The 70,537-nt window shown below is 52.5% G+C and overlaps 1 protein-coding gene across 1 annotated transcript; it reads left to right on the top strand.

Moving 5' to 3' along the window:
• Window positions 1-44,472: 44,472 nt before the first annotated feature.
• FOXO6 (forkhead box O6) lies at window positions 44,473-67,483 on the top strand. The gene is made up of 2 exons (XM_044770510.2): window positions 44,473-47,201; window positions 65,320-67,483. Exons 1-2 carry the CDS (start codon window positions 46,788-46,790, stop codon window positions 66,586-66,588), a joined length of 1,683 nt encoding a protein of 560 aa, XP_044626445.2. The 5' UTR covers window positions 44,473-46,787; the 3' UTR covers window positions 66,589-67,483.
• Window positions 67,484-70,537: the final 3,054 nt, after the last annotated feature.

Below are 70,537 nucleotides of genomic sequence, written 5' to 3'. Positions count from 1 at the left end.
GATGAGTGGAAGCTGTGGCCCACAGGTAGAATTTCTTCTTCTGGATTCTCGGTTCTGCTCTTAAAGACTTTCAACTGATTGAATCAGGCCCACCCAGATTAGCTAGAATAATCTCCCTTAATTAAAGTCACCTGATTACAGAGTTCAATCACAGCTACAAAACACCTTCTCGGCAACACTTGGATTAGTGTTTGATTAAATTAACAGGACCACAGCCTAGCCGAGCAGACACATAGAACTGATCTTTCCAGGATCCTTTAACTGGTTAAGAAAGCTTATTACAAATTTTTGTCATCTTATAGAGATGGTCATTTAGTTTTCTTTCTTAATGTACCACTATAGTGAATTAAAAAAATAAGGTTTAGTTGGCAATGTTAAAATCTATGCTTGATTCTTGGGCTAAAACCTATTTGGTCATGATTTATTGGTTTTATAACCTATAGCTAGATTAAATTTGCTCCCATTTTATTTATGAGTTTTATATCTATGGCATTGGGACTGGGCTGTACTTTCTTTGGTGTGTTATCTTTGTTCAGCTTTGGTATGTCCGGGCTAGTAGCTTCACTTGAAAATGACAGGCGATTCCACCTTAGCTGAGTTAAACATTGGTTCAGAGAGCCGAAGGGTCCGGGGGAGGGCATGCCTGAAGGCTGGCTGCCTCCAGGGCTCAAATGCTGTAATCAATGCTCATTTTCTCTGCGTGTCCTGGTTCTGCTTCCCCCATGCATCAGCTTTAGGCCCAGGCTGCACGTGGCAGGCAAATGGCTGCTCCAGGGTCCACAGCCTGAGTGCCAAGGGCAACTTCCTCCCAGAAGTCGCTGAAAAGTCTCTTGGGTTTCACTGTCCTTCAGGGGATCACATGGCCGTCCCCAAGTCATTAACAGTGACTGGGGAAAAGCAAAGCTTGGTGAAGTTTGTGGGCCCAGCCCTGGAACTAGGGATGGGGTCCCCTGCCCCGGAAGCACGTGGACATAGAATAGAGTGGAGAAGGCTGCTCCAAGGAAATCGGTGTGTGGTTTCTAGAAGGATGAGTGAACACTGAGGAGCAAAAACAATACACACCTACAGAATGGATTGGGAAGTTTTCCATCTTGATTTTATGCTCTGCAACCATCTAAATAATAGAAGTTATTTGTCCCTTGAAGGTTTGTTATAACTCCCTGTTAAATCCTTTCTGGGCCCAGTGCCATTTTGAGAAGTGTATCTTTGAGGATCTGATTTCTTATATCTATGTTAGGATTTTTACCTCTTCTTGAGCCATTAAGGGAACAAATAAATGAAAGAAGCACCATTTGGTTTTATTTATCAAGTATACATTTGTTTCCCATTTCATTAATTTCTGCATATTTTATCTCTATTAATTCCTTATTTCTATAGAGGTTTTCTTTTTTTCCTCCTAGTTTTCCTTTTTCCGTATGCTCAGATTCAATTCTTTTTCCTGTTTCCTGATAAACGTGTTCAAGGCTATATGTTTTTCTGTAAATATTGCATTGGCCTTGACAACCCATTTCATTATATCGTGCTCTCAACGTCATTCATTTATAAATAATCAGTCATTTCAATTTTGAGTTTCTTTTTAACCTGCAAGTTATATAGAATAGGATTTTTAAATTTTCAAGTTGCTGAATTTTTGTTATATTGGTTTGTTACCTTTTTGTCCTTGACTCTAGTTTTTTAACACTGAAGTCAGAAAATATAGTCTATAGGACTTCTTTTTGTAATTAAGATTTTTCTTATAGCCAATTTTAATAAATACTCAATTTTTGTAAATGTATCATAGACATTAAAAAGAAAGTATAAATGTGTATTCTCAGCTCAGTAAATTTTCGTATATAAATCTCAAATGAAACTTTTGAATTGTACTATTCAAATTCTCCTGTAGCTTTACTTTTTGTTTACCCAATCTATTAATTTCTGGAAAGGCATATAAAAATCAAGTATCATTACATTGCAAGTATTATTAGAGAAAGCTTCTCTTTGTAGTTCTAAAACTCTTTCTACATTTTAGTAGTTGTTCAGTACAAAATTTACTTGATTGTCACATCTTCTTGTGTGATTGTACCTTTTATAGGTGCTTTTATTTTGAATGCTATTTAACCTGATACTAATATTTTTATGCTTTCATTTTTGTTTTGTTAGTATATATTCATTTTCCATTCTCTTATTTTTAGTCCTTTTTGTATTATATTGTTTTAAATGTGACTTTTAAAAATAACTGCATTATGTGTACACGTGTGTAAAATATGTATTTGTGTATGTGGTTGAGATTTCTTTCACCCATTCTGAGAGCCTCTGTTGTTTAATGAGAGAGTTTAACCCATTAACATTTATTGTGATTTTGATATGTTTGTATTTCTCCCCTGCCCCCTGTTTGATTGATCAAGTTTTCTTTATTTCTATTTTTTCTCTATTTCTTGGCAAGTTATATGTACTATTTCTATTTTTCTAGTGCTCTAAATTTTTAATAAACTTATTTAAACACTTTTCTTCCAGTGTCTTAAACCTCCTCCTACTTCTCACATTTTGTCAAAACTTTTAGTTCCAAGTGTTATTTTACTTTATTTCTATACTTTTAAGTGATTAAGAAATAATTTACATTTCTTAAAAATTGTAGGAAGGTTTTTTTTTAAAGTATTGATGTTAAATTCCCCCACCCCTTTTTTTTGGTGAGGAAGATTGGCCTGAGCTAATATCTGTTGCCAGTCTTCCTATTTTTTTCCCTCCCCAAAGCCCCAGTACATAGTTGTATATCCTAGTTGTAGGTCCTTCTAGTTCTTCTATTTGGGATGCTGCCACAGAATGGCTTGATGAGTGGTGCATAGATGCATGCCCAGGATCTGAACCGGCGAACCCTGGGCTGCTGAAGAGGAGCGCATGAACTTAACTACTACACCACCAGGCCAGCACCTGTATGAAGTTTTATAGATTCACTTTCACTTATTATTCAGACTCTTAGACACTTACTGGTTTCTTTTCTTAATTTTTAAAAATTCTATGACATTCTCTTTTTAAAATTTTTTTCTCTAGTACATAATTATTTCTTTAGAAGGAGTGAATGGATAGTAAATTTTCTTTGTCCTTTGTTACCTGAAAATATCTTGGATTTGCTTTCATGCTTGATAATTTTGCCAGTATAGAATTGCAGGTTCCAAATAATCCAGAAACATTGAGAATTTTGTTTTTATTTTGTAATTTAGAAATGTCATCAGGATGTGTGTCTTTTTTAGTGTTTTTTGCTTACTACTTTGTGGGTCTTTTTTTGGGTTTTTTGGTGGCCTTTTTATAGCTTGAGGACTCAGATCTTTCTCTAGCTCTGGAAAATATTTAAAAATTGTGTCTTTAATTATTTCACCACCTCTAATCTCTTGTTATCTCAGTCTAGAACTCTTACAAGATAAAAATTAGGTCTTGCATTTCCTCATATTTTGCATCTCTTTGTGTTTTCACTCTACCTTCTAGGAGATTTCCTTGACTTTATCTTGAAAATCTAATAATTTTCAAAAAAGATTTATTTTTCATTGATTGCTTCATTTCCAGAAATCCACTCTTATTTTACAAAAACAAATTTTTTTTGATCTCTCTGAGGATACAAGCTAGAATTCTTTTAAAGTTCCCTTCTGTCTCCTACATGATCTGCAATTCCTCTAGGATGAATTGTTTTGGGTTTTCATCTTGTTCTTTCTCGTACTCTTAGTTTTTCTCAAATATCTGGTGATCCATTTCCGATTTATAATTTAAATGTAGGCTAATTAATAGATTCAGGAGACTGGTGTGAGCTTCTTTCATGGTTGTGTAGACTTGCTTCTGGGATGGGTCTTTTCCTTGAAGAGAGGCTGTCTGCAGCTCTGTGTAAATGACAGAGTGGGAGGAACTTGATCACTATAGGATTCCCTTTAGGAAGAGTGAGGGGACGTCACATAGGCAGGGTGGGGACCTTCATGATTGCTGAAGTAAGGAAGACTTTATTCTGTGTGTGAAGTATGTTAATATTTTTTGTTCCTCAGCAGGACTGTATCACTGTCTTTTCTTTTTTTTCCCTTCCCATGCTCATTGCAGAGATTTAGTTCTGTTCTGCTTCTCTAGTCTCAATATCTACATAATTATCCCTCCTGTATCAGTTATCTAGTGCCACATAACAAAACATTCCACCACTTAGTGCCTTAAAACAATGATGAATTTGTTATTTCTCATGATTCTATGGGTTGCCTGGGCTCATTCTTCTGCTCCACATGGCATTGGCTGGACTCACTCATGTTGCTGCATCCAGCTGGGAACTGGGCTGGGTTGGAAAGCTTAAGAAGACTTCACTCTCCTGTCTAGGGCCTTGGTGCTGACTGTCTGCTGAAGCACCTAGTTTCTCCACCAGATGGCCTTTTTTTCCTCATGGTTTTATATCTTCCAGAGCCTCTTCCTCCAGGTGGATAGGGTGGACTTCCTTACAGAGTGATGACTGGGTTCCAAGAGGGAGTATTCCAAGCAGACAAGCCCCAATGATTGCATCATGCTTGCCAAAGCAAGTTGCATTTGCAAGTCCAAAGTCAATGTGTAGGGAACTCTACAAGGATGTGAATACTGAGGGGTGTGGTTCATTGCCATGGATGTGACAGTTTACCACACCTCCTAAGGCAGGTCTTTCATTTTGTCTAGAAAGCAGTCCACCAGGCTTTCAGATCAGGAGCAAAAGCCACAGCCAACCATTGTATATGTATTGGGAGAGGAAGGGGCTGGCTGGCCGTTTGCTTTTCCAACAGTTCTTTACCTGACGGTTGTCCCGCAGCCTGCTGCCTGCGTCCTGTACTTGGAGTCTCTCCAAGGCGGAGAGAACAGTTTACATCTCTTTAGCCAGTTTCTCCTGCGCTGATTTAACCACTCTGGTTTTCTCCATAAATCAGATTCTATCTGCTTCTTCTATCTTCAGATTTTTCTGACCTATTGATGCCATGATTTCTAGTTTTCTCGGGCTGATATGGATATACTCTTTTGATGTATCTTTCCATTATTTCCATGAAATTTGATGAAGGAAGGCAGGGTTTGTATGTTCTTCAAACACCATCTTGAACCACAAGAACAAGCAAAAAAAGTTTAAGGTATACTCATTTTGTGAAAAGGGAAAGAAAGTAGTGAGATTCCTATCACTGCGCGTGTGCACTCACACGACAGGGGTGCTGAAGAGAAGGGGTGGTTCGACCAGAGGACAGCTTTGCTTTTGCCAGTTCTGAGATCTTGGAGATGCTGTCACTCCAGTCTCTTCTTCCTCAGGAATCCTGGGTGGTGCGTTAATGCTGATAGTTGTGACTCAAGCACCTGTTGGGTCAAGGACTGAGCCCTCCGGAGCTGGCTTTTTCGATGGTCTAGTTCAGACTCCTCATTTTGCAGTTAAAGAAACGAGGCACAGATATGGGAACAAAGGTCACCCCGCACATCTGCAGCAGAACTGGGGTTCGTACCTGAGCCTCCTGACACCTAATCCTGCAATCTTTCCCCCACACACTTCCCTGCTTCTTGCCCCAGTGTGCACCTCGAAGCACCCCTCAGAGACGCCCAGGGTCTTACTGTCTGCAGGGGGCCCAGGCAGCACCCCCACCCCGGGATACCCAGAGATGAAAAATTTGAGGCCAGATTTGCCCCAAACGAGACAGATGTCTGTCTGGCCCCTCCTCCCAAAAGGCGATTATTTGAGCTGGAGATGACAGCCGGGTTTGGATCATAGATTTTTCTTCTCCCTCCAGCGCCCTGGCTCCCTCCTCGGTTATCTATTTACCTATCTATTTACGTGGGCCTTTTTTTTTCCCCAATGAATTACGTCTGCAAGGCAGTAAAATGTTATGTATTTGCAAGGCCCATAATCTTTAAAAGCCCAGCGATGCCAGCTCCAGACAGCAGCGAGCTCCCTCCAGTATGTTAATCGAGAGTATTAGGGCAATAATGAAAACACTTGAGACAAGTAAGCTCCTATCAAAAGCTGAGTAATAGGGCTTCGCCGAGTGAATCACAATGCAGAAGAGATTAAGACGTCTGCCGTTGTGCAGTCTCTATTCAGACTAACAGCTGCTCCGTTTCTGATTAAAATGGGGTTGGGGAGACCTTTTCGAGCAAGTCCCCTTTTTATCCTGCACTGTCCTCACCCTTTCCACCTGCACCTCCACACACGGCGCCTTCATGTGCACTTAGCCACAGCCATTCACATGCACACACACACACAGACTAGAGTCACAAACACACATTGCATCATCAGCACACACAGAGCCACAGCCGCGCACGCAGCCATCGGCGCTGACACACAGCTACGCGGATGCCTCCAAGCACGTACACACAACCACATCCTCGTGCACAGGCACTCAGGGAACAGTCTCTCACACACTCACGGCCTCAGCCAGTCTCTCACACACATTAAATTGCAGCCTGTCACAAACACAGTCTCACATATGCATTAAATTGCAACCTGTCACACACACGCTCTTCAGAGTCACAACCAGATGCTCAGAGACAATCTAACCAGAGTGACAGACCCGCACATCCCTGGTAGGTCACGTCCACATAGAGCCCCAGCAAGTCCTTCATGTGTAGAATCACACTTGTGGTCACAGTTAGTTGTATACACAGCCCTTCATTGGCAGACCATCGGGAGCACTCCTACCCACACAGGGCAGCAGTCATAAATACTCACACCTGGTCACATGCTCACACACGACCACAACCTGGGCATGGACGTGTGGAAGTGATGCTTTTCCTTGCACACAGACACGGAGCTAGTGCACCCCTAAAAACCCCCAGCCACCAGTGTCCCAACCATACAAGTCACAAATACATCTGGGCACACCCACAGGCATAGATGCTGCTCTGCAGACCCTCAGACAGTGACCCAAGATACAAGACTTGACTCCAAGCCCAAAGGATGGCCCCTGAGCTGGTTCACAGGCCTCATGAGAAAGAACATCCGCAGGGGGGCGGGCACTGGGTCTCCCTTCTCCAGTGCCTGCAAGGCTGTAGCATGAAGTGGGAAATGGAATGGTTTCTGTGGGGTCAAAGAGTATAGAGCTCTGACCTTGAGTTGAACTGCTGATCTAGACTTAGGAAAACTTAGAGCTGTCTGAGGATAAAATGGCTTCTTAAGGAGGTAGTGAGCACTTCATCAGTGGAGGCTGGACAGCCACTTGGCGAAGATGATAAGCAGGGACTCTGGCATTGCACAGGGGTGAACGAGATGTCCTGAAGGTTCATTCCAATCCTGATTCTGTGCCCAAGGTTTTTTTTTTTTGAGGAAGATTAGCCCTGAGCTAACATCCACCACCAACCCTCCTATTTTTGCTGCAGAAGATTGGCCCTGAGCTAACATCTGTGCCCATCTTCCTCTATTTTAATGTGGAATGCCTGCCACAGCATGGCTTGCTAAGCAGTGTGTAGGTCTGCTCCCGAGATCCGAACCAGCAAACCCTGGGCCGCCGAAGCAGAGTGCGTGAACTTAACTGCTACGCCACCGGGTGGCCCTGCGCCCAAGGTTCTGTGTGTCCTCTCCCACCATCCCCTGTCCCATCAGTGACTCCCTTCCTCCACTCCACCTCTCCAGAGAGGAGAAGCCAGGAGTCCTGACCTGCTTCTCTCCCTTCATGTGATTTCTCTTCTAAGATCATCTTTAAGGTGATGATTTCAATCTCTTTCTCTGAACCTCTGAGACCTCGGGTCTAGCTCAGGGGGAGGTGCGGGCACAGTAAGCTGGGGAATTATTCAGAGACTCAACCTCCATCTTACCCCGAGGGACCCAGCAGGGCCTTGGAGACTAACTTGAGTGTGTCCTGGATGGAAGATGCTGGGTCACGGAGCCACCTGGGCAGCTAGAAGGATCTTTACTAGGTGGCCGATCAGTCCCAAGGCAGCCTTTGGGAGGAGCCTAGGGGCCTTCCGCCTAAAGCTGCGCTTGGCAGCCTCCGGATTGCAGCTGGTGGCTGTAACCCACCCCCTTCCGGCCTCCTCTCCCTGGGCGTCGATCCCCACCCTGGAGGGCATCTCACCACACCTTTTCCCCAAGGCAGTTGCTCCCCTCACACCTCGTGCTTTTGCTGTGCTCACCCCTCCATCCAGGACGTCTTCCCTTTGCCCCGACGTGGATATTGTCCAAAACCCACCCGCCAAGCCGAATGCACCATATTCGGGCAGCAGCCTCACTCAGAACCTCTGGGGCTAGAATCAATCCTGACCCCGTTCTTTGCTCCCACAGCCATCGTTTTTCCCCTGCTAGAACACATACCATCGGTCTTCCACCCAGGGGCGGGGTCAGGCAGAGTGGGCATGCTGCTCAAAGGGGTGGGGGCGGGAGGGACCAGACTGAGTGGACAGGCCTGGCAGCCAGGAAGGAGAACCAGCTTCTTGTCGAGCAGAGTCAAGGGCACAGCTGGGAAAAAGACTCTTGGATTCAACTCTGTTGTGACTGGGGGCCTGGGGATTGAACCTGAAGGGGCTGGCTAGTGTGGGGTCCCGCTGAGGTTGCCTGAAGTGGAGGAGCTTGTTATGCGGCCCAAAAAGTCAGGATCCTGAGACACACGAAGGAAGCAGAACTGGAACAGAACTGGTGTGGGAACAGGTTCAGAATAAGCCAGAGGTGTCTAGGAAACTTGCTAAGAGCTCTATTGGGGTCTGCAGCCCACCTTTAGAGCCCTGTGTGGATGGCTGCCTTCAATGGTGAGGGCTTAAGTGGACCCCAAGGGGCACATTCCAGATACCAAGGACAACAGACTTAAGAAGCGAGGTTAGAAACCGGAAACTCAAAACCTAGATGACCCAAAGGGCCTTTCAGAAGGTGGTCTTCTTTTCTTGGTAGGATCTGGGTTCCCGGAGCTTGTCTGGGCACTTAAAGCAACCGTGAAAGGTTGGCATTTACCCCCGTCTGTTGTGCAGCTGGGTATCTGTCCGCTTGTGTCCCTCCTCTGTTACGTGGGAGTCTTTCCAGGAAAGAACATGTTTTATATACCTTTGGGATCTCCCCTCTGTGCTTTGCACAGAACCGCTTCTCACTAGGCTTTTGTGGCATTTGAATTCTGCCTCTGCTTCTGAATCCATGGTCTAGACTTGACCTTAAGGCCATGCTTGGCCTCTGAAGCCCCTCCCCCCACAGCTGCCATCACCAGATCTACCTGCGGTGGGTTTCTTCCCAGCTCCCAGGACCTGTCCTGCCTGACCTGACGCTGGAAGGGTTTAGGGCCTCCAACCTGGCATTTGGATGCTTGACCCCAAGCCTCCTTGGCTGTGCGGAAGTGGCATCATCTCATTCGTTGTCCACGAGGCCGGGTCCAATCCCAGAACCCATCTGACATCACATTTCTGTTGATGGAATTTCAGTTTATTTCCTGTGTATTCATCCAACAAACATTTATTCCATATTGTCATTGGTCAGTTCTCCATCTTCATCTTACCTGAGCTGTCAGTATCTAAGGCAGATGATTACTTCTTGCTCCTTGAGACACTTTTTTCCTTCACCTTCTGGGGTACCACCTGGCCTGGCCTGGCTCCATGGTTGGTTCCCCCATCTCCCCAGCTTCTTAATGTCACAGCCCTCCAGGATCAAGCCTTGTACCTCTTCTCTTTGCCTACCCTCACTTCCCAAGGGATCTTCTCCAAGTTCATGGTTTATGTCCTGTCTATCTGCTGATGACTCTCAAGTCTCAAGTGTATTTCTTCAGCCCGGATATCTTTCCTGAATTCCAGACCTGTGTACCTACCTACCTGTTTCCTCAACATTTCCACCTGGAGGTCTATTAGGCACCTCAGACTTCAGACAAACTCCTGATTACCACCTCCAACCTTCTCCCGGCACGATCTACTCAAACTTGATAAATGGTGACTCTGCCAGGGCTCAGACCAAAGGCCTTGGGGTCATCCCTCTGCCCCTGCTCAAACTCAGTCAGAGCCACCCTCAGCTCTTGCTTAGATTACTGCAGTGGCCGCAGGCTGGCCTCCCTGCTTCTGCCTTTGCCCCAGCCACAAGCCTGGTTCTTCCCTACCCCATCTCCTGAACATTCCAACCACAGAGTGATGGCCTTGACCCCTCAGTACCTCTCCCTCTCCCCTGTGTCATCTTGTTCCCATTAGCTTGGCTCCCTGTTCCCACTCGTTCAGACTTCTGGATGGTGACATCATCTGAGAAGCGACAGAGACGACTCTTCTGTTCCTGCCTGCTCCATCTTTTCCATCTGCCCTGTATCACTGCAGTCCCAGTATCTTTGTGCCCACACTTAGCAGCCCTGAGCAAAGAAAGACCAGGCCTAAATCCCAGCCCTTGACCAGTACCTTGAACCCGAGAGCACAGGGGTGGGGGCCTTGAGAAGCTGGAACATTTCTTTTGCGCTATGCTAGGCCCTTACAGTCCGCATCTCCGTTGACCTTCACAGTAATCCTGTGAGGCAGGAATCATTTCCGCTCCTACAGGTGAGGGCGGGGAGACGAGAGAACTCACTTGGCCGCAGCTACACAGCTAGTGAGGATTTGACCCTACGTCTTCCGAGCCCAGTTCTCTTGCTTCTTCTACTTCCATCCATGATCCTTAGAGATCAAGGCATCTTCCTCCCTACCCTCCCAACCCCCATATCTCATTTACAGAAGACGGCAGTGAAATCCAGAAGTGGGGAGTGTCTTCTCCAAGGTCACAGAGTGACTCAGTGACTGAGCCCCGAGGAGTCCCCAGGTTACAGGCTCTGCTGTCCCCCAGCGGACCCAGAGGCAGGAGGGGCACACACCCCAAGGCCAGACCTTCCTCTCATGTGGCTCAGCTCCTGACTCCCAGCCTGAGGTCCAGAGCCCTAAATAGAACAAGCAGTGCTGTCTCCCTTGTTGGGGAGGGAAGGCAGCCGTGGCAGTTGTGGCGGGCGGAGAGAAATTTCTCCTTTCTGTAGATTGGATCAGTCACTCTCAGAATTGATGGCAACGGCTTCATCACGAAGATCTAATGCTTTAATTATGTTGTGACATGACCTGACACGGGGGTGGCATTTGATGGATTCTCCGGTGTCATCAGCATGGCCCTGACATAGGAAAGTGGCAGGAGGCCGGGGGTGGGGGAGAGAAAAAGCTCCCGGTGGGAGATGTGTCCTCTCAGGCCCCCTCCATCTTTCCCAGCTCCTCGTCTTCCAGGGCAGTTCTAGCTGCAGCACTGGGGCCTCCGGAGGCGGGGGTGCGGGGAGCAGCTTCTGGGCAGGAGAGGGTTGATGTGCCCTTCTGGGATGGATGGGATCCTGGGAGGCAGCCCAGTGCGAGTGCCTGTATGCGTGAGCATATGTAAGCACGTGCCTAGATACACAGGGACGTGCCTGAGCAGGTGAGAGGATCCAGATCCACATTATAAAAGCAACAGCTGAATTGCTGTCTGGCCTGGAAAGAACGTCTAGGCAGTGAAAGGGTCGGGGTGGGGCACCGGGTTGGTCTGCAGGTCCTGGGGCTGTCCTAGGGCAGGGGGAGCAGATGCTTTCATGCAGCCTTGGAGGGCAGAGCTGGACCCACAGAGGGAATCCCCAGGGAGGCCGGCTTAGCTCAGCATGCTTCCGGCCACGGAACGGGAAGCCCAGGGAGGCAGTGAGCAACCTGTCCTGGGCAAGGCTGCCGGGGCTGATATGGAGGGGGGCCTTTCCTTGGTGGACACTTCATGAGTGGTGACCTCTGGGGCCAGGATTCCCTGTATCTGTGGGAGAGCTGATGAGTGTGTTTATCTCCCTCTCATTTCCCAGCCCAGCTGCCTGCTCCGGGCTTTGCATGCCCTCAGTGTGGCAAGAATGAGCAAGCTGCTCTTTGCCAGGATGCTGACCGGTGTGGCCCCTCCTTTGTCTTCTCTCCCCATCCCGTTTCTGCGGCAAGCCTTTCCTCCCTAAGCCGAGCAGGCAGTCCCACTCCTCGAGAGTGGAGGCTTGAAGGGGAAGGGGGGCAGAGATGCGTGTTGTGGGGGGTCCCCGCTGGGTCAGGCGCTGTGCTGGTCCCTTCTCATGTGGTGCCTCACAGGATCCTCACTGTCACCTGTAACTGGGAGCAAGTAGTTATCCCCATCTTGCAGTGAAGCCCAGAGACATGAAGTTGTCTGCCCAAGGCCACCCATTGAAGATGGAGTGGATTCAATTTAGCAAATATTTCAGTGACTCCCGCATGCCAGGCCTTGTGGAAGAAGCTACAGACTCAAACCACAGTCCATGTGCTCAGGATGCACAGTGCATGCCCACAGCTCTCTCTCCTTCTGTGTCACTGCTTTTCCACTGCTCCGCTCTGCTTCCACCAGCGGGTCCGGGGTCAGCAGCCTGGAGTCGGGGAAGAATATCAGAGCAGGTGTCAGGACACTGGGGCCTGGTCTGGCTGCCTCCATCACCAGCCTGGCCCTTGGGGAAAGCAGAGTCTTAGAAATGCAAGTCTGGAGGGACCTTTCAAGCTGTGTCAATGCTATCTTCCTCATTCCACCCCACCCCATCCACCCCCATAGTGAAGGAGAAACTGAGGCCCAGAGAGACGAAGAGATAGGCCCATGGTCACTCAGCACATTAGTACAGGAACCAGGAGTATGACCCTGGGTCAAGGCTTGACCATGTCTATATCCAGGGGTGGTACCTCCAGGCACCATCATGAAGGGCTCTCGGGAGAGCCTTGAGCTTCTTTTGGAAGGAGGAGTTAGAGAAAGCCTGGCCAGAGAGGACATTCCTGAAGCCTGGGAGGATTGTCATAGCCCAGAGAAAGCTCTGTAAGCCCGTGCCCAGCCCGAAACCCACCCAATCGCAGCCTCTGCGAAGGATGTAGCAGGCCTGACTGGCGTGGTCAGAGGTTGGATCTGCCTGGGCTGTGTCTCAGGGATGGCAAGGTGGGGAGAAGGCAGGAGCTCTGGCTCGGCTGTTCTCTAACATCCCGGCATGACTAGATGCTCTGAAATGATACCTGAGGAAGAACAGGAGGACCTCAGAGAGAGAGGGTATAGCAGCGACGTATGTTGGGGCCTGCAGAGAAGCAGGTGCTCCTGCGTGTGGCCTGGACATGCTGGGCAAGGGTGCTGCCTGGACTTCTCAGTAGCCCCACGAGTGTGGAACTGAGGGTCTGCCCAGGTGAGGGTTTGTGAACAAGAGCTGGGGCAGAGAGGAGGCACGTCTTCTCCCAGAGGGGTTTGTGACTGGATGTAACCTGGTATTCCAGCATGACTGTGGCCCCACCCTGTGCCTGGGTGTGCCCTGCTGGGTGTCCACTACCTGGGGCTTAGTTATGGCTGGGTATTATTGAGTGTAACACCCTGTGTGAAGGTATTACCAGGTGTAGCTATATCTGGCCAGGCTGGTGTGGACACCTGAGGGTCCCATGGGTGTAGCTGTGTGTGCCAGCCTGAGTGCATCTGGAGGTGGCTGTGTTTTGAGTGAACATAGCTCCAGGCACAGCCATGGCCCCCAGTGTAGCTCTGGGCCCCCCTGTAGCCATATTTGCATGGACTTGTGTGGCCCTGTTTGAGTCTGTCTCTGGGGGCGTGTTGGCCCTATGGCAGGGGCTCTGGGCTGCTGGGGCTCCACAGCAGGTGGCCCCCCATCACAAGGGGACATGGTGTATTTTCCTAAACCATCACCACCAGCTGGTTTCCAGGATGTGGGCAGGGTAGGCTGGGACCGGGCACCGAGACCCCTTGGGCAGGCCCAGCTGCCTCTGCGTCTAGGTCCCTGGGCAGTCCCAGGGCTTCTCTCAGAGTTTGTGCCCAGGGTGAAGGGAAAGGACGTCATTAAAATCCTCCCTACTGAGTCTCATGGGAGGGGTCCATGGAGATATCTCTTCCAACAGCCTCATTTGACAAATGGAGAAACTGAGGCTCAGACAGGAAGTCACCTGCCCCAGATCCAAAGCCAGGATGCTGTCCCAACCCTGAGGGAAAGCTGATGATACCAAATGTGCAAAGCTGTACATTACAGTTCCCAGCACAGGCCTTCAAGTGACCATTTGACAGAGAAGTATTAACAGTCCTTGTTAGAGCTGCCGTGGCCTGGATTCCGGCCCTGGCTCCATCGCTCACCTAATGTGTGACCTTGAGTCATTCATGCCCTTCTCTGGGCTTCTTTTTCTCATCTGTAAACAGAGAGAATTGATGCATTTTCTCTTCAAGGCAGCTGTTCCGGCATGGACCTTCTCGCTCCCAGAGGCTGGAGGTCAGTGCGATCTGGGGGGCTGTGTGCACCTGCTGGGTGTTCTGTTACCCAGGGCTTAATTATGGCTGGGGGTTAAGCATAGCCCAGAGGGGAGAAGCAGTAAACTTGGGGTCACACAGTGAACTGGCAGCAGAGCCAGGATGGGAAAGAAATGAGGCCCCCTGGCCCCTTACCAGTGCCCCTCGCCCCACGCCAGCGGCTGACCCCACCCTCTCTCTGGGCCTGTAGGTGTCAGTGCCTCATTGATACAACCCCGTGGTCCTCCCTGAAGCTGTCTTGCCATTTCCTGAAGTCACATGCCTCCCATGACCATGCCTGGCAGGTACTGTGCCTGATACTGTCCTTCTATTCCCTTATTTTGTCCTAGTAGGAGCCCCATTTTACAGATGAAGAAACTGAGGCTTGATGGAGTTAAGAAATAATTATGGATACTATTTTCGAGCCTTCCTTGACTGAATGCAAGACCACGTGCTGGACGCTCACTGAGGTGAGCAGAGGGTGACTAGTCTAGCCTCCAAAATATCCCCCGAATAATGCCAAGACCCGCACGGGATCTGCCAGCCTGATTTAGATGGCAATTTGCATACAATTTACCCAGAAAGCTGCACTGTGAAAAATATAATTACTTTTTTAATATTCTCACTCTGATGTGAATGCTTACCTCCTGGTAATGAATTACTTGCTTAATGAAGATAAACCTGAATTGGAGATGCGCTTCGGAGAGCTGCTGGGGCGGCCGACTTGATGCCATCATTTGCAGCTGTTAATCTCTGAAATTGATGCCCTTGTTGGTAGGATCATAAATCGATGGGAAGATCTATGAGCTCCAGCGCCTCCAGTAACTTACTCTGTGGAGTCCCTTAGCGTCTCCGTGTCTCAGTTTCCTCATCCGTAGCAAGAGTGTGGGGGTAAGATAGAATCGTAGAAGTGTAGGCATGGATCTTTATTCAAGAAAGGTTGAGCATCTACAGTGTGTTGGGTGAAAGCCAGAGGGAGGAAGTGATTTTTTCAGACACATGTGGACTGGGGGATCTTCTGAACTAGAACTAGTAGCCATGTCTTTGCTCCCAAGTGCTGCACGTGGATTACTTCCCTGACCTGGCCTCTAAGCTACCTCCCAGCTGCTGGTGATGGAAGGAGAGACAGGACTCAGACCTCATAGAAAAAACCTGTGGGCGGGTGTGGCCACTGGAAACTGCCTGTTCTTGTACATGCTGCTGACCACTTCTGGGACCAATCAGAGTAGAGGCCAAGACTCTTCGGCTCCTTTTTTCCAGCATTTTCTCAACATATACACCCAGGTCAGGGCTGGGGGTCCCGGGGCAACAAGTCAACAATTTAGTGAATATATATTTACCACCTTGGATAACAAGTTGTCCTTGGCTTTAGGGACACAGCTGTGACTAAGACCAACAAGGTCACTGCCACATGGACCTGAAATTCTAGAAAGGTGTGGTGACCACGTAGAAATAAAAAATGAGTTAACTAATGATAAAGGATAATGTCTAAATAGTGATAATGCTATGAAAATTTTAGATGGATACTACGATATAGAGCGATGGAGGAGATTATTTTGACTTGTTGATCAAAAAGACCTCCCTAAGTGGGCGACACTTGGGCTGAAAATCTAAATGACAGTAAAGAGTCATCCCTGGAAATACAGGAACGTGGCTCCAGGTGAGATCTGAAAGGCAGGCAGGAGTCAAATCACAAAGGGCCTTATAGGTTACGGAAGGGAATTTCGATTTTCTTTTTAGTGCAAGGGGAAACCTTTAGGGGTTTTCATAAGGGGAGTTATATGATTTATTGACATTTTAAAAGAGCATCCTATAAGAAAAGATGGAAAATCTGGATAGCTCTATATCAATTAAAGAAATTGAATTTATAATAAAAATATTTCCCACCCAGATGGTTTCACTGGTAAATTCTATCAAATATTTAAGGAATAAATAAAACCAATCTTACACAAAGTCTTTCAAAAAATAGAAGAGAAGCGAATGTACCCCAACTCGTTTTATGAGCCCTGAATAATCCTTCTGCTGGTTATTTATTTCTGCACAATTATCCTAAAAGGTAGTGGCTTAAAACAATAATTTATTATTATTCTATCTCATGATTCTAGGGTGAGGAATTTGGACAGGCCACACTGGGGATGGCTTATTTGTGCTCTACAATATCTGAGGCCTCAACTGGGGTGACTCAATGTCTGGGGACTGTAACAATGGGAAGCTGGCTAGGGGTGTTCCCACATGCCCTCTGGGTTAGCTGAGGTCCCTCCAGCATGGTGGCCTCAGGGCAGTTGGGCTTCCTACATGGAAGCTTGGGGCTCTAAGTGTTGAGTATTCTAAGAGGCCTGGGAAGAAGCTGCAAAGCTTCTTATGACCTAGCTTTGGAAGGGCATGTCTATTGGACAAGCAAGTCATTAAGGCAGCCAAGATTCAAACAGAAGAGAATTGGACTCCACCTCTCAATGGAAAGTAGCAAAGAATTTGCAGCAATCTTTAGTCTAACACACCTCTGATGCCAAAACCTGACAAAGACATTTCTAAGAGGAGAAAATTATAGCTCTATATCACTCATGAACAAAGATGCAAAAATCCTTAACAAAATATTATCAAAGCAAGTCTAGCAATATATAAAGAGAGAATACATTATTACTAAGTGGGGTTTATTCTAGAAATGCAAAGTTTAACATTTAAAAAACCAGTCAATTTAATTTACCACGTTAACAGAATAAAGGAGAGAAACCGTAAGATCATCTCAATAGATGCAGAAAAAGAGTGTTTGACAAAATTCAACACCCATTCATGATTGTTTAGAAAACAAACAAAAAATCTCTCAAGAAACTAGAAAAAGAAGAGAACTTTCTCAGCCTGACAAAGGACATCTAGAAAAAAACTACGCTTAATACCATACTTAGTGAAAGACTGAATGCTTTTCTCCTCTTTGGGAGTAGGGTAAAGATGCTTGCTCTCATTACTTCTATTCAACATTGTACTGGAAATTCTAGCTGGTGTAATAAGGCAAGAAAAGGAAATAAAAGGTATAAAGACTGGAAAGGAAAAAGTAAAACTGTTCTTATTTCTATATCCTAAGGGATTCTCACAACTAAGAGAATTTAACATATTTTCAGGATACAATGTCCATATACAAAAATCAATTGTATTTCTATATATTAACAGGAAGCAATTGGAACAGGGACATTTAAAAAACTTATTTACAATGGCTTAAAAAGTATAAAATACTTAGAAATAGATTTAGAAAAAGACATGTAAGACCTCTACACAGAACACTATAAGCCAGTGTTGAAATAAAGAAAACCTAAATAAATGGATTGATAGACTATATTCATCAATTGGACAACTCAATATTGTTAAGATGGCTGTTATGTCTAAATTGATCTGCAGGTTTAAAGCAATCTCAATCAAAACCTCAGCAAGTTTTTTTTTTGTTGTTAAAATGACAAGCTCATTGTAAAGTTTACGGGGGCATGCAAAGGAATTTAGAGTAGCCAAGACAATTTTGAGAAAGAACCAAGTTGAAGGACTCCCCCTGGCTGATCTAATGATGTACTTTAAAAGTAGTCTTTTAAAGGAGTGAAAGTAGGTGCCGAGAGACCAGTTAGGATGTTTTTGGTGAGAACCAGATGAGAGGTGATTAACATTTGACTCTGGTGAGAGTGATGGAGATGGAGAGAAATGGAGGGCTTGGGCTGTATTTTGGAGATAGAGGCAGCGAGATTTGCTGCTGATTGTAGGGGAGGGGTGACAAAGAGAAGAATCAATGGTGACTTTGGCTTGAGCAACTGGGTAACAACGGTATGACTTACCAATATGGGAAAATTGGTGAAGGAATGGATTCGGAGGAGAAGAATGGAGTCTCTGTTGTATGTGTATTAAGTTTGAAAGACCCTTGAGGTCCATACGGGGAGGTGTCAAGTAGGCTGTTGGATGTATAGGTTTAGAATTCTGGGGAGAGATCAGAACTGGAGATATACATTTTGGAGTCAGTGTATAGATGATATATAAAGCCACGGGACTGGATGAGGTCACTAGTGAGGGAGAGTAGACAGAAGAGAGAAGAGGACCAAAGGGGTTCCCTGGAGTACTCCCACTTTCAGAGGGAAGAGAAGCAATAGGGTCTAACACAGGATCCTGGAAAGAGAGGTGGGAAGACAAACAGGAAAATGAGGTATAGGGAAAGCCACGGGTGTCAGGGAGGGGGGACGGTGGGACATGGGAGGGGAGTAACTCACACTGCCCAGCATCTTCCGTGTACCAGGCACTGTCTTAGCAACTTTACATGCACTCCCTCAGGACAACACCGTGAAGTAGGTATTATGGCCCTATTTCGTGGATGATAAAACTGAGACTCAGACTGTTGAAGTGACTTCCCCCAAGCATACATCCAGGAAGCAGAGAGCCTGGATCTGCAGCCAGACCATCTTTGCAGCTCTTTCCAGCGCCTCATGCTGCCACCTTCTGTCAGCGCCTCCAGCAGGGGTGCAGGAGGGGGGAAGACACTTACTGGTTTCTCATCTGTAAAATGTTCACCTTTCAGGGTTATGAGGATAAAATAAGATAATCCATGTTAAGCACCTTCTTAACTGAGAAGGCCCTCGATAAACAATGACGACTGTGGCTCTATGTACAGAGGACAACGGATGTCTGTGGGTGAGAGTGTGAGGGGCGGGCAGGCTTCCTGGAGGAGGTGCAGTGTGACCTGAGGACTCAGTGGTTCCAAACACGATCTGTGATGAAGTTTCCAGTGGCTCGTGGGCGAAATGAGAAAAAAAAGGACAATGCAAGGGATTTTACGTAAAGCTAAATGTGCTCAACGTAAAGGATTACCCTCTATCCTGAGATTATGTCCTTCCTACTTTGTTGGTATTAAAGTGTTCTTTTTATGAAATGATGGTGCATCGAGGATGATAGTTATATTTTAAATATTCTTACTAACAAAATGAAAACTTGGCAACCTTCTGTCATTCCCCAAACTTTCTTTTGAAGTTTTTAACTGGTCCATGAAATTCAAAAATAGAAGAACCACTGACAGCTGGAGTAGGGAGAGCATTCCAGGCCGTGCCGGGCTTTGGTTGGGCTGGGTGTCCAGCGTGTCTTCGGGTGCTCTGTGTGCTGCTGCTGCAAGTGTGACACTGTTGTGTGTGCATGTGTTGTGTGTATGTGGGTGTGTGAGCCAGGTGAGAGGTGTCTATACTGTGTGGCTAGGCTTGTGTCTGCATGTCCTTAGGTTGCGTCTGCTGAGCCTGGGTTGTGTCTCTGTGTAAATATCTGTGTAGGGAGTCCCTCTCGAGTGTGTGTTGACGCTATTGAGTGTGTGGGAGCCCAGAGCTCAGCCCCTCACCTCCCCTGCTCTTCTGATGCCCAGCCCGCAATTCCTGTTTGTTTTCATATGTTGTCTGTCAGTCCCAGGCCTGTCTGTCCCTGACTCTGCCCAAGGATCACGGCTCTTGCACATGCCACTTAGGGGTGGAGATGAGGGGAGGGAAAGGCCTCGAGCCCCCCCTCCTCCCCTCTCACCCTCCCAGGCCCTTGTCAGCCTTGAGGCCCTCAGGCTCAGGGTCCTGTTCTGACCTGAGGTGGCAGAGGCCTTGTGGGTCAGGGTGGCCCTTCCAGACCCCTGTTCCCAGCTTGGCTTGGTCCTGTAGAGCTCAGGATGCCTCTCTGCCCCCTCCTCCATCCCCACCCCGGGTGTCTCTTTCAGAGGCTGATCTCAGGCCCCAGACTTCTCACCACCCCTGTGAGCAGACTGAGGTGAGCCTGGCTCACCCCTCCTGCCAGCCTCTTGGTCCAGGCCCAGGAGCCTGCACGGGGAGGGGAGAGGGTCAGCACAGAGAAAAAATGGGGTCAGGTGGGAGGGTTTACCTGGGTGTGAAGAGGATGACCCTGTGAGTGAGTGTTTGTGTGTCTAAGTTGGAGGATGAGAGGTGTATCCCTGAGTAAGTGGTACGCAGATGTCAGAGAGCCGCTGAAAGGGCTGATGTATGAGGTGTGTGCAGGACAGCCCGGGTGTGACAGTGTGGGGGGAGGGGTGTGGCTACAAGCTCACATTTATCAAGCACTCACTGTTGGCTGGGCAGGATGCTAAATGCTTTACTCAGATTATCTCATTTAATAAGTGTGACAGCGTGTGAGAGGGTGAGAGAGACCAGGCGGAGAAGGGTGGGGGTGTGGGGTGCAGGAGGCTGCTGTCCGGAAGCCCCTGGTGTGTATTCCCTTGCCCCCACCCTAACAGGGCCACCTCCAGGAGGCTTTGAACCAGGCCTTGGGTTGGAAGCAACCTCTTAGCCCCTCCCCACATGGAGACTGGCAGGAGGAGGGAGCAGGCTGGTCCCTGGGTTCCCAGCTCACCTCCCTGCCCTGCGCTCAGCCGCCAGGGATGGGCTGTCTTCCTCCTGGGACAGAGGGCTGCCTTATCCCTCCCATTTCTCCTGGCTGTGCTTAGCACAGGGCTCAGCACTCAGTAGGTGCCTAACCAGTCCCTATCCCTCAGCAGCGGGCGAGGCAGACCCTAGGAGACGTCTGTACATTGGACCAGTCTGGTCCTTACTCCGCTAATCTCATGTGGAGGAAATGAGAGCTCCCATGGGTCAGAGGCCAGGCCCCAGAAACGAAGGAAGCAATGGCAAGGGGACCGAGCTAAGGCCGAGAGGGCTGACGGGTCATCAGACGTGAGGGAGCGGGGCTCCTGTGCCCCGTCCAAGGTCTCAGAGGCCCACCTCTGATACCCATCGCTTTACCTCACCCCAGTTTGTTGCTGGGTTTCAGGTAAGCGAAGGTACTTGGAAATGAGGACTGGGGTCTCTGGTCTCCCAGGTGGTAACTTTGCAGGGGACTGATGGCAAGGATGGCATGGACTTCTAGAGGAAGAGTGACAAGGAAGGAGGGAAGGAAGCAAGGATGGGAGAGAGACCATGGCATGAATGGAGTCCCTCCTATTCCCTGCATCAGCTACCCCACGGGGACAGAACGGTTCCTCAGACGTGTTACAGAAGCATCAGAGGACCCTGAGCAGCGACAGTGGGGAGGGCTTCCAGGAGGAAGCGAGCCTGGAGCATGCAAGGACGGCCACAGCGACGGGGACTCGGGGAAAGCGCTCCATGGAGCAGCAGGTGTGTTTGGAGGTCAAAAGCACATCCAAAGGAGCACATGACCTCCCACCCCTCCCCGTGACTGTAACGGCAACGGTCGCTATGGTTATTGAGCATTCTCAGAAAAATACCAGTATTATATTAGCTATCATTTACTGAGTATTTTGAGAGAAATACATTATTCCCACAGGAGGAAATTGAGGTTCAGAAAGACGAAGGCACTTACCCAAAGCCACGTATAGAAACAGCGCTGGCATTTGAACCCAGGTTTTTGGCTTCAAGTCTCACATGCTGACCCATTTATGTTACTTTGCCTCCTGAGTCTCAAGCCCACCCTCTGCCAGGTTTCTGAAGTTGTGGCACCACCATATGCCAGGCATCCATGCTCAAAACCTCAGTCACGGTCTGCAGCCCCCTCCACCACCCACCACTTCCAGGCAGCCACTGGATTCTAAGCATACTTCTTTCTCCCTTACGGCTGGAATCAGATGGACCTGGGTTCCATGCCCAGCTTCATCACTTGTCAGCTGTGTGATCTTGGGCAAGTCACTTAACCTCTCTGTGCCCCAGTTTTCTTTATTGTACTGAGGAAATGACAACAGCACTTAGAAGACTGTGGTGAGAATTCAACCAGTGAATGCATGTAAAGAACTGAGCACAATGTCTGGCAGAATAGACACTCAGGAAACAAGAGGTGTTTTTATTTCTGCTAAACTACATGCTTCTGCCGATCGGAGCTGTGCTTATAACGGCTCTGCCCGAGAACCTCTCACTCCTGCCTCACACCTCGCAGACTGGCAAGGGGAGCAGCCAGAAATCCTTGCATGCGTCCTGCTGCCTGCACTGCTCAGCTGGGGCTGCCATAACAGACCACAGGCATGGGGCCTTCAACAATGGAAACATTTCCTCACATTTCTGGAGGCTGGAAGGCCAAGATCAACAATAAGCGGTGGCAGATTCGGTTTCTCCTGAGGCCTCTCTCCTTGGTGCGCAGACGACTGCCTTCTTGCTGCGTCCTCACATGGTCGTTCCTCTGTGCACATGCATCCCTGGGGTCTCTGTGTGTCCAAATTCCCTCTTCTTAGAAAGATCCCATCGGGCTGGATTAGAGCCCGCCCTCGTGGCCTCATATAACCTAATTTCCTTTTTAAAGGTCCTGTCTCCAAATACAGCCGCATGCTGAGGTGCTGGGGTTTAGGGCTTTGACATAGACATTTTGGGGAGACACACTTCAGCCCATAAGACTGCCTTCCTTCTCTGGGTCTTTGCTCATGTTGCCTTTCTCTCTGCCTGGAACACTGTCCACATTCTCTCGTCCCTGGCCCTGAAGACCTCTTACTTCTCATCTAAAACTCGGCCAGAGCATCACCGCCTCCAAGAAGCCTTCCTGGCTAGACTGCTGCCTCCCTGGGCCCCCACAGTGCACTGTGCCCATCTATGCCATGGCATGCACCACACTCTAGGAATTGTCTTGTTAATGCCTTTCTCCCCTGCTGGGGTAGGTGCCTGTTGTTTTGTTTTGATCTGTACAGCATACTTTGCCCCTCTGATAATAGCATCTTTCTCATTTTGAAGAAATGACACCCTCACTCCCTGTGGTTCTGATGGGGCATCAAATTAGAGTCCGTCCTCTTGCCACAGGGAGCATGTGACTCAAGCAGAGCCCATCAGAGTCCTCCCTTGAGATTTTTATCTATGAAGGTTAGGGGAGAAAATGCTTCTCTTTCCTCTGGGAGCCAGAATGATGTAAGCCCCTTATGTATTTTTCTTGAAGAAAGAATATTATATCTATAGGGGCTGTCCTGGTGGCGTAATGGTTAAGTTCGCATGCTTTGCATCAGTGGCCTGGTGTTCACAGGTTTGGATCCTGGGCAGGGACCTATGCACTGTTCATCAAGCCATGCTGTGGCAGCATCCCACATACGAAATAGAGGAAGATTGGCACAGATGTTAGGTCAGGGCCAAGCTTCCTCACCAAGAAAAGAAAGAAAACCACTATATAGATAGATGGATAGATAGATAGATGGATAGATAGATAGATAGATAGATAGATACACACACATATCCTGTTCCATGCTTTGCTTATTTTTGCTTAATAATATACCCTGGGGTAATTTCCATTACGTACTCTGTGATCTTTCTCTCTCTCTTTTTTTACAGATGCATAATATTCCATTGTGTGGATGAGCTACACAGTTCCTAATAATGAACACCAGGGTTATTTCTTATCTGTTTGTCATTATAAACAAAGTTGTAATGAGCAGGCTTTACATGCATCATGTAACACGAGTACTAGAGTATCTGTAGGCCTAATGATAAAAAGGTAAACCAACTGAAAAAAACGGGCAAAGTATTTGAATAAATATTTCTCTAAAGAAGATATACAAACGGCTGATATGCATACGAGAAGATGCCCACCATCAGCAGCCATTAGAACACTGCAAATCAAAGCTACAGGGAAATACCATTTCACATGCACTAGGACAGCGAAAGGCAGAAAGACAGACAAAAACAAACATTGGTGTCTTAGTGTCTTAGGCTGCTATTAAAAACGCCACAGACTAGTAGGTTTAAACAAGTCACCGTTCTGGAGGCTGGGAAGTCCAAGAGGAAGGTTCTGGTCAGTTTGGTTTCTGGCGAGGGCTCTCTTCCTGCCTTCTATGCAGCTGCCATCTTGCTGTGTGCTCATATGGCCTCTTCTTTGTGCATGTGCAGGGAGAGAGGGAGGGAGAGAGCGAGTGAGAGAGAGCTCCGGTGTCTCTTCTTCTTCTAAGGGCGACAGCCCTATCAGATTAGGGCCCCACCCTTATGACCTCATTTAACCTTTTACCTCCTCACAAACCCTGTCCAAATATAGTCACGCTGGGGCTTAAGGCTTCAACAAATGAAGTTGAGGGGGCAACAAACATTCAGTCCACAACAGTTGGTGAGAAAGTGGAGAAACTGGAGCAGTGCTGGCGGGAATGCAGAATGGAGCAGCCAGCGTGGAAAACAGTTTGACAGTTCTTCAAAATGTTAAACATAGTTATCATTTGACCCAGAAATTCTACTCCTATGTATACACCCAAGAGAAATGAGAACATATGTCCACACGGATACTTCTATATGAATGTGCACAGCAGCATTATTTGTAATAGCCAAAAATTAGAAATGATCCAAATGTCTGTCAAATGATGAATGGATAAACATGTGGTCTAGCCATACCATGGAATATTATTCAGCAATAAAAAACAGTGCAGTACTGAAATATACTATAACATGGATGAACCTTGAAAGCATTATGCTGCGTGGAAGAAGTCAGTCATAAAGGATCACATATTCTTTGATTCCATTTATATGAAATGTCCAGAATAGGCAAATCTTTATATAGAGAGATTGGATTAGTGGTTGTCTATAGCTGAGGGAATTGGTGGGAAGTGGGAGTGACTGCTAATAGATACAGAGTTCCTTTTTGGGGAGATGAAATTCTTTTAAAATAGATTATGGTAATGCTTGCACAACTCTAGGAATAAACTAAAAGTCATTGAATTTTACACTTTAAATGGACGAATTGCGTCGTTTGGGAATTATATCTCAAAAGATCTGTTAAAGAAAAAATGGAGCCCCAGAACTGAGACTGTTGGGCAAAAGAGTAAATGCATTTAAAACAGATAAATATTGAGCCAGCCCTGATGGCATAGTGGTTACAATTCAGCGCTCTCACTGCTTCGGTGGCCCAGGTTTGCTTCCCAGTTGCGGAACCACACCATCCGTCTGTCAGTTGCGGTGCTGTGGTGGCGGCTCACACAGATGATCTAGAAGGACCTACAACTAGAATACACAACTATGCACTAGGGCTTTGGGGAGGAAAAAAAGAGGAAGACTGGTAACAGATGCTAGCTCAGAGTGAATCTTTCTCTGCAAAAAAAAAGGAATTAAGTTTAAAAAATTGATAAATATTGATAAATTTGTCTCTATGCAGTGATTATATTTTTCACTCCCACCAATAATACATAAAAGTGCAAGGCAGGTACTGTTGTCTCCATTTTAAATGAGGAAACTAGGGCATGAACAATTCACAGTCACATAATTAATAATATCTAAGCTATAACTGAAATTTTTTCTGTCAAAATCCGAAGGTGGTACTCTGTTGCATCCTATTCGTTTGGTATTTTTCCAACAGCCATTTGATCTTCTAAAAAAAAAAAACCCCACAACAACAGCTTTTGATTGCATTTATTTTCTCTATTATTTTTCTGTTTTCTGTTTCATTGATTTATGTTCTGATATTTGTTATTTATTTTCTTCTGCTGAGTTGGGTTCAATTTACTCTTCTTTTTCTAGTTCTTAAGGCAGAAGCTGATGACACTGATTTGAGACCTTCTTCTCTAATATAGATGTTTAGTTCTATAAGTGGTCCCCTAAGTACTGTTTTAGTGTCATTCCACAAATTCTGATATATTGTATTTTCATTTTCATTCAGTTCAAATACTCTCTAATGTACCTTCTGATTTCTTCTTTGGCTCCATGTGTTATTTAGAAGTATCTAATTTAGTTTCCACATATTTGGGGGATTTTTCAGAAATATTTTTGTTATTTTTTCTAACAATTCCATTGTGGTCAGAGAACTTACTTGGCCTAATTTTAAATTTATTAAAACTTGTTTATTTAAACATGTGTTATGGTCAGAATATGATCTATCTTGGTATATTTTTTATTTGCATTTAAAAATGTGTATTCTACTGTTGTTGGGTGAAGTGTTTTATAAATTTCAATTAGGTCAAGTTGGTTGAGAGTGTCGTTCGACTCCACCACATCCTTGCCGATTTTCTGCCTGCTTGTTCTATCGATTGCTGAGAAAGGGATATTGAAATATCTCTGACTATAATTGTGGGTTTTCCCATTTATCCTTACAATTCTATCAGTGATTGGTAGAATTTAAATTTATATTTAAATCTTTATATTTAAAGTGGGTCCCTAATAGGCAATGTACAGTTTGAATAGATAGTCTGACAATCTCGGCCTTTTAATTGCAGTTTTTAGACCATTTACATTTCACGTGATTATTGATATGATTGGGTTTAAATCTACTTTCTTGCTATTTGTTTTCTATTTGTCCTATGTGTTCTTTGTTCCCTTTTCTTTCTTTTTTGGATTGGGTATTTTTGTGATTTCATTTTACCTCCTTTATTGGATTATTTAGCTATAATTCTTTTTTAGTAGTTACCTTTGTGTTCATATATACATTTCTAACTTAACCAAGTCGACCTTCAAGTAATATTATACCACTTCATGTATAGAATAAGAGTCTTACAACAGTATGCTTCCATTTCCCCCTTCCAGCCTTTTTTGCTATTGTTGTCAAACATTTTACTTCTACATACATTATAAACCCAGAGTATTTATTTATTTATTTTTGCTTTAACCAAAAATTATCTTTTAAGGATAATTTTTAATAAGAAAAAAGTATTTAATATTTTCCCACATAGTTACCATTTCTAGAGGTCTTCTTTCTTTTGTGTCGATCCAGATTTCCGTCTGATATTACTTTTCCTTCTGTCTCAAGGACTTCCTATAACCTTTCTTATAGTGCCCATCTGCTGGTGATTAATTATTTCAGCTTTTTTTGTTTTGGAAAAAGTCTATTTCACCTTTGTTTTGAAATATATTTTCACCGGGTATAGAATTCTAGATTGATGGGTTTTTTTGGTTTTGTTTTGTTTTTTACATTCTGTACTTTAAAGATGTTGTCCCACTGTTTTCTGACTTGAATTGCTTCCAACAAGAAGTCTGCTGTAATTTTTATCTTTATTCCTTTGTACTTAATATATCTCTTTTCCTCTGGCTGCTTTTCAGATTTTCTCTTTATAAACTTGCCTTGGTGAAGTTTTATTCACGTTTCTTGTGCTTGGTGTTCATTGAAATTTTTTAATCTATGGTTTATAGTTTTTATTAAGTTTAGAAACTTTTTGACTATTATTTCTTCAAATATTTTCCTGCTCCTCTCCTCCTTTGGGGATTCCAATCACACATATATTAGGCTGCCTGGAGTTGTCTTACATCTAATTGATGATCTGCCCATTTAAAAAAATATATTTTTTGCTATATATTTCATTTTGGATACTTTCTATTGCTACGTCTTCAAATTTACTAATCATTTTTTCTGTGTTATAAAATCTGCTTTTAATCCCATCCAGTGTATTTTTCATCTCAGACATTGTAGTTTTTCATCTCTGGAAGTTCAATTTGGGCCTTTTTCCCCCTAGTCTCTACTTAACATGATCAATCTTTAGCTTCTTGAGCATATGAAATATAGTTATGTCGGTTTAATGTCCTTGTGTACTAATTCTACCTTCTGTGTTAATTTAGGCCTGTTCCTATTGATTAACTTCTCTCCTCATTATGGGTTGTATTTTCCTGCTTTTTTGCATGCATGGTAGTTTTTGGTTAGATGGAAGACATTGTGAATTTCACCTTGTTGTATGCTGGCCATTTTGGTATTTCTATAAATATTCTTGAGCTTTGTTGTAGGATGCAGTCAAGTTACTTGACAAGAGTTTGATTCTGTTGAGGCTTGCTTTTCAAGTTTATTAGGCAGGACCACACCTTTTTTGTCCCCACCACTGAAGCAATCCCCTTAAGGAATCAGCTTGATGCCCCATGATCTGTGAGGTTTCTCACTTGTCGCTAGGAATACAAACCATCCCAGGTCTTGTGCGTACGTTGGAAATTGTTTCCTCTGCTCCTTGGGATGCTCTTTCCTCAAACTTGGGCAGTTTCCTCACATACAAGTGCTGTTCAGTATTCAGCTGAAGGCTTGAGGGGAACTCTGCAGATCTTTGAAGCTCTGTCTGTGTGAAGCTCTCTTCTCTACAATTCTCTGCTCTGTGAACTCTAGGTGCTTTGGCCTTTCTGGACTCCCTGCTCTGTCTCCTCAATTCAGGGAGACAGCTGGGAGTCTGCTCCCTGTGCTGCAGCCTGGAAACTTTCCCCAGGCAGAAGCTGGCGATTGTAGGGCTCACCTCATTAGTTTCTCCTCTCTCAGAGATTGCTATTTTGTGCTGCCTGCTGTTCATTGTCTGAAAGCTGTTGTTTCATATGTTTTATCTGGGTTTTCAGTTGCTCAGGACAGAGGATAAATCCCCTGCCTGTTATTTCATCTTTCCAGAAGCCTTATAACCACATTTTCACATTTAATTATCACTATAATCTTATATATTAGGAATGATTATCCCCATTTTACAGATGAGGAGAATTGAAGCTTAGAGAATGAGTTATAGTATAGTACAGTAGAGAGACAGAATAATGTAACAGATAAAAAGATGGACTGAATAGCCTAACTTCTGGGTTTGACTCTCAGATTCCCCATTTATTAGTTATGTGACCGTGGACAAACTATTTAACCTCATTATGCCTCAGTTTCCTCACCTGTAAGAATGGAATGATAATAATAATGATAGGATTGTTATGAGAATTAAATGTGTTAATATGTAACTGGCACATAATTACTATGTAAGTATTACCTATTATTATTGGGGTAGAATAGGTAAAAAAATGTAGAGCTGAGTGACAGGCAGACTCATTTTGAATTCCAGTTCCATTACTAACTTACTGCGGAAACTTTACCATACGTATCAGTCAGGATTCAGTTAGAGAAGGAGAACCCCTAGGAGATTCTAACTAAAGTCATACAGAAAAGGGAATTCTGGGAAATGTAGTTCAGCTGAGCTGAGCTGACACATTGCAAAGCCACCATACCATGCTACTTAACTGCTACGAGAATCTAGTTCCTCATCCGTGAAATGGGATAATAATACCCCTCATTGGGTGAAATGAGATAATGCACGTGAAGCACTTGGCGCACTGTCTGGCACTGGGTAGCGTTCAGTAAATTATTTTTACCATAGATGCCAGGATCCCTCAGCTAATAACTGCCAGAGGCATGAGCTGTCCCCCCGAAGTCTGTTGCTCTTCCCACTTCACCCCTCTGCTTCCTAGTGCTGGGCCTGGAAGTATGGAGATAAATAAGACGGTCTCTGCCTGCAGGATCCCACAGTTCAGTAAGGGGGTAAGCCAGGGGCACAAATAAGTATAATATAGCACAGGAAACGGAAACAGTATTGTTGGGAACCTTCTATGAGACTGACTCCAAGCTGGATTTCCTACACAGGGAAGGAGGAGAGAGGGATTCACCATTTACTGCATACCTACTGTGTGCCAGGCACTGTGGTAGGCAGTTTATGAGATGATCACATTGTGTCATCACAATTGAAAAATGAGCCAGATATGATTATTATTCCTGTAATACAGATAAGGGAACTGAGACTCAGAGAAGATCAAGTCCCTTGTCCTAGGTCACAGAGTGACCAAGTGACACAGCCCCGAGTCTCAGAAGATGGCTAAAATGGCAGTGGAAGCCACAGCTTGGGGTCTGTCCTGGGGTGACTCGGGAGGTGGGGCCTCCCCTGAGCTCAGAAGGCAGGGCTGGCTCTGGAGCCCCTCCCAAGCTTGCCTGCACCTGTGTCTGCCCCGGGGCCGGCGGGCGCGTGGTGGCTGCAGTGCGGGTGGCGGTGGCGGCGGCGGCGGGCGCGTGGTGGCTGCAGTGCCGGTGGCAGTGGCGGCGGCGGCGGGCGGCAGGGAGACAGTCACACCTCGCTGTTTTGTAAACTGTTTCTCACAGCTTGTTTGTTCCGGGTTAGGGCTGGAGCGGCACCGTATGGAAGTGTGACTCATTGTTTAATGTGGCAGCTCATTAGCAGAGCTTGTTGCTGCCTCTGATTTCTCTGCTCTCGCTAATTGGAGAGCCCAGTGGGGCCCTGGCTTCCCGGGAAGAACGAGCCAGTCCCCCAGGGCTCCAGCTGGCCCTTGCCCCTCTGGCTCCCTGAGGAGGCTGCCCCACGCCTGTGAGCACTGGTATCGGCCAGACCTGGTTCAACTCCCAGCTCGTGCTGGCTGTGTGACCTCGGACAAGGCTCCTTGTGCACTCCTCCTCTCTGAGCCTCAGTTTCCCTTCTCACCTAATGAGGGAAATAGTAGCCACCTCATCGGGGTGGGTGAGAGGAATAGTAATAATAGCTGTAAAGTCCCCTATTGTGGGGGTGCGCAGGAGATGCTCAATAAGTGGTTATTGTAGTGTTATTATTAGACTGGAACCTCAGGGACGCCCTCATCCTGACCTCCCTGGGGCAGCCCCCCAGCCCAGAGGTGCTCCGGAGGCTCCAGGTGTGAGGGCCTGTCCCCCCGTAGGTGATCTAAAAACGTTTCTTCCTTCGATGCTTGACCCCTCCTATGGCAAATCGGCCGGGCTCCCTTCACCCTTGGTGCTCCCAGAGGAGGCAGCAGAGCCCGCCGGGGACAGTCCTGGCCTGCCCTTGAGGGCAAGTCTGCTCCCCCGGAGCACTCTCTCAATTCCAGCTCTCCTCTTCGAGGCCACACGGAACACATCTGCTCCCTTGGCCCCGTGACCATCCTTTGCTATTTGGAGGCAGTGACGTCCCCTCTCCAAGTCCTCCCTCCAGGTGGAACCAGTCCAGGCCCTTCAACTGTCCCTTCCGTGACATAGTTCGTGGGGTCACTGAATACACTGGACCACGATGTCAGCGGTGCCCCCGGAGTTGTGCAGTGCTGTGGCCTCGTTCTGAGTCCTGTCCCCACCATCCTCACTGGCTCTGCACGTGCTCCTCCCTGCCTGCAGGCCTGTTACGATGTGTGGTCCAGAATTGAACTCAGTCCTCCTCTGCACAGTGTAGGGCAGCCCTGTCTCCTCCCTCATTTGAGACCTGCGCTGTCCAGTTGCCGTAGAATGTGAGCCACTTGTGTAATTTTAAATTTTCTAGTAGCCACCTTCAAAGTAAAAGGAAATAAGTAGCAGTAACTTAAAGCTATATTTTGTTTAACCCAATATACCCAAAATACTATCGTTTCAATGTACAATCGATATAAAAATCATTAATACCCTAAACTTTTTTTCATATAACATCTTCAAAATCTGGTGTGTTTTCACACTTACAGAACATCCCATTTGGGACCAGCCACGTTTCAACTACTCGATAACCACGTGTGACCAGTGGCTACAGTGTTGGACCGGGGAGGGGCTCTTCTAGACTCTGCCTCTATTAACGTGGTCTGAACTGGCTTTGGTGTTCTGGCCAGCACATCCTCTGATTCAGGAGGAAAGAATAGTCTCGGGCCCGAGGGTTGGGGCCTCTGGCTGCGAGGAGGTCTAGGTTCCGGTCTTGGTTTTAACCAGCTCGCTGTACATGTGACCGTGGACAAGTCACCGCCCCTCTCCGAGCTTCAGTTTCCCCACCTAGCAAACAGGAGGTGAGAGGAAAGAGAAGCATCTGCTCTATGCCAGGAACTCTCCGGGGGGTTCTTCGTGCCTTCTCCTCTGTGTTCCTCAGGAAAGCCCAGTGATGTGGGTTTGCTTCTCCCCGTTTCCCAGGTGAGGAAACTGAAGCTCGGATCTGACTCCTTCCCCACCCCAGGGGCTGTGGATTCACCTGGCTGGGGGGCTGGTTGCTCCTGCCTTCCTGGCCACCCTGGATACCAGTGGGGCTCAGTTTCAGAGAGGCAGCCCCCAACACTGTCCCCTTCCTTGTTGTGACTCTTTCTCAAAAAAAAAAAAAAAATAATAAAGACACAGGACAGGAGATGGCAGTGTTTTGAGGTGTGCGTGCAGGTGGTGGTCTGTTAGATGGAACTGCCTCCATCTGTTCAGGGGGTCTGTCTCTGCAAAGCTGCCACCGCGGTGAATGAGGCCAGGTCCTGGGCCCAGCCTGCGCTTGTTCCTGCTCCACCAGGACACAATAGAGTGAAACCCACTCATCACATTGCCCAAGGAAGCTCCCTTCAGCTGCTTCCTTCCTAGCTCCTCTCATCCAGCTGATGACCATAGACCTCCCTTCAATCCCAGAGCCCGTCATCTGTCACCTGTGTGACTTTGACAAACGACTCTATTTGACAGAATCTCCATTTCCATGTCTGAGATAGGGGAGAATTCCCCCTTCCTCACGAGGTTGGTGGGAATAACAACCGAGACAGTATTTGTGCACGTGCCTCGCTCAGTACTTTCTATAAATGTTCATTGTGACCGAATCTTCACAACTCATTTTAAGAACCACTTAGCTTTACTCTTCTAAACTGAACCTCACCTGGGCTCCCCTTTTACTCTCTGCACGGCTTTCTTCCATGTCCCCCAGCCATCCGGGCCTTCTCGGGCAGGCTCCCTGCTGTCCTCCGAATGGAAAGATCATCCGCAGATGACCGCTTCTCTTGGGGAGAGCATAGGATGGTGGGGCTGGAGGGGAGCTTGGCAATCACAGCTGGCAATCATGATGGTACCCTATCACCAAGCTCAACCATCTTCGAAAATGACAGACATCACTTCTATTGTGAACCTTTTCTAAAGTATATTACACCTTTCCCTGTGTTCCCCAAAAGAGGATACGTGACCTGAATTTAACTTCTTTTTGATTCAGGATCTTCATCAGGGATGGATATTTTTCTGCTAATATAAAGAGTGAGAGCACAGTGAGAGTGCTCACTGTATAGTGGGTATCTTATAAAATGATGTCATCCAGCTCTTACACCATCTGGATACAAAGTTTGGATATTATCCTCTTTTCACAAATGAAGAAACTGAGGCTCAGAGATGTTGAGAGACTTGGCAGGGCCTCATGCAGAGGGGTTCAGCCCCTCCCCACCTTCACATTGCCTCCTGGTGGCCTTCGGGCTCCACTTTAAGGGCTCCCAACTGAGTAGGAGTTGTTACATGAGGTTTAGGTGTTGGCCATTCCCTTGTGGGGGCTGGTGGTATATACAGGGGGCAGCTGCTGCCTCACTTTTTGGCCTGCACTGGTCTGAGAATGTATATGCTATAGCACATGATTTAAGCTTTGCTTTCTTGGTCTGTCTATGACATTTGCACTATTTACTAGTTCCTTCTTCTTCAACCGCTCTCTTCTCTTGGCTTCCATGAGTCCCCTCTTTCTGAGCTCTCTGGCTGCTCCTTCCCAGAACCCTTTGCAGCCTGCCCTTGCTCTGCTCCCCCTAATGTGCTGGTGTCCTTCAGCATCCTCCTTTGGCTCTCTGCTCTCTTCACATCTTGCTCCACATCATTCCCAGAGTCTCAGTCCCTCCGATGGTTTCCCCGTTTCTGTGCCAAGGACTCCCAAATTCACGTCTGCTGTCCACAACTCTTCCCAGAGCTCCAGGCTGGCCTATTGATGCCTCCAGCTCTAGGCATATCAATGCCTGCCCAATGGACGTCTTTTCTGGCTGTCCCACAGGCACCTCAAACTCAGCTCCCCCAGACTGAGTCCATCATCTTCCTCTGAAGCTCACACCTCCCCTTGTGATCTCTGAGGGGCTCAGTGAATCCCTCCCCCCGACCTCAGGGGCTTTTAGAGTACAGACTCACGCTAAGTGATCCATGGCTCTTGCTGATCCTCAATCAACCCAGAGAAGTTGCTATTATTTTATTTTATCATCATCCCCATTTCACAGATGAAGATGCGGTAATAGCAGTTCCTGGCACATAGTAGGTGCTTAGCAAGTGCTGGCTCTTTCTTATGGCTTTTTGGGTTTTCAGCAGTCTAAATTCATAGATTAAATTGGCCTTGCTCAAGCCAGGTGGGGTACACAGCGGTTGTTCCCACCTGGGACATGTGCAGGGGTCTAGCTTGCTTTGTGACTCCAGCCCGACAAACTGGACGTCCAGGCTGAGTCCTATTCTGAGATATGTCATTGTTGGATCCCTCCGGCCCAAATCCAGACCTTGCCTAAAGAGGCAGCTGCTGTGCAGAATTACTCACGAGCCCAATTTCAGGTATTTAGCCCCTAAACCTGCCCCCTTTCTCACTCCGAGTAACAGCCAAAGGGCAGGCAATGGCAATGTGTTTAGGTGTGTTTGCAGATGGTGGTGTGCGGATGGGAACCCCCTCCGTCTGCCTGGGTATCTGGTTCGCCTCTCCAGAGCTGTCCTACCATGGTGAGTGGCTGTGAGGCCAGGTCCGGGCCCCTCCCCATGTCTGTTGTTAGTATCATTATCATCTTCACAAGAACCCTGTGAAGTAGATATCATCAATGCCTCTTTTTAAAAGTGAGATATAATTGACATATAACATTGTAGTAGTCTTAGGTATACAGCAGAATGATTTGATATACATATAGATTGCAAAATGGTCACCACAATAAGTTTAGTTAGCATCTGTCACCTCACATATTACACATTTTTTTTTCTTGTGATGATAACTTTTGAGATGTACTCTCTTACCAACTTTCAAATACAATAAAGTATTGTCAACTCTATTGTAGAGTTAACTCTGTTGTAGGGAATTATTGTTACCATGCTGTATGTTACATTCCCAGGACTTATTCATCTTATAACTGGAAGTTTGTACCTTTTGACTCCCTTTCACTCATCCCGCCCACCCCCTACTGCCTGCCTCCCTGTCCTCTATATCTGTGAGTTTGGGTTTTTTTTAGATTCTACACATAAGTGAGATTCTACAATATTTTTCTTTCTCTCTCTGACTTATTTCATTTAGCATAATGCCCTCAAGGTCCATCCACGTTGTTGCAAATGACAGGATTTCCTTTTTGATGGCTGGATAATACTCCATTGCATACATATACTGTAATTTCTTTATCCATTCATCCATCAATGGACACCTACGATGCTTCCATGTCTTGGCTGTTGTGAATAATGCTGCAGTGAACATGGGGGTGCAGCTATCTCTTCAAGATAGTGATTTGGTTTCCTTTGGATAAATTCAATGTTTCTTTATAGCTAAGAAACCTGGAGCTCAGGGAGATGAAGTGACTCGCCCAAGGCTACAGAGATAGAGCCAGACCTAAACCAGGCCTGTGGGGCTCCATGCGTCTGTTCTTTCCATGTTCAGTTTGAAGGTTATCGTTTGGTTAAGGAGACTAAGATTCAGTTGTTCTGAAAATGACTTGTAAAATGTAGGCATCAAAGGAAAAAAAGACTGTAAGGATTCAGTCACAATAAACATTTATTTAAAGGACTGGGTGAGGCAGGGTCACTTATACTGTCTCAGTTGTTTCTCCCACCAACCTTGTGAAGAAGGGGGATTCTCCCTTATCCCAGACACGGAAACTGAGATTCTGTCCAATGCAGTGATTTGCTCAGTCACACAGGTGACAGGTGACGCTCTGGGATTGAAAAGCAAGTCTTTGAGACTCCAAGCTCAGTGCTCCATTCTCCCATGAAAGTGTGGTCAGGAGCGAGGAGCTGGGGAGGAAGCAGATGAAGGGAGGGGACCCCGGGCAAGGTGATGTCTGGAGTTTTACTCTAACATATGGCGGTAGAGCAGAAACATGCACAGCAATCCATTTCCCTGGACGAGGAAACCGAGGCTTAGAGAGGTACAGTAACTTGCGTGAAGTTACACAGCTAGAAAGCAGTGATGCTGGTATTCGGCTTGAATTTATCTGACTCTTAGGCCTTTGACCAGGGTATCACTCCACAGTGGTTGTCAGAGCCACACACCTCCTCCTTCTGAGAGTCTCTCCTCCCAGCCATAGCCTGAGGTCCATTAGGAACTCCGGATGCTTTTCTCTCAGGTAGAAAGACTTGAGCCTCTCTGCCTTATAACCCCTAATAGTGCCAGGCCCTGCACTAGGCAATTTACATGGCTTACTTCATTTCTTCCTCATGACGAGCCTGAGAGCCAGGAACTACTATTATCCCCACTTTTACGATGAAGAATTTGAGAGCTAGAGAGGTCACACAGTTAGAAGCAAGGAAACTGGAATTTGCATCCGGGACTGACCCCAGACCTGAGTTCTTATCTGCTACCCCTTCCCCACTTTTCCTTGCTTAGATTTGGCATTGATTTCACTCTCTAAGGTTTATCAGGCCAGAGTCCAAATCTCCAACTACGCTGGTCCCCTTTCCATAAATCCCCACCCTGCTTAAAGACACCACTCACCCCGATCTGACAGCACGGATCAAGTCCTGCTAAACCTTGGGGCTTCCTTGGCCATTTCTGTACCTTATCTCCAATTCTCACAATTACCCTCAAGGGAGGCAGTGTCGTCCCCATTTTCCTGGCACTTGAGGCTCTAGGGTCTCACAGGGTGGGCATCAAGGTCCAAAACCAGATCTCTGTGTCTCTAAGACCCAGCCTCTTTCCTCTCCTTCCAAATGGGAGGCCCTGGGGAGCCTGGAAAATCTCCCCCTTAGAATCATGCTGGCCAGCTCTGCCTCGGCCCAGGTGGCTCACAGCAACCCGGGGACTCTGTTCCCATCCAGGCAGTGGCCTTGATGGTTTCTAAGGCTCCTTCCTGGTCTGAGAGCATGGGGTCCTCTCCTCATGACTCTGTCTCAAGGCCCACAGAGAGAACAGACCCGAGCTCCAGCAGAGGACCAGCCTCCTGAGCTTGGGGCTGATGCTGAGCTTGGGGCTGAGCTGGGACAGCTCCTGTGTCTCCAGAGGGGTCACTAGTCACGTCCCTCCTCACTGGAGACCAATTCACCCAACTCTGGTTTCCCTGGGCTCCTGGAACCCTTCCCAAGGCCCTCCCCATTAGACTCCATGTCTTCATACCCTCTGCACTCATCAGGACTGTCCTCGGGCCATGGAGGCAAAGAGATCGGGCTGCTGGCCCCGCTTCACCAAGTCAATGAGCTTCTTAGCTGGACTCTTCTAGGGACATTCATTCATTCATTCATTCATTCAAGTATTACTGGAGGACAGGCATTCTAGCAACTCTCTTCTTTTTCCCTTCATTATTTTTAATTTGTTATAAAAATATTAAATATAAAACTACATAAAGTAAAAGGGGAGGCTCTCCCCAACTCTCAACATGTCTCTTGGTTGGAACTAGCTAGTCCTAACAGTCTTGGGGATTCCTTCTTATATATACAGGACTTTGAATATATGTGCATACACACACTCAGTATAATGCCCATGTGCAGTACTGACAGAAATAGAATCATATTACACGTGGTGCCTGGCACATAGTAGGCACTTTGCTTTCCTGTCATCCTTCTTCACTTAATGTTACATTATGGCCATCTCCCTGTGTTAGCACACGGGGGTCTACTCATTCTTTTTAAGAGCTGCACAGTTTTCCTCTGTGTGCTTGTGCCGTAACATAATCTCCTCCAGATGGCCTCCAGAGTTTTCCTAGTACAACTGTGGCTGTCGCTCCTTGAGTGCCTGTCATGTGCCTGTCACTGGAGGAGGCCCTCTGTGTACATGTTTTGGTGGATATGTCATTCTTATTCTTGGATACCTCTCTTGGCATCTAATAGTTGCTCAGGAAGTCATTGGAAGACCCAGCTCAACCGTTTCGGCTCTGTGAAGCCTCTCGTGTTCCCTTCCCCGCCTCCCCTGCTCCTCGTTTAGGTCCTGAGGAATGAGTAAGACAAAGACCCAGAGCTAGAGGACCTCACAGACTAGCAGAGTAACAGATGTGGGAGCAGATAATTGCAGCTGAGTGTGAGGAGAATGAGAAACGCGCTCCAGGAACAGAGGAGGAAGGACTGGTATATCCACAGGGGTCCGGGAGGCCTCTCGGAGGAGGTGACAGCTAAGCTGTTTCAAAAGATGCTAGGAGTTTGTCAGGTACGTGGGGGCGACACCTCGGTTCTGTCTTTACCCTGCGTGTGACTTCCCCCATCTGTGCTTCTCGCCGTCATCCATCATTCATGCCACATCTACTTCCAAAAAAGGGACTTGGGGTAGATTCTAATGTTTATTAAATGACACATACAATAACAATAGGACCGTTAAGTAAGGAAAAGAAGTAAGAGTTTTGTAATAAAATAGGAGAAGAGAATGAACCATAAACCTCAACTGAGGATAGTGGCTGCCATCGAATACAAGAATTACCTCAAGGCTTCCCAGCAGACAAGAAGGGCTGTACCTGCTGTGCCGTGGGGACAAAGGGCTCGTCCAGCCCCCCAAGTAGACCCAAGTACCCTCCTCGTCACATTGACCATCGGTTTGTTCTCTGTGTTTGTGGCTCCCTCGTGTACTGAGCTGATCAGTATTTTGAATTGATCTTTAATTCTTTCTCATTTATCTGACTAAATTGGATGGGGAGGCTGTGGAGCCGACATTTTGGGAGCACCTACTATGTGCCACTCTTTACAACCACCCTACTCTGAGTATAAACAGCGGAGAAACTGAGGCTCAGAGGAATCAAGCGAAACATCGGCAGTGCTGGCCCCACGGCCACATCTCCTGACCCCAGCACAGCCTCTCCACGAGTTCACCCGGGAGGCATCCAAGGATGAGACATCTCAGAACAAGGAACCAGATTGGGCGTCCAGTTGCCAAGCTGGAGTCACAGAGCAAGCCGGGGTCCAGGTGGGCACAACTTCTGTGCACCCCGGCTTGGCTTGAGCACAGCCTATTTCATTCATAAATTTATACTGTTGAAACCCCAAAAGTTGTAAGAAAGAACCAGCACTCGTCAAGTGCCTACTATGTGCTAAGAACTTCTGTTACCACATCTTCATCTGTGAAATGGGGATGATGATAAAATAATAGCAACCTCTCCAGATTAATTAAGGATCAGTGAAAGCCATGGACTGCGCAGCATCGAGTTTGTACTTGATAAGTATTTCTGTTATGATCTCTATCATTATTAGCAGCATCCTCACCACGGTCCTGTGAAGTAGGGATTGCCAGTGCTGCTTGATGGCTAAGGAGCTGAGGTTCAGGGAGAAGAAGTGCCCACAGTCCCAGAGTTAGAGCCAGGAAGCTAACGCAGGCCTGGTGGGCTCAATTCCTGTGCTCTTTCCACGTTGAAGAATGGATGCCAGGAGATAAAATGAAGGCTCGGGATAAGTGTGCAGAAGGCAGCCAGCCTTGGGGTGGGTGCAGATGGCATTAGGTCCCTCCACTGGGTGAGGGGGCCTCTGAACAGCATCTGCAGAGAGAGCTTGGATGCACACAGCTGGCCTGGGTTGTGTAGCTAGAGTTGCAGTCATGTAGTGGGGTCACACTTAGCACCCAAAGGACTAGCAGAGAAGCGCCTGCAAAGCAGGTTAGGGCTGGACCCCGGTCCCAGGGCACTGGGCATGGCCAGGCCACCTGAGAGGGCCATCTCTTGGCACCTGGGTGATGAGAGATTAGGAAGGGTGGGATGACATCATTTGCATGGACCACATTTTTGGCTTGTCCTCACTTAGTCTAACTCAAATATTAATTGCAATTAAAAAGTAGAAGTGAAGAGTGGGCTGAGTGTGTTTCCCCATACACGGAGGGGAGAAGGTGCCATACTGTCTCCCTGCTTCCCGGTCAGCTGCACTTGGCCTGGGCAGTCTGGGCCACCCATATTTGGCATCACCCACCAGTGCAGGCAGCAACCAGCTAAGAGAAAGCAATTGCAGCGGTGAAAGCTCCAGATTTGGGGTTGGAAAACTCGGGCTTAGCTCCTGGCTCTGTGACCTAGGGAAAGTCATTTTACTTCTCTGAGGCTCTGCTGCCCTCTCTAAAATAATACCAACCTCTCAGCGTTAATTAAGGATCAAGAGAGAAACACGAATTCACCTAGCATAAAGGCCGCACTTCGTAAGCGCTCGATAGATATTGTATGTTATTATTATTATTATCATTCTCATAACAACCCTGTGAGGCTCCCTCAGCAGATGCCGCCTCAGTTTCCCCATCTGCAAAATGGGGATAGTACTGACAACTCCAGAGTGTGGCTTTCAGGATGAAATGAGAGGGAGCATGCAGCACGGAGCCTGGCATCCAGGAGACCTCCTGCACGGCTGGCCTCCTCCCTCCTTCTGTCAGCTGCCTCTGTCGGGCTGGTTGCTCTGAGCATCCTAATTCACAGGGGGTCCACAGCCTCTCTTATCAAGATTCCTGATGCTGTAGGGTCCTGAGACTGAGAGTCAGGCCGAGGAGGTGCTGATGTCTGCCCAGGGGACACAGGGCAAGGCCAAGCCGCGGACCAGAGAAATACTTACAATTGCTCAGAAGTTACGTAGCTCCTTCTCCACCAGGTTATCTCCTTTCATTCTCCTGCCCACTCTGGGGTAGGTGTTGTGAGCTCCATTTTGCAGACAGAGAAACTGAGGTATGTGACCAGTCCAGGGTCTCATAGCGAGGTTGATGGGGCTGGCTCCCTCCATAGCTACCTGCCGTCCAGCACTGGGGCTGGGCCTGCAGAGGGGAGAAGCTGCAAACTCACGGAGCTGTGGACGGGGGTCCGAGGGCTCCTCACAGACTCGGGCTCACTGGCTTGAGAAAGTCTGCTGCCTCCATGGCCTGGTGGGCCTGGGGGGACCTGGCTAGAGGAGGCCAGCTAGAAGAGGCAAGCTTCTCCTGGAAACCTCACTCCCATTGCTAGGACTCCTTCTCCTAACAGTCGTGGCTCTTTAAAATTCCAAACTACTTTAGTAGTTTGCAAAGAGGTCTCAGGGCTTTGCAAACATCAGCCTCAGATTGAAACTTTGGGATCATCTGCCCCAGGCCTCCCACCTATTTGACTGATTAGAGAACAGAGTCCCTGAGGAATGGAGAAGTGACTTAGCCAAGAGGAGGACCAGTGCAAAACATTGTAGCCCAGTGTTCTGATAGCATCATTGGATCAGGGAGATGACAGGCTGGGGTCAGGACAATGCAGAGGAGAGGTCACATGGGCAGGGCAGGGCAGGGAGGCCACGGCGAGAGGCTAGGTCTTCTGCCAAGGCTCTGCTGTCAAGTCTTTACTTCGTTTTTCCCTTCCACATTCCTGGGAGGTCAGGGGTTTTGTCCTCACTTTAGGGTAACAAACAAGACACAGAAAAGTCCAAAGTCAAAACGCTTCCCAGCAGAGGAGGCAGAATTCAAACCTGGTCCTGCCATCCCCAAATCCTACACCTTTTCCATCACGCTTCTTGTACTGAGTTGAAGAGTGTGTGTGTATGTGTGTGTGTGTCCCCACGCCCAACATTCACACCTTGCCTGGAAGCTCAGAATGTGACCTTATTCTGAAATAGTCTTTGCAGATGTAATTAGTTAGATTAGATCCTAGTGGAGTAGAGTGGGCCCTGAATCCAAGATGGCTGGTGCCCTTAGAAGAAGAGGAGAGGCACAGAGAGAATGCCCTGTGAAGACACGAAGAAGAGACAAGGAAGAACACCGTGTGAGGAGGCAGAGACTACAGTGACGTGTCTGCAAGGCAAGGGACGCCAGGATTGCCGGCAACCACCAGAAGCGAGAGGAGGCGAGGGAGGATTTGCCCCTCCAGCCCTCAGAGAGAGCATGGCCCTGCCAACGCCCTGATTTTGGACTGCTAGCCTCCAGAACTGTGAGACAATGAACTCCTGTTGTTTTAAGCCTCTTTGGTACTTGTCACAGCAGCCCTAGCAAATGAATACGCCTCCTTCCCGCAGCACAGAAAGGGGGCTGACTTACAGGCATCACGGATCGCAGGCGGGGTTGTGTTGAAGTTTAGAATATCAGGGCAAAGCCAAGGCGGAGCAGGAGGAAGGGAACATACATCTGCCTGACGTGTACTCTGAGCGGGGCACCTACACACGTGGTCTCCCTCATGCCCCACAGGCAAATATAGCCATTCTCATTTCACAGATGAGGAAACTGAGGCTCAGAGAAGGGAAGTGATTTGCCCCTAAGCTCATTTCCCCCTGCCTCTAGGTGCTGTGCAAGAAGCAAAACCGGACTCCAGCTGGAGACCTAGGCAGGCGGGCAACTTACTTCTTTTCTCCGAGCCTCAATTTCCTCATCTAGAAAATGGGAATAATAGTATTTGCCTCTCAAGTGGTTGGGAATGAAATGCGTTCACCCTGTCATTCAACACATAGTGAAGGTCTCCGTGCCAGCCCCTGCTCTAGGTCCTGGGTACACAGCAGTGGACAAGACCGGCAAAGTTCTTGCTCCCAAGGAGGTAGGTGCTTCTGGATAATGCCTGCCAGGTGCTCTGCAGGGGCTGACTCTTAGCCAGTGCTCAATAAAAACTTACGGGGATAAGACTATAGATGGAAGGGGACAGTATGTGGAACGGGCTTGTCCTGTGTGAGAAGCTCCCTTTAGTGCTAATTCTCTACCACTGTCAGTGGTAGGATAGCCTCTTGGCCCAGGAGGACACAAGGTCCTTTCGGCCTGGGCGCCCTATTCATGGGCACCCAGCAGTTGCTGGTCCAACCTACCTCCCCAAAGCCACAGAACTCTCTGCTCCGGGCCTGGACTGTGGAGGCAGCTGAAGGAGCCCGGGTCTTGTCATGAGGTCCCTCCTCAGCTGCACTGTCCCCCCTTAGACACACAGCGTCAGCTCAGCCCCACCCACTCCCTGACACTTTCCCTGGGCCAGGCCTGAGCCTGCCCTGGAGGCTCTCCCAGCTGTCCTGATGTCCCCTCTGGCTTCTGCAGACGCTCCCCCTTTCCACTCCTGGAGGCCTCCCTGGTCTGGGCACCAGCCCCTCCCCGACAGGGGCGTCCCCAGACATCACCCCCTGTGCTGTTCTTTTTTTCCTGACAACTGTGGCATCGAATGTCAACAGGCTCTGCTCAGCACTGCAGGTGGGGGCAGAGGGGTGGCTCTTGGTAACCATGTGGTTTAGAGGAAGGTCCTTTCCAGGCACACTTGAGGGGCGAGGAATGGCTGGCCCTGGTCTGGCTCTGCTCTCGACTCACTGCGCTGCCTTGAGTAATCCTCTTCCTCCCCAGACCTTGGCTTCTCTGAACCACGAAGGGGAGGCAGCCCTCTCTGCCTTCACCTGGTGGCATGAGGATCAGGGGCCATAGGCACAGCCTTTCGGGGACTGGGAAAAGGCTGGGCAAGTGGCAGGGGACTCCTTGGAGAGCTGACCTTCTTCTAAGCGGGCTCTGGAAGGGGGTTCTTGGGGGTGCAGAGCAGCTACGCCCATCAGACCTCAAAGGAGCCTGTCCTCCTGTCCTCACTTGCCCTGAGTGAGCCGGGACAGCTGGCACCGAGCACTGGGGAAGCGGGCTGTGGCGGGCCCTGACAGCTCAGCAGTGGCAGCAGCGGAGGTGGCAGTGGCCTCAGCGGCAGGGGCTATTCTGAGAGCTGGGAGGGGCTGGGGAGCTGAGACTGGAGGAGGGAAGCAGCCGGGGAGGAGACAGTCCTGAGAGGGTGAGGGAGTGTCCCTGCGGCCCGGGGAGGGTGTCTGCCAAGGGCTGTGTGCGTTGGGAGAGCTGCGTGGTGCATGCTCTTCACTGGGAGGGGATGGACTGCACAGGTACTGAGGCGCGGACTGGGATTGTCTGGGTGGACATGTACAAGTTTTGTGATCCAAGTACGAGTCAAATGAGGAAAGCTCACGTCTGTAAGTGAGCGAGCAAGCGAGCATGCGTGCACTGGAATGCGAGTGTGTTTAAGGGCATGGGGAGGTGCCTGTGTGTCGAAGGGGGAGGAATGCAAGGGTAGGCAAGTGGGGGCTTGTTTGTGAGCAGGAATGAATGTGGGAGTGGTAGGAGGGTGAATGGGAGCTTGAGAGCAAGCGCGGGGGAGGGGTGGGGGCCTGGGAGACCTGGGGGGAGGTGTGGGTCTGTGTAATTGGGATGCAAGTGTAAGGGACATGTGCAAATGTGCATGTGAGGGAGCCAGTGCTTGTGAGTGGATGCAAGTGTATGCATGGTGAGAGCAGGTGGGACCGTGTGAGCTGGGACAAGCGGCAAGGAAAGATATGTAGGATCATCAACATTAACAGTAATAAAAACAGCTAGCATTGACTGAGCACTTACTCTGAGCCTGGCACTGACATTCGTGATCTTATCGAATTCTTCAAATATCCGAGGAAGTTAGTGTTCTGATGGTACTCACTTATAGATTAGGAAATAGTGGCTTTGAGGATTTAATTAACTTGCCCATACTCTTAATCACTATGTTATACTGCCTCATAATGGATGCGTGAGCAGTGGCCAAGTTGTGAGTAAAGAAGGATGAGTGTCAGTGTGCATGGCAGGTGTGAGTTTGAGCATGTGGGGAGGGCAGGGGGCTGTGTGTGCCAGACGTGGGTCCCAGAGGAGAGTCCTGGCAGCAGCTGTGGACACTGGGCAGGGCAGGGGCCCGAGCAGAGCCTGAGTCAGCCTCTAGGGCGTCTCTGCCAACCTGGCTTCCCGGTCCCGCAGTGGCAGCGTGTGCCAGGGTCCCCAGCGAAGGGTCCTCTCCGCTCTGGTCTGGCCCCCGGCAGGCCCCCATCTCACAGAGCAGGCTGGGCCAGGGCTGAAGACTGGCAAGTGGCCTGCTCGGCCTCCAGGATACCTGAGTGAGCAGCGCCCAGTGTGGGCTCCCCAGGCAGGGAGGGCATATGAGAACTGTGGGTGGGAGGGGGTCCAGCAGTGATTTCAGGCCCCTCGTGGCTCTAAACAGAACCACCTGGTGGGTGTGTGTGTATGGGGAGGGGGCAGCCAGCGGTTCCATGCCCACCCTTGCCTTTGGGATGTGACTCAGTCAGATGCCACTCCAGGCATTTGCAAGCTGGGCCTGCTCCCACACTGGGGGATGAGGGGGGCCCCCCTAGCCCCACTCCCACCCTCACCCTTGGCCCTGCTCCTCAACTAGGGACCTAAGTTGGAAGGAAGGAATTTTTGAGAGGGCTGTCTCATGGCCTGGGCCCAGCCCTCCCACTGCTCAGAGAACTCTGCAAGTCGCAGCCTCCAGCCTCCCCAGGAGTGTGGTACTACCGGCTGGTGAGCTTGGGATTCTAGTCCTGGCCATGCCATCTGTGCAAGTCACCTCCCCACTCTGGGCCTCAGTTTCCCTATTGGGAACAAAGAAATATTGTACTAAAGGGAAATAAGGTGTTGCTGGCAGAGCAGCAAGTGGTGTGGGCAAGCGAGGAACAGAGACGAGTGTTGGGAGTTGGGGTTGGGGAAGGTGTCAGGGGTGAGCTGACATTTGAGCTGCGCTTTGAGGAATGGGAGAATCTCTGATGAGGGCCTTGAGGTGGGGGAAGGGCATTCTGGGCAGAGGGGATACCCTGAGCAAAGGCTGGCAGGTGGAGTGGTAGCTGGAAACCTAGCCTAGGGCTCTGTGGGATGAGGTCATGGGCTGCCCAACTTCTCAGCCAGCCTCTCCCTTCTGAGGCCATTGATACCCGATTAGCATCTGCCTCCTCTGCTAGCCTGTGTGGTAGCGACCTCACCTGTCTGTCACTGCTCTCCCCACAGTGGCACGAAGAGTGCCTGGTGCATCAGAGGTGCTCAATAAATACCTGTTAAATGAATGAGAAACTTCCCTCCAAACAGGATGAACTTTGGGGCCAGAGCTTCTTCCAACGGCCCCTGCCAGAGCCTCCCACAGCCTCTAAAAGAGTGGTTTGCAGAGTGTGGTCCAGGTGCATCACCTGGGAACTTGTTAGAAATGCAGAGTCTGGAGCCCCAACCCAGACTTACAGGGCTGAGGCCCAGCAATATCTTTAACAAGCTCTCCAGGCTGATTCTGCTACACGTCAAACTTTGAGAACCCAGGCTCTGAAACTATGTTCGCAGGCACCCTAAGAGCCCATGAAGAACCCATCTGCAGAAGGAGAAGCTAGAATTGTTGCAAAGCCTAGTCCCGAACCCGGGTATTCTTGACCCTTTCCCTTTCCCCAGCCCAGTCCAGGGCACAAAGGAGAGCTTGATCATCCTCCCCATCAGGTTGCCAAGACGGAAACGCCAAGGGTCTAGAAACGGGGCGGGGCACTCCGCCTGCGAGTAGAAGGCGGGGCCAAGTGCCCTGAGCCCCGCCCCATCCCCGTTGCCCCGGGAAACCCCGGGTTGTAACAATAACCCGCTGACGCGCTGCTGGGAGGGATCCTGCCGAGTCCGTGGGCGGGATAGCCCTGCTGCGGACCAACGGGAGCGCTCGGGCCCCGCCCCCGCGCCCCCCACCCCCAGCGCCGAGCAGGGGGCGGGGTCGCGCCCGCCGCTCCTCCCCTGCCCCGTAGGCGGCGCTATTGCGCACAGGGGCTGCGGCGGGGTCGCCCCGAGCCGGGAGCCCCGCGCCTCCACCCCGAGCCGCGGGCGGGGCACTCGGGCAGGCCGAGGATTCCGCGGCTGCGGGCGGGCACGCCCCGCCCCCTCCCGCGCCGGGCCCGCCCTCTCCCCGTCCCCCGCCCGTCCGGAGGTGCAGCCGGCGCTGAGCGCGGCAGGCGCGGGAGCGGGCGCTGGAGCCGGAGCGGCGGCGGCGGCGGCATTCACGGGGCGGCGGCGGCGGCGCGGGCTCCGGCACGGGCTCGGGCTCCGGCATGGTGCAGTCCGGCCTCGTCCCGGGAGAGCGGGGCCCGCGCGCGGGGCCGGCGCCGGGGGAGCGGCGGCAGCGACGGTGGCGGCGGTGGCTGCAGGCGCAGGCAGGCGGCAGGTGCTAGAAGCCGGGCTGGGCGAGGTGTGTGCCCGCTGGGCTCCGGGGCCGCCGCCTCCTCGCTGCCCTGATCTTTCCCTCCCTTTGGGCTTCCCAGCGCGTCCAGCCCCCTGTCTCCGCGCCCCAGCCCATGGCGCCCCGCGGTTGAGCCGGCGCCGCCAGGGACCCCTCCCGCGGGCCTCCCCGGGGCGCGCAGATCCCGGAGCCGCCCGCCCACCCTCCGCGGAGCCTCCCTCCTCTCCTCGCCCGAGCCGGGCGGGACCATGGCTGCGAAGCTGCGAGCGCATCAGGTGGACGTGGACCCGGACTTCGCGCCGCAGAGCCGGCCGCGCTCGTGTACCTGGCCCCTGCCGCAGCCCGACTTGGCCGGCGACGAGGACGGAGCGCTGGGTTCAGGGTTGGCTGAGGGCGCCGAGGACTGTGGGCCGGAGCGCCGGGCGACGGCCCCGGCGATGGCCCCAGCGCCGCCGCTGGGCGCGGAGGTCGGACCGCTGCGGAAAGCGAAGAGCTCCCGGCGGAACGCGTGGGGGAACCTGTCCTACGCCGACCTCATCACCAAAGCCATCGAGAGCGCCCCGGACAAGCGGCTCACGCTCTCGCAGATCTACGACTGGATGGTCCGTTACGTGCCCTACTTCAAGGATAAAGGCGACAGCAACAGCTCGGCCGGCTGGAAGGTGGGGGCGTCTAGCTGTGGAGGGGGCTGGGGTCGCGGGCTGGGGCTTCCAGGGGCTGCTAGGTGCGTCCAGGCTCCGGACAGACGGGCGGTCAGGAGGGAGACCCTGGGGCACCCCCAGGGGTCATGGAGTGTGTGCCTAGGGCGTTGGGTCGGCCGGCAGACAGGCGGGGGCGTGCTGGGAGCAGCTGTGTGCGTGCCCTGGATGCGGGGTGGGAGGTCTGGTGAGGTGACAAGGGACTGCCACTTTGAGGCACTCCCGAGGAGCACCCCACCCCGACCTTGGGAGCATAGCTGAGGAACCTATTCCCAGGCCTCGGACACAGGGCCGCTCTTGTCCCCGGGACTCTGCTTTGAGCTACTCTTGTACCCTCTCCATCAAGGCACCCTCCTTAAACAGCTACAGTAATGACTTGGGGCTAGTGGTTTTTTCCCCCCAGATCTTTCCTACTGCCCTCCCTGGAGCTGGCCCTAGGGTGAGGGGTGCCACCCTGGGCCCACAGTTCTTCCTGTGGTGCCAGGAGTTCACCCTAGGGCACCAACCAGCCTTGGGGGGGAATGGGTCAGGTGACCTGGGATCTGAGTTCTCCATGGGGCAGCTGCTGCCCCCTTGCCTGGACCAGCATGGTGGGCTGGTGATGACCTCCGCTGGTGTAAGGGCAGCCTATTGAGGGCTGGGGATCTCTCCCTGCCCAGCTCAGGCTGTCAGTCTTCCACTTCCTGGCTTTCTGAGCCCAGATGCATTTGGCAGTGGGGGGAGGGGCAGGGGCACCCCAGGGAGGCCTCCCTTCCAGGGAGTGGAAAGGGGGGAGCCATCTTGGGAGGGGACAGGGGCTTGACTGGATTGTGGCCTCCAGACCCTCCTCTGGCCATCTTGTTGGGGAATGGGTATGGTCAATGCCTTTGGGAGAGAGGAGTTTGGGGTGGGGGGCTCTGTGCCTAGGGCCTGTGAGCTGTCAGGCTCCCTATGGGAGACGGGGTCTCTGCAAAGGAGTCATGCCTCCATGGAGGGAGGGGGCTGTGCCTGGTGGTGGCTGCAGACAGGGTCAGAGGAAGGAGGCGTGCCAGTGGAGGAGGGGAGGCTTGTGGACATGGGCAGCTCTACATGCCCAGAGGTTGCTTTTTAGGGGCCACGGGGTGCTCTGACCTGGGAGCCCAGGGTCTCAGGCTCCGTGCTGGCAGCTTCTCTGTCTCTCTGTGGCCTCTAGGGGCTGGAGGCACAGGCTGGAGGAGCAGACGTGAGTTTCCTTCCCCATCCTCTTTCTGGTCCCCTTGGGCTCAGCGCCCACCAGAACATTTATTCCTCCCAACTGGGTCCTGCTCTTGGGCCTTGCTCCCTCCTCCCTCCCTGCTCCCCATGCACTGTCCCACCTTTCACTTCTCCCTGTGGATATAATCCCTGTCCTCAAGGACACAGAGTTCAGATGCCTCTTCCAGGAAGCCTTCCATAACCCTTTTTAGCTAGCTCAGGACTCCCTCTTCTGTGGCCTTCTGCCTGCCTGCATAGGTCTCATTTCCCTTCCCCACCCTGCCTTTGGAAGACAGTGGCAGTGTTGGAGCAATCTCTGTGCCCACAGCACCCAGCGTAGAGCCTGGCACCGAGGAGCCACCCGTGCATGTCTGGTGAATGAGTGAAAAAATGGGTGGATGGTGTGGAGGATGCTGAGGCCAGGGAGGGTACTGTGGGCCAGGGTAAGCCAGGAGGGCTTCCTGCAGGAGGTGGAGCTCCAGCTGGGCTGATGGATTAGGGATGATGGGGGAAGATGGCAAGAGGGGACGTGAGGCTGGAAGCTGGGCGAGAACTGTAGTTCATTGAGGGTTTCAGGGCCAAGCCCTGTGCCAGACACCTTCAGGCATTGATGCCAGGTGTCTCTTTTGATGCTGTCACCAGTCCCTGAGGAGGGTTTTACTGTCACCATTTACAGAACTGGGCACTGAGGTGCCGAGTGGAGGAGTGAACTGCGCAAGGTTACACAGTCAGTAGATGGGAAAGCTGGACTCCAGTCCAGGTGTGTGTCCCTCCCAGGCCCCGCAGAGCCTCCGGAATAGTATTCTGCTGGCACTGGCCATGGGAGGGGGACACTGGGGCAGGTCTGAATCCTGGAACGTGGTTGGAATTGTGCTTGGAGATAGTTTAGTCCCATGCGTTCATTTCTCAGACCGTGAGACTGAGGCCCCAGAAGGGGGTGGGCCTCTTCTCAGGTCATCCGCGAGCCACAAGCGGCAGGTCCTGGATGATGGCCCAGGTCTCCCGCCTGCCCACTGGATGCGGTTTCCACTGCGCCACGCTGCTGGGGACACACTGGTCCTCCCTGTGCCTGGGCTCAGGAAGGAAGGAGCCCTGGAAGGCTCGTCCTGGGCTGGGGCATGGTAGAGGGAGCCTCAGGCTGGGGCTCCTGACCTGGGCCCTGGCAGAGACCACCCAGGCCCTGGAGGAGGGCTGTCCGGAGGGGCCTCTGGCCTTTCCCATCTCATCTTCTCCGTGGCTGTCCCCCTTCTACCCCACCTCATCCAGCTCCCCAGGGAGCCTCCTTCTCCTTATTCTGCCCCCCCCCCCCCCCCCCCCCCCGCTACCTATTCCTCCATTCCCAGTCAGTCCCCCAAGCAGCCTGGTGGGGGGGCCATGCCCCACTCCCAGCCAACCTCTGGTTAGCAGGGGCTGTGTGACACCTCAGGTGCCAGGGCTGGGGCCCAGGCCCATTGTTCCTTCCTTCCTCCCATCCCCCACATAAGTGTTGCACTTGAACCCCAGGGGTGTACCACACCCTGTGTTAGGTGGAGTGGGGGGACCAAAGGGGAAGGCACTGGACCTGACTTCAGGACACACCAGAGCTCAGCCAGTTCCACACGCAGGCCCTGTGTTTTACAGGCAGGAAGGGCCGGGTTGGGGGCTGTACGAAAGGTGGGCTAGAACCCTGGGGAGCCAGGCAGGCCCTCACAGAAGGTGACACTTGATCTGAGCTGCCTTCATTGGGGGGTTAGAATTTGGGAGGGTCTTCCAGGGCATGTTGACTGCACGTGCAAAGGCAAGGAGGTGGAATTGTACGTGTTGGGTTTGGGAGACGGTGGGGCGTGCCAGGCTGGAGCCGACGGCTGGTAGGGATGGCAGGGAGGTGGCATGGGAAAGGCAGAGTGGGCCAGGTCAGGAGGGGCCGATGTGCCTCCTTTGCCCTGTGGTCCCACCTGTGGTGTGCTGCGGAGAGGAACTGGAGGAGGCAGGACCAGCAGCAGGCACAGGACACCCCACGGGCTGCAGCCTGAGGAGAGGCCAGGCTTGGTGCTAGGATCTCCACCCGAGAGGCTGGTAGTGTTCCCCTCAGGGCAGAGGGTCTCCAGGCCTGGGACAGGGCCTGGACAGGAGCTCCCCATCCCTTTGCAGTGTCCCAGAAGTGTGGGTATCCCCCATCCAGGTAGAGCCTCCCACTTCCTCTCAGAGGCGCCTGACCCCCCTTCCCTAGCGCTGGACTCCTCCCGGAAGCCTTCCAGGCTGCTCCGGGTCCTGGCGCTCCTTCCACTTAGTGCCCCTGGAGTTGTTCTGCCTGCTTTTGTGTTTCCTGGCTGCCAGCTCCCCTGGGAGCTCCCAGGCCAGGCCTGGGCACCTCCCATTCCTCTCCCCAGGCCTGGTGGGGGAGGAGTGCAGTGGATGGGGACTTCCCTTCTCCCTCAGGGCTGGAACAGGCTAGCTGCTGGGGGGTGGGATCGGGAGGGGTGGCGCTACCCCCATCTTGCCAGGCTGGCCAGTAGGTCCTAGGTGGGATGGAGCCTAGCAGGAGGGCCTGATCTGAGAGGCCAGGAGGAGGGTCCTGCTGCCGCCGGGCTGAGCGGGCTGAGCGGTGGTTGTGAGTGCGGAGGGCTCCCCCTCTCGTCCTCCCCCCAGCCTGCTCCAGGAGGGCTCCCTCCTCCTCCTTTGTCCTCCGGGGATCCCCAGCCCCAAGGGCTGGTGGGGGTGCGGGAGGAGGCGGTGTGAGCCCGGGTTGGGGGTGTCCTCACCCCCCGCACTGCATGAGCGGGGCGCTGGCAGCTGCCCGCCTCCTGGGCACGAGCCCGTGCCAGCCGCTCCTGGCACAGTTGCTGGCACGCCCGGCAGACTCCCACGGCCACCTGCTCACACCCACCCACGAGCGCTGGCGCGCTGCGGGCCCTTCCGGCTTCGCGGGCCTCCCGGCGCCCCTCCTCCGCTGCTGTGCTCTGGAGCCCCCACCCCAGGCCTCTGCGCACCCGGGCCCCCTCGCTCCCACCACCCACCGCCCTGCCCCCTCCCCGTGCAACTCGGGGAGCTCAGGAGGTGGGGCCTCGGGAGGCCCCTGGGGTAGCTGTGCTGCGGTGGCGGGGGAGGGGGGAGACCAGGAGGCAGGCAGACAGACAGACCGACAGACAGGGTGAGGGCCCCGCCTGCCACCTGGCGCCGCTCCAGCGGGACGATGGCGGGCAGCGCCGTGCCAGGCGGTAATTGCAGACAGACTAATTTAAAGAGATGAGACGGTTATTTTTAACTCGTGTTAAGGTAATGAACGGCGCGGGGGGTTTGCGGGTTCGAAAGTTCAGCACCCCCAGCCCCCACTTTCTGCGGGTTGGGGCCCCCTTCTGTGCGCACCCTGAGGACTCCAGCTGCAAGACTGACTGGCTTGGGGGGCCGCTGCCAGACAGGAGGGAGGGCTGGGAAAGAGACGCCCACTAGCCCAGGGCACATCCCATCAAGTCCTGGCCACCGTCCTTCCAGGTGGGTATTAGCATCCCCGTTTCCCAGGTGGAGAAGTGACTTGCCCTGGGGTCACATCCCTAGAAAGTAGCAGGCCTGGGAGTTGAACCCCTTTATGACCCCCATACTCAAGCTTTTTCTAGACTATGGGGGCTGGAGGGGGCATCTTGTGTTTGGGTTTGAAAGCCCACCTTCTCCTGTCTTTGAGTGGTAGCTGGTGGTGGCCACCACATGGGGTCCTGGGGCCTTGGAAGCCCCTCTGTCTGTGTCCTGTGAGGGGAGGGCGTGGTCATGGACTCCGTGTATGGATGTGAGCCCCTGGGATATGGGTGCACCAGCTATAGCAGTGGGAGCCCTCTTGGCACCTCACTGTCTCCCTTACCTCGTGGCTGACTCACCAGCACCCTTTCCCTGTTTGCAGCCTCTGGGCCTGCCTCCTAACTTGGGGGTGGTACCTGGGAAGCAGGTACACACTGGTGCCCACTCCTTCCACCTCCGAATCAGACTTTGGGTCTCTAGGGGAACCACGCTTCCTTCCTCAGCTCAATCCCTTCTCACACACTCCCAGTGACAGGGACTGCCCATTGTATTGCTAGATGGGTCTTAAAGTTGTGAAGACTTCCTTCCTTCTTCTGCAGTGGCCCATCGCCCTGGAGCATGGCTCAGGGTGTCCTCGTTCAGCTCTTTGGGGTCAGTTGGAGTTATGGAGTTGGGAGTGGGTGAGGGGGTGGACTGAGCACCTGTAGGAACTTGAGCCAGGTGTGTGGATTCTGGGCCTCAGTATTCTCCTGGGTGTCCAAAGGGCCTTCACTGGGTCTCTGGTCCTTTTGGCGCTGTGACTGACAGACGCTCTGGTTCTAGGAACCAGGAGGGGTTAGTTGGCACCGAGGGCACAAAATACCAATAGGACTTCTCACGGGAGGAAGTATGTGAGCGCAGGTGTGGATGGACTTGAACTTGGGACTCCTGCTCGGAGATGCCTCCCTGCCCCTGGCAGTACCCAGGTGGCAGATGTACTCTGGGCACAATGAAGGGAGTGCAGGTTGGCCCCCAGAGCCGGCAGATGGGGGGGTGCAGGGTGTTGGGTGGGCATTAACTGAGGCTCTGAGGCCTGGGTAGGGCGCTCAGGGGGACAGCTGGATCTGGAGTGCCCCCCTTCCTCCTGGCACCATGGTTACCATGGAAACCAACTCCTGTTTGGGAGGGTTTGGCTGTTTGCTGCCATTCCCCACCCCCCAACCCATATGTGGAGGTGGGAGGGGGGCCAGGTGGCATGTGGGGGAGGGGCCTCCCACACCCTCCCCCCAGGGCCTCCCTCTTTGCAGAGAAACATCTCTGGTCTCTAAGGGGGGGTGCCTCTTGTGGGAAGGGGAACACAAATTAAGAGAGTTAACGTCTGGGTGTTAGGCAGTCAGTTGGGCATTTCACATAAATGCTCTCGTTTCATCCTCCCTGGGTCCTGCCAGCTGTGTGTTAATAGCCCCATTTTGCAGTTGAGGAAATGGAGGCCAAGAAAGATGAAGTCACTTGGCCAAGGCAGCATAGCTGGGATGAGGCTCAGCCTGGATTTAGACACAGACTTGTCTGTTTCTACCATGTTTCACCATCTCCCAGTGCTGGTGCCGTCTCAGCCCCACATGCCTGCCAGCCCTTCTGCTCCAAGGCTCGCTCATGCTCCAGAACCCTCTGGGGCTCCTCCGTTCCCCTGGGAGCCAACCAAGCCCAAACTACTCTATTTGGACCCCTGGGCCCTCTGCTGGCCTTGTCCAGACCTTGCCTTCCCTCCCGCTATCCTTCCTGCCTCTGATCTCAGGCCACCCTCACATTGCCGCCTTTACACCTGCCACTGGAGTTCTCAACACACACCCACTGCCATTGTCACGTGCTCACAAGGCAGCTACCGATTCATGGACTGATCCCTTGGGACACTCCTCCGAAACTAGGCGGGGTGCTTGAGTGGTTTGAACAAAGACCCGCCTCCCAGGTGATTCTGGAACCCACTGCGTCCCCCTGAGAATTCCTGCCTTAAATCCTTAGTTGTTGGCAAACCTGGCTGATGATCAGAGTCACCCAGAAGCTTTGAGGTAATACAGGTTTCCAGTCCCCATCTCACACCATCTCTAGCAGGCTCTCAGTGGGGGGGCCGTGGAACCTATATTTTAACAGATCTGTCTAGTGACAGGTCTTATTCTGAAGCAATGCCTTAGATGGTGGTTCCCGGGTTCCTGCTTCTCCCTCCTTTCTTCTGCCCTGGTGTGGACCAGCTTCTCCTCCAAGCAGGCTGTCCAGGGTGAGCCCACTCCTCTCCTCCTCACTTTTTCTGGGTCCTCCAGAGAACTGAACCCCATGCAGTCAGCCCGAAGGGCCTGACCCCCCATCTCCAACACGTTCGCTCATCCGTCATGTCTTAGCAGTTGCACTGTATAGAACATGGATGGAGAGAATGCAGCGAGCAGCCAGGGCCGATGCACTGTGCCACTCAGAGCTTTGGCTGCAGGAGGCGGGGCCAGGGTTGGTGTGAATACTCAGGAGGTCTCTCTGGACCCAGAAAGGTGAGGAAACTGAGCAGCGCAGCGCCTGCTCTCTGAGAGCTCCCCATCTGGTGGAGGGGACGAGAGCATGTGTACCACGCGGTGCTGTTCCTACAGGAGCCAGTCCAGTGGGCTCAGCATGACACTCAAGGCCTTGGCTACCTGGCCCCAGTGAGCTCTCCAGCCACATCACTCACCAGCTTCTGGCCCTTGCTGTAGCCACAGTGAACTCTTCCAGCTCAGGATTCAATTGCCTTGTGCCATTACGTACATGCTTTCCTTTAATTCTCACAGCAACACTGTGAGGCTGGTCCTGTTACTGTCCCCATTTTGCAGATGAGGAAACTAAGGCAGAGAATTAAAGTGGCTTTCGTAGTATCCCACTGTAAGAGACAGAAAGGAAACTCCCCAGGGCCCACTCCTCCCTAGCCCATTGCTCTGGCTAGGACATTCCAAACTGGCCTCCCCCTCCACCCCTGTCCAGGCCCCTGTCATTGCCTCTCTGCTCTCCCTAGGAGTTTGGCCCTGGGGCTTCCAGCCTGGGGGATGGCTCTGGGGTTGCTGGCTCCTTTTCTCAGACAGAGAGCTCCCTGAGGACAGGGCCTGACCAGCCTGATGTTGTCCATACCCCACCCTCCCCATCTGCAGGCGCCAAGGTTGATGGCAGCTTCCTTCCTCTGCTCCTACAGCCACCCGGCACCGACTGTGCAGTGCTGCTCAGGGGCGCTGGACTGGCTGCCTGACTTTGAGGTGTCCACGGGTGAAGCTGGGGAGAGAAGATGAGGACTCCCGATTTTGATTCAGGATAAAGACTGCCCGGGGTCATGATGGAGGGCCAGATAATGAGCCATAGGTGTTTGGAGGTGGGGGAGGGGAACCAGGTAAAGGAGGTCCAACCCTCAGGCCTCTTTAGGAGCCGGGCAGGGTCTGGCTGTGTTGGCCAGAGCCCAGTAGGACTTGAGGCTGGAGAAGCAAGCCAAGGCCTGATGGTTAGTGGCCTTGAATGCCAAGCTGGGCAGCTGGCACTCCAAGCTGTGGGGGATGGGGAATGACCCTGGCAGAATAATCACTTGTGGATGGTGTGGCAGGTGGATGAGGGGAGAGACGGGCTCCAGCACCCAGTGTGGGCCTGGGACTGGGGTCTGGGGAGAAGATGAGCCTGAGGGGGATGGAGCCCAAAGAGTCCAAGATGCCAGGCCTGACGTGCCATTCAGTACCCTTCAGTGCCTCGAGGATCTTGGAGGTGAGGCGCAGAGGTGTGCTTAGGGGTCTTGGAGGCCGGAGGGAGGAGCTGACCGGAGCTCCGTCACTCACCCTCTATGTGGCCTTGGGCAACTGAGCCTCAGTTTCCTCCTCCACAAAATGGGATAATAATAGGACTTATGCCCAAGTTGTATTGTGAGAAATACAGGAGGGATACATGTAAAGTCTCCAAGAAATCGGCAAATATCACGACTGTTATCCATTGCTCTGTGACAGAAAGGACCCCCCTCCCACTGCTGTGTCGAGTGGGGGGCCCTGGGCCCTGATCCCTGAGGGACACTGACTTGTGCATGTTGGGGGAGTGGTGTCCTTTCTCTAATGCCTTCTTTTCTGTCCCAAAGGTGTCAGATATTCAGGATGTCCAAGCTTCGTCCTGCCCTTAGGTTGACCCACTACTTTCTAGCCTCCAGAGCCTTCCCCATGGCCTTGGGAGGGAAGCGGGCAGGTTTGAGGCTCTGTATTTTTACAGATAAAGGCAATGATTTGCTCAAGGTCACCCTTGAACCCAGGGCTCTTGTCCCGGGATGCCTGCTCCTCTTTGCCCACTTCAAGGCTGTGTGACCTTGGGCACAGCCCTTCCCTCTCTGGCTGAGTCCAATCTCGAGATCTGAATTCCCCTCCCCCAACACTCTGGGAAGCTGTGATGCCTCCTCCACCCCTCATGTCCCCTCCCCCTGTCCTCAGCTGGCCTTGCCTCCTCTGTAACCTGAGCTCGGGCTGTGGGGGAAGGGGCTTGCCCTCTGCCAGAGGCACCTGCCAGCTGAGCAGATGTGAGGGGATGGAGCCCTAACCGCCCCCCCAAGGGGATCTCCGACTCTTGGCCCAGCAGGCCTGGGCTGGGGCAGGCAGTGGTCAGCACACCTAGCCCGGGCCTCTGGCCTCTGCACCCAGAACTTACCCTGAGCACTTGTTCATTTTCAGCGGACATTCATGCTCCAACATGTCCTGCAAGGACCTCTCAGTATCAGAAGACAGATGGCAGATGACGGCTGCTGCCCCGGTCTGGGTGGGCTGCCCTGGGCTTCTGGAGCCCCTTGGCGTGGGGACAGAGGGCCAAGGGCGGCCCCTGGGGGCGAGGCCGGTGTCTGTGCGGGTGGCCGTGCCCCTGGGAGAGCAGATGGTTCTCTTGGCACCATGCCTATTCCTCCTCTTTTCCCCTTAGGAGCCAGCCTGCAGGGCTGGGGCACAGCTGCTGGGCCCTCCCCAGAGCCAGGCCCAGGGCAGGGCTGGGTGAGGTCACCGCAGCTGCTCCCAGGGCCTGGGGCAGGGGTGTGGGGAGGTGCTGCATGCAGAGGGAGGGAGGGATGGAGGGATGGAGGGGGCTCAGACTGAATGGACACAGGGAGAAGCCTGAATGGCTTTGCATTCCGGGATCCCCTTTAATCCTGGATGAAGGAGGAAAGAGTGTGGAGGGGTTGCTAAGCCAGTGTGGACAGCCCCCACCCCCACCCCAGGCCCACTCTGGAGCTTCTGCCTGGCATGGGCCCCTCCCTAGAGGCATCTCAGGGTGGGAGGAAAAGTGAGGGAGGGCCCTGGGTGTGAATTCCTGCACCGCTGCTTACAACACCCATGTGACCTCGGGCAGGTCAGTTTGTCTCTTGGAGCCTCAGTTGCTCATCTCTAAAACAAGGATGATGAACCAGCTCAGAGGGTTGTCACAAAGACTCAATAGGATTTTAATCGCTGAGTGCCAGCACGGTGCATTGCACCTGGTGAATGTTCAGTAAATGGTCGTTTCTTTCCTTTGCTAAATTCTCCTGAGGAGCCAGGAAGTGCTGAGGAAAGGAAGGGAGGTGGCAGAGGCCACAGGAACGGGAGGGAGGGGAAACCAGGAGGGAGGAGGCGAGGCCTGGGGCTCCGGCCTGAGGTTTTGCTGGACAGAAACTGCGCAGAACTGCCAGGCCTGAGTGGTTCGTGGCTGCTGAGAGCTCCATCCTATGTGTGGACTTACTGTGAGCCAGACATTGCCCCAGAAAGTTCAAGTGGGGAGGCCGACTCATACACAATTATACTCCAGTTTGCAGTTAGATTTCTGCAGGAGCACTGAGGTGGGAGCAGCTATTCTTGGAGCTTGTGGAGGCGACTAGGAAGATGCCACAGAGCAGGTCTTGATGGAGCTGCAGGAACTGGTCAAGCAGAGAGAGGGAAGGGCAAAGGGACCAGAATGTGCAAAGGCATGGAGGTGTGAGGCATCCAGGGTGTCTGGAGCCCCCGATGGGCTTAAGGGAATGGAGGTGATGAGGCTGGAGAGCATCAGAGGGCTCTTGAATAGCAGTCTGGAGTTGGACCCAATCCCGGGGGGATGAGGAGCCATGGGCTTTTGAGGGGCGGAGCTTGAGCTTCTGCTGCTGGTGTGTGGGCTCTGCTGTCTCTGGGGTGGCCGTGGGGGATGCTAGGGCCTGTCCTTTGACCTCATGCCTTGCTTTGGACATTTGATTCCTCCTGGCCCCTGGCTGCCCACTTCTGTTCCACCGCTGACCCCAAGCCCACTCACCTGTTGACACCTGTGGTCCTGATGCCCCCACCTGCCCTTCTACCCCTCCTCCACTACAGACCCTACTGCCAAGGATTTGCACATGGCCTCAGGCCCCAGAGGTCATCCAGGTCACCCCTTCTGCCAGGAAGCCTGCCTGGACTGAGCGCCAGCCACAGCTTCATCTCAGGCAGCAGAGCAAGTGACCCCCAGAGAGTCTGTGGCTCTGTCTGAGACACATGTGTGTTCCTGGGTCAGACTGGGGCCGCACAGTGGGGTGGGGGGCAAGGCTTGGGACAGGAGCTACTCCTGGGGCTCTGAGACAGGGAGGGGATGAGGTTCTTGCCATGTGGGATCTCATCCGTGGATGTTGGGATTGTTACCCTCTTTTACAGGGGAGGCCCAAGGTCACATGGGTGAAGTTGGGATTCCAACCCTTGCCCTTGACCTTTCTTCCTGCAGGAAGGGTGGGAAGGAAGGAGGCAGAGAGGAAATGGGAGTCACGGTGGGGATGGAGCGCTCACTCAGCCCCACAGGTGGTGTCTGCTCAGGGAAGCATTAAAGGGAGGAGCTGGGTCATCACCCCCTCTGGTAGGCAGGGTCGGCTTCCTGAGGGGAGGGGCTGGGCTGAAGCTTGGACAGTGATGGTACCTGGAGAGGTGTCCATACCTGGCTTCGGGCTTGGATGGATGGACACAAGACCCAGGACTGAACTGGGTGGGTCCTGGAACCCCCAGGTGCCAGGGAGGCCAGGTGGTAGCACAGGGCTCGTGGTGGGTGGGGGGCGCAAGACTCGGGTCTCCTGTTTCTGATGAAAGCGAAGAACCTTGGGCTTGAGAACCAAGGCAAGGATGGCCCCTGAGGTGGGCAGCAGGGCAGTGTCCCCCGTCACACTGGGGGTGAGGATGGGAAGAGCCCTGCCTTTGGAATCCAACAGCCCTGAGACCCAGACCTGGCTCCATCACTTCCCAGCTTCGTGGCCTCGGGAGTCATTTAATCTGCCTGAGGCTCAGTTTCCCTCCTTGGTAAAATAGCACCACCTCTTTGCAGGATGGTTATCAGGATTAGAGGAAGAACTGCATCAAAGACCCTAGCCTGGGTCTGGCATGTCGTAGGCGGTGCCCTTCTCCTGCCTCGGGATTGGAAGCACGTGGCAGTGGTGTGCTGGAGCTGGCTTCCGCGGGCTCACGAGAGCCGATCGGGCACACTTCTTCCCGTTCTGCACTCAGTAACGTCATGCTGGCAGCTTAAAATTGGCTATGATGGGAGTATCCATGCCACAGAAATCAGCCAAAGCTACAAATCAAATCCTGGAAAGCTGGAGGAAATCCATCCTGTGGGCCCTCTTTAGCCCTAGAGGGGACAAAACAGGAGACAGGGCAATGCTGGAGCGCTGGCTGGGCCAGGCAACCTAGGACTCAGTCCATGGGCCTTTTTGGGCCTGGGGGGGACTGGACATAGTGACAGCACCAGGCAGCTCTCTGTAGGCAGGGGACAGCAAATGGTGGAACCCCTTTTCTCTCCATCCTCCCCCCTCCCCACTCAGAAATCTGGTGGGCTCTGGCTGGAAAAGTAAGATTGGATGAGGCTGAGCTATCAGAGAATGAAGCTGTGCTGGGAGGAGAAATGAGGTTGTAGTGGAAGATAAACGAGGTTGTACTGTCAGGGAATGAGGTGGTACTTGGAGGCAAGGTGAGGCTGCATTATTAGATAAATGAGGTTGTACTGTCAGGGGATGAAGTGTACTTGTAGGAGAGATGACGTCCTGCTGGATCAGTCGGGTCACACTGTCAGAGAACACAGCCACACCACAGGAGGAAGGAGAGCCTTCGACTCGGAGGATAAATGAGGGTGTCCTGCTGGATAAATGAGGGGGCCCATCAGGTGAATGGAGTGCTGTTAGCAGATGAGGTTGTACTTGCTGGATAAATGGGACTGGTGTGCTGGATAAATGGGGTTGTGCTGTCAGAGGAATGCATTACTGCTCGTGGGCGAAGGGTGTCCTGGGAATAGATGAGGTTGTCCTGCTGGATAGATGAGCTCCTGCCACCAAATGGATCAGACCCTGTCCATGAGGGAGGCACCGTCAGCAAGGACAAGGTTCTTCTGTTCCCAGTGGGACTCCTGGAGTGTCTTCTGGCGCAGGTGGTACAGGCTGTGAGAAACCTTGGCCCCAGCAAGCCCTGGGCTACTCAAGTCTATCTGGGCATCAGGGTGGGGGCTGCACTGTGCACCTTGTGGGGCCTTCTTCACCTCTCGTGGGAGCCCTTACTCCTCTCTGCGGTTCCCTCTGTGGGTCACACTGTTCCTGATTTCCTCCACCCCGTGCTTGTCTTTCCTTGTATGTTCCCTTCTCTCAGCCCAGTCTGGAGGAGCTTGTATCATGTGCCAGCTACTCTGCCTAGTCTCCTGAATTCTCCCTGTGACACAGTATTCCCCCTTTACTCTCTCTCATTCATTCATCTGACATTTATTAAATGCCTAGTATGTATCAAACACAGAGGGTACAGTAAAAACCGGACAAAAATCACTCATGAAATAGGGAAACCAGACAATAAATAATATAGAATATAAATTGTATATTTATATATAACACTTATTAGTTTATATATATAAATTAAATATTCATTTAGAAAGCGATAATTGCTTTAGAAAAATTTAGAGCAAGGTAAGGGGGCCAAGAAATGGCAGGGAAGAGGAGCACTTGTTACAAGAGTGGTCAGGGTGGGCCTTGCTGCAAAAGGTGACATCTGAAGAAAGACCTGAAAGAGACGAGAGATGGATGTATCTGGTTCTGGGAGCACGGTGTTTCTCTGAGACAGGGGCCCCAAGGCGGGACGCTGCCTGGCAGGGTTGAGGAGCAGGAGGGAGGGATCCAGCAGGACCGTGTTAGGGGAGGAGTCTGAGAGGTCGTGGAGGGGCTGTGGGCTGCGTCAAGGCCTCCCGTCTTTACTCAGAGTGAGATGGGGGCATCAGAGGCTTGTGGGCAGCACTGGACGGGATGGGGGTTATCGGAAGGACCCCTCTGGCTGGCATCTGCGTGGAGGAGGGCTGCAGGGGAGCAGGGTGGCTATATGAGGAAATGGAGGTTCAAAGCATCGTGCCCCAGGGTCGCACTGCTTGTGGGTATTGGAGCCCAAACTGGAATCCAGATCCAACCCCAGAGCCCATGCGCTTTGCCCTGTGCCAGCCTCCCCTCCCTGGTGGGTGAGGCCCCAGAGGCTGGCCTCCCTGGCCCAGGTTCTGAAAGAGAGGGAGATGGGCATGGAATGTATCCCACTCTCCCTTCCCTCTGCCCCCTGATGGTCTCCTGAGGCCCTGAATTAGGGAGGTCTGTCTCCCCTGGGAACCTGCCCCGGGCCTGCATGGAGGTATGGGAGATGTGAGGCCCCAGAAGCCTGGTCCAGCTCTGGGCACCAGGGGAGCCCAGGCATGCCGGGGCCGTGGCTGTGGTGGCAGGTTGCTAGGTGACTCCGAGAGGGAGCCCTGGTTACTGCTGCCCTGGCAGAGGCGGCTCCCTCCTCGGCCTCCCTCACCGCCTCTGTGGCCTCTGGCCTCCCAGGAGGCCTCGTGGGTGAGTTGTGATCGGCGCTTGCCACTGGATCTTGGCCAGGAGCTCTGATTGGTACCAGGTGGCTGGGCCCTGAGGAGCCAGACGGGGCTGCAGGGCCTGGGCTTCCCTCCTGGGGCACAGCCGTGGTGCACACCTGGTGCAGAGCCTGGCCTCGGCAGTCAGGGCCTAGGTCCTTGCGCAGCTCTGGGCCACCTCCCCGGGTGACCCTGGGCAAGGTATGGCCCCCCCCAGGCCTCAACTGCGCCATCCATCTGGCCAGCAGAATCCCTCCCCAGGGGCCTGGTTTTCTGTGAGAATGCAAGGGAGGGGGCTGAGCAGGCAGGGCCCCAGGTGCCCCGGGTGCCCCCACCCCCACTCCCCGAGGGCCTCAGTGTGCAACACTCAGGTTTTGTGTTAGATTCCATTTACTCAAAGAGTTCCAGTACTTTAAAAAAAAGTTTGAAAACTTCTGGACTAGATGATTCTAAGAACTTTCAGTATCAAATCGAAAAGGTCCCCAGAGTACAGTTGGCCCATCTCATCAGTTTCCCAGTAGGGAAACTGAGGCTGGAGAGAAGGAGGGACTTGCTCCAGGTCAGCCTTGGTGGCGTGGGTAAAGCCTCAGGCTGGGGCTCGGGAGGCTTGGGCCGGAATCCCTGCTCTACCACCAGGTCCTGGTGACCTTGGGCAAGACCTTTCTTCTTTCCAGGTTGGACCAGCCGTGGTTTCAGCTGGGGCTCAAGCTCCCAGGGGTACCTGGCTGGACAGGGAACAGAGCAGGGAAGGACGCAAACCTTCAGAGGCTTGGAACATGTGCTCTTGGTAAACAGAATCTAAAACATTATTTTTATATTCAGAAAATCTGGACGTATTAGGAATTACAATGCAAAATCCCCTTGAACTCTAAAAACAAAGCACAAGTCTTATAGGAAATTTTGACCTTGCAACGTGCCCCCAGTCTTCCTATGCTACCAGCTTCTAGAGAGAGTTTACATGGAAAGTTTGAGAAGCACTGGAGTACTGGCTTCCTAAGATTCTTTGGAAATTCTCTGACTCCTTTCTCTCTCCCCTGGTGGAATGCGATGTCCTTTAGACTCATGGGTGAGATTAACTGAAATCAATACCTGGCTCTGCCACTTAAAACTGTGTGACCTTGGCAACTTACTTAACCTCTCTGAGCCTCACTCTCCTCATCCTGAGATAGGGATCCCAATCCCTGACTTGTATGGAGTTTGACAGAACGACTACGTGAGATAAAGTACTTATAACGCTTATAGGTCTGAACAGGCAGGTTCTGAGCAGATGCTGGTACCTGGCAATGTCCCTCCTTCCTTCTCCCCCGACCCCCAGCACTCAGAACCAGGCTGGCACATAGTGACATTGATAAACAGGTGTTGCCGTACTGACCTCCAGCTGCAGAAGCTGGGAGGTGGAGCTTTTGGTGAGCCAGAGAGTTCCACAGGGGAAGAGAACCAAGGCCTCCAGGCCCCTGAACACAGGTGTGGGGGAGGGGCTGGGGCGCCAGGTGCAGGGGCAGGAGTGGGAAGGGGGTATCTACTTGAGAGAGCACCACTCTCTAGGGGTCCAGCTCCCCTCCTCTCAGGGCCCCAGGAGAAGCCAGGCAGGGCAACTCTGGGAGGGGCGTTGGAGCCCCAGCTGTTACCTCCAAAGACCAGAAAGTGCTCGAGATAGGGAGCCTGGGGCCCTGAAGAGTCAGGGCGGTACCTGGAGCTGGAGGCGAGGGGTGGGAGCGAACCCTGGGCAGCAGGAAGGACTCCTCCTCCTGGAGACTGGTGGGAGGGAGGCCGGGGGCGGGAGAGCCCTCACGGATCAGTGCTTACTGGGCTCAGTGGATTAATGAGTTAAGAGCAGGTCCGTGAGCTGGGCAGATCTGGATGGAGTGGTACCTGGCATTGCAGCCTGTGGGACCATGGGCAAGTCACATCACGCCCCTGGGCCTCTGCTCCCTGGTCCATGAGACATGGTAATGCCGGCTTTCCAGGGTTGTTAGTGCCCAGCACAGTCATGCTCAGGATGGTATTAAGGAGGTAGAGACAGAGCAGGTCTGTTGTGTGACCTAAGAGGCAAGGTCCTCTGGCCAGAGTGAGGGATTGAACCAACGTTGATGAGCACCTGGTGGGTTCACCAAGCGCTCACCCACACACATTATCTCAGGCAGTGACCTAACAGCCTTCTAAGTGCTTACTCAATGTGGCCCATTTTTTTCAGACGACTTCACTGAGGCTCACAGAGGTTGAGCCAACAGCCCATGGTCACATAGCTAGGTGGCTGAACAGAGCCAGGCATCCTGCCCGGCCCTTCTGACACCCAAGCCCATGCTGTTTGCACAGCAGTTGCTGAGCCAGGAGGTCAAGGACACCAGGTGGGAGGCCCAGCAGAAGTTCTGTTCCTCCAGGTTCCTGAGGGGAGCCAGGCCAGTGGAGCTGTGGGCTCCCCTGCCTTCTTGGCAAAAGCAGGCAGCGACAGGGGCATCACTAGAGACTGGCACAGCAGACATTCAGAAGGGGATACGCAGGGGTGGCAAAGGGGAAGCCCAGGGAGGTATGGAGGGACAGCAGAAAGGGCCACGTAGCGTTGGGCAAGCCACGTCACCTCCTGAGGCTTGGTCTTCTCGTCTGTAAAGGGGGATTGTGCCACCTGCTTTGTGGGGATCTTGTGAAGGTTCCACCGAAGGGGCTGTGAGGGCAGAACTCCTCTGCTCCAGGTGGGTCAGGAGGGGAGGGTGGGCTGTGGCCGAAAGGGCAGGCTGGAGAGCTGGGCTGGCCTGACGGTGGGCACCAAGCAGAGGTGGGGTCTGAGGTCTCCATGGCCAGAGGATGTGCTTTGAGGGGCTTGCTGGGATCCAAGGCCTCTGTGGAGTTCCCGGGAGCTCAGAGGAGTTGGGGGAAATCTCTGAAAAGTCTCGGGCCTATACCCACCTTGGGGACCCCAGCCTATTCCGCCTTCCCTGGCCAGGCCCCGCCAGCAAAGGGTTAACAGCCTTCTCTACCTGCAGTTGCATTTTAAAGACACGAAATTAAAGCAGGTAATTTATTCTCCCCACACACGAAAGAGCAATTAGTTCTAAACAGGGCTTAATCAGTCACCGCGAGATTGATTTCTGGAGCCCTGGGTTTTCGGGCTCCTGGCGCCATGCCAGGCTGGGGAGGGAGGGGGGCAGACAAATGAGCCGCGGCGGCAGGAGCCCTTACATAATCTGCTGGGGGCCTGGCAGGCTGGCTAGCTATGGGCGGGGCGGGGCAGGGCGGGGCGGGGCTGGGGAGACGGGTCCTGCTCCCCTGCTGCAGGCCCCTTAAGAGTCGCCCTCAGGTTCTGCGATGCTTCCGGAAAGGCCAGGCCCAAAGCTCGGGCCCCACCCTCTGGGCATTGCCTGTGGGGGGCGGGGCAGAGGATGGGTGTTCCGGGTTTGTCCCACTTGGTACTAACACCTGTTCCCCCAACCTCTTTATCCCCTTCCCCTTTCTGGCTCTTTCCTTTCTCTTATCCTCTCGCCTCTTTCCCTATTCCTTCCCGTCCCCCCTTTCCTCATGGCCTCCTCACTTCCCACTCCCCCACCCACGTCCTTGTCTCCGGCCACAGAACTCCATCCGGCACAACCTGTCGCTGCACACCCGTTTCATCCGCGTGCAGAACGAAGGCACTGGCAAGAGCTCGTGGTGGATGCTGAACCCCGAGGGCGGCAAGACGGGCAAGACCCCGCGGCGCAGGGCCGTGTCCATGGACAACGGGGCCAAGTTCCTGCGCATCAAGGGCAAGGCGAGCAAGAAGAAGCAGCTGCAGGCACCTGAGCGGAGCCCCGACCATAGTCCCCCGGGCGCAGCAGCCCCGGGGCCCTTGCCTGCAGCGGCCAAGTGGGCCACCAGCCCGGCCTCGCACGCCAGCGACGACTACGAGGCGTGGGCCGATTTCCGCGGCGGCGGGAGACCCCTGCTCGGGGAGGCGGCTGAATTGGAGGACGACGAGGCCCTGGAGGCCCTGGCGCCGTCCTCGCCGCTCATGTACCCGAGCCCGGCGAGCGCGCTGTCACCCGCGCTGGGTGCGCGTTGCCCCGGGGAGTTGCCCCGCCTGGCCGAGCTGGGGGGCCCGCTGGGGTTGCACGGCGGCGGCGGCGCGGGGCTGCCCGAGGGCCTGCTGGACGGCGCGCAGGACGCGTACGGGCCACGGGCCCGCGCCGGGACGCCCGCCTACTTCGGGGGCTGCAAGGGCGGCGCCTACGGCGGGGGCGGGGGCTTCGGGCCGCCGGCGCTGGGCGCGCTGCGCCGCCTGCCCATGCAGACCATCCAGGAGAACAAGCAGGCCAGCTTCGCGCCGGCCGCCGCGCCCTTCCGGCCCGGGGCGCTGCCCGCGCTGCTGCCGCCGCCGCCGCCGCCCGCGCCCAGGCCCGGCCCGGTGCTGGGCGCGCCCGGGGAGCTGGCGCTGGCGGGCGCGGCAGCCGCCTACCCCGGCAAGGGGGCGGCCCCGTACGCGCCGCCGGTGCCCTCGCGCAGTGCCTTAGCCCACCCCATCAGCCTTATGACGCTGCCCGGCGAGGCGGGCGCCCCGGGCCTGGCGCCGCCGGGCCACGCGGCCGCCTTCGGGGCCCCGCCCGGCGGCCTCCTGCTGGACGCGCTGCCCGGGCCGTATGCGGCCGCTGCCGCCGGGCCGCTGGGTGCCGCGCCCGACCGCTTCCCGGCAGACCTGGACCTCGACATGTTCAGCGGGAGCCTCGAGTGCGACGTCGAGTCCATCATCCTCAACGACTTCATGGATAGCGACGAAATGGACTTCAACTTCGACTCGGCCCTGCCTCCGCCGCCGCCCGGCCTGGCCGGGGCCCCGCCCCCCAATCAGAGCTGGGTACCGGGCTGAGGGCCGCCTCCCGCGCCCTGGGTGCCGGCCCCGCCCCCGAGGGGCCTGTGTCTTCCCATCCTGATCCCCGGATCCCCACCCCCGACTCCAGCTCCACGGGAGGATCCAGGAGGCAGCCCCAGCCCAGCTAGAGACATCCCTCCGAAGCTGACCGCCGAGGGAAGTGGTGGGGAGGGGCTGGGGCACCCCGCCACTCCTGCCCAAACTCCTGAGACCCACTCCTCCTCCTCCCTGGGCAGGAAGCCTGGGAGTGGAGGCTGAATTCCGGGCTGGGTGGAATGCGGAGGAGCAAGCGGCCGCGCCGGTCTGGGAAGCCAACCTGGAGATGGGGCGGGGGTCTCCGAATCTTCAGTTTCGTTTGCGGGGCCCTCACCATGACGAATTGCCCACCCCAAACTGCGCTCTAGTTCCCAAGTGACACTTTCCCACTGGTCTTAGCCTCACCCACCCCAAGCCAGCAATCCCCTCCCGAAAACACTCACACCTACCTACTGGCTGTTCCCCTTGAGCTGTCCGCCTTCAGCCCTACACCATCCTTCCACCCCCACCCCCACAGTTCAGCGCCTCTCGCGCATCCCTGCCGGCCCTAGCTTCTCCCCTTTTCTGTCGGAGTCAATTCCGTTTTCCAACCTCCCCATCACCCCCCAGTGCTGGTCTCAGCCTCTCCAGAGAGCCAGCAACCGACGACCCTTTCTCCGTGCCAGTCCTGGCTCCTCTCTCCCGTATTTATAAGCGTCCTGTCGGGGCGGGCTGTGGGCGCGGCGTCCCCGGCGCATATCGTAGGCAGTGTACCGTGGCCGTGCCGTCAGCGTGTGCGTGTGCGTGTGTGCCGTGTCGAGGCCGTGTAGAGTGCATTGTACAGCATATTTTCATGAATAAAATTGTTTTAAATATTTCCCGCGCCTTTGGTTAGGAGGGGGCGTGGCGGCGGCGGCGGATCATTGGTAGAGATCGTGGGGGCGGGGGTGTCCCAGTGCCTGAGCCCCTATTGGGGCTTTGTGTCTGAGGATGTGTCAGCATTCACTCATGTCTGTCTGCTCAACACATTGGTGAAGCGCCTACTGAGTTCCGGACTCTGGACGGGTGCCTGTGTGGAGCTCTGCACCTGTTTCCGTGAACGTGTGCCTGCAGGAAGTTCCTGGTTTGGGGAGATTCTGTCCTGAGGAAGCCTCAGAGATTGGAAGAGAAGGCAGAGATATTTACTGAGAACCTATTAGTGTCAGGTTCTGTATTAAGTACCATTTTTGTTCCTGATGTACAGATGATCAGAGAGGGAAAATGGCTTGGGAAGGCAGGGTGGGAGTGGAAAGGAGGCCTTGAAGGCGCCAGAATTCTATTTGGATCCATTCCCGGTGGTTTACCAGCTGTGTGACCATGGGCATGTTTTCAACCTCTGTAGCCTTGCTTTCCTAGAATAGATCACAGGATAGTAGTACCCATCGCACGGATTTCTCCTGAGCAGTAACCGGGAAAAGGTATGTAATGTGCTCAGCAGAGGTCCTGCCCTCGTTCATTCACTCATCCACGGGAGGTTTAGTGAGCACCTGTTATGTGCCAGGTCTTGTACCAAGCACTGGGGCTGCCACAGAGAACATCACAGGCACAACTCTGCCCTCAAGGAACTTAGAGGTTTGAGGGGGACACAGATGAGTAAACGGGTGATTATAGGTAAGAGCTGGAATGAATGGAGGAGCCAGGGGGCTGTTGTGGAAATGAATGACACGCTGCACCCATCCCAGGCTTGAGGAGTCAGGGAAAGTGCCTGGAGGGGTTGCTGCCTCAGCTGAGCCTTGAAGGGTGAGTTGGCCTTGGGAGGGGGAGGGATTCAGACAGAGGAACTGCAAGTTCAGAGGCCCCGAGTCAAGGGATCGTGTGGGTTCCAGAACTAAAGGCAGTTTAGTGTGGTCAAAACTCAGAGACAGAAAGGTTACTGATGACATGAAGGCAAATGGGCTGGAGGGGGCAACAGCGAGAGAGGGCCAGTGGCCAGACCAGAGGTGCTGGTGGTGACTCAAACCATGAGGGGGTGGGGAGGGCAGTGGGGTTGGAGGGGAAAGGATGAGGTCACATATAGTTTGGATGTGGGGTCACTGGGACTTGGTTTTGGATCGGACATGGGGGATGAGGGAGAAGGAAGAGTCAGTGATGCCTGGTTTCCAGTTGGGCACCTGGGAACATCGTGGCAGGAGGAACCCTGGGGAAGATGGTGTGCTCAGTCTCAGACAGGCTCAGTTTGAGTTAGGTACCATGGGAACCATTGGGCTTGGGGAGGGATGTTCGGGAGCATGTATACTGTGTGAATGGCATTCCCTGGCACTGGGCGACATGGTAGCCTGGAGATGTCCAGCTGGATAGTGGGGTCAGGAGCCCAGGAAGGTGTCTGGGCTGGAGAGAGTCAGAGAACCAAGGGCGCAGAGGCTGTCAGGGAGATATTGGGAGTGGCCTGGGGGGGTGGTGCAGAATGGGAAGAGCAGGGGACCCAGGTCTGCTTGGATGGACACCTTAAAACACCTTGGCACTGGACGAGGAACCCACTGGTTGAGACGAGCAGCCAGCGGGAGAGGAGGAGGAAAACCAGGAATCTGGAATCTGTGGAATCTGTGGAAAGAGCGCCATCCTCGGAAGGAATGCCCAGTACTCTTACCCCTCAGAGCCTCACTCTCTTGGTCTGGAAGATTGGGCAGTAGCACCTGTCTCAGATTTGTTTGGAAGAGCAGATAAGATTGGAATTATTCTCTAAGGTCACACTCCTGGCAAGGAACAGAGCCGGAGTCCTGCCCAGACTGTGGGCCTCAATGCCAGGGCTCTCCTGCAGCCCCCAGTGCCTCTGGGGAGGTGGCTGTGAGCAGAGGAGCAGAGGAGCTCTGAGTCAGCAGGACCTGGACAGGTTCTGGGCTTCGAGGTGAGGGGCGAAACCTCCCTGTGGGGTGTGGTAGCTGTCCCTGTGGGTGGGGAGGACATAGAAGCTGACAGATCCTCCCTTGTGACAGATGCCCCACCCCCACCCCATACCAGACTCCGGGACAGCCCAGCTAGGCCTGGGCTCCATATGGGCTGCAAAGCTGCCCCCACCCTAGGCTGACGGAGGGTGGGCTGCTGGTGTGCATGTGCAGGTCTGTGTGTGTCTGTGCTCCATGTGCATCTTTTATGTGGGCCTGTGTGTGTGTATGTGTGCTGGGAGGGGGGCAGGCTGAGTGATGGTCAGGGTCTCCCTATCTGAGTGTGCACATGCCTGAGTGTGTGTGTGTGTGTGTGTGTTGGGAATGACAGTGTCTCCATCTCCCCGTAGGCCCACATGTGCGCCTGGGGCTGTGGAATCCATGCCTGTGTGAGTTGTGTGGGCTACATGCCTTCCTCTCTGAGTGTCTGCCTGTCTCGGCGCATCCCTCTCTCTGGTGCACTGGAGCTGGTGTTCCCCTGCCAGGCGTGTCTTCTGGGCTGCTCTGCTGAGAGAGGGGAGGGGGACAGAGGGACACTCCCAACCCTAGGATCCGGCCAGGCTCAGGAGCAGGGAGCAGCGAGACCACCTCAGAGCAATGACTGAGCTCTGCCAGGCTCAGGCCAGTGGAAATTCCAGAGACAGCTTCTGTCCTGCTGGGCCGCATCAGGAGGAAGGGAGGCAACACCCCTGCAGCTGGGGGTCCGCAACTGGCCCTTCCCTGCCAGCCTTGGAGCCCAGCAGACGCGCCCCCCTCCATGCCCACTCCCTGGGAGGCGTCTGACACATGATTTATTCATAAAAAGCTATTATTTGTGCCAAAGAAGAACTGAGCTGCTGGCTTTTTAAGTGCTGATAATGCTCTCAGCCTCCTTGCCTCGCCTCCTCTCCCCTCCCCTCCCTCTCCTCTCTCCTCTTATCTTCTCTCTCACCTCCTTGGGACTTCGCATCCTTTCTCCTCCACCCCTTCTTCCCCCTTCCCCTCCAGTTCCCCCTCTCCTTTCCCTTATT

Source organism: Equus asinus, chromosome 5 (assembly GCF_041296235.1).
Source record: "Equus asinus isolate D_3611 breed Donkey chromosome 5, EquAss-T2T_v2, whole genome shotgun sequence".
Lineage (NCBI taxonomy): Eukaryota > Metazoa > Chordata > Mammalia > Perissodactyla > Equidae > Equus > Equus asinus.
The sequence above is the reverse complement of the archived record's forward strand: the minus strand, read 5'-3'. Positions and strand labels throughout refer to the sequence as shown.

Bases quoted from the DNA above. Each gene is read 5' to 3' on its own strand.
- FOXO6 (XM_044770510.2), top strand. From the start codon at position 46,788: ATGGCTGCGAAGCTGCGAGCGCATCAGGTGGACGTGGACCCGGACTTC. The intron at 47,202-65,319 runs GTGGGGGCGTCT...CTCCGGCCACAG, and splicing joins ACAGCTCGGCCGGCTGGAAG to AACTCCATCCGGCACAACCT.